Here is a 72,089-nt window from a genome sequence, read left to right on the forward strand (position 1 = left end):
AGTTCAGTAATAGACTCACATCAATCCAAGAATAACAATGATCAGCAACAGTCAATAGGGAAATGCAGGAACCAAAAACAGCGAACATCAGAACATTGACCAACTAGCAACTAGCAACACTCTCTGGGAAACCAGGTTTCTGGCTCCATCTTATGGCCATTTGAGGAACCACACCCAATTAAAAATTTTTAGCATTCCCTTAAAGAGACGGTATTAAAATGTCTATCCTGGTTTATATATTTCCAACCCAACTGTTAGGTGACTTACATTCCTAACATTCTCCCCTTTGGGTAGGACAATATATACAACCTTACATTCTAAGTCCATAATCCTCACAGCAAGCCTTATGCTTTACAGAGCCTTGGGCTTTTGTAAAATGATCTGCGATGTTATTTTCTGACATGCACATACTCCAGTGTAATCATTTTACTTTGCACATATTGTCTTACATTTAAATATCTTAAATCTGTGTGTTTTGTTCTGGTCTTTACAGCAAGATTTGAAGCCATCTGTATTGCTGATTGGTTGTCTTCATAAACGACAATAGAATCTGTTAAATCAATTGTCATATCAATCAATAGTTGCTTATAACATACTAAATCTGTACATAATAAAGACAAACATGAGAATTCAGCGTCCATTGTTGTAAACTTAAATGTTTCTGTCATGTGGCTTAACATTATTATAAACTTAGTTAGCCATCTTCAACTGGTTATCATGTATCGCGTATAAATTATTCTCTAATGTAGCAGGAACACTTTTACCCTCTTTCTCTATTATACAGTTACCTCCCCTAAAGGTTACTACATAACCAAGATTAACTAAAGCCTTTACTGATAATAAATTAAATTTCATTTTAGGTACATATAGTTAAATGTTTGTATATACAAGAGTATGCAGTACGTTCACCTGATGCTTTCATCTTCCATCCATTTGCCAATGATACATGTTGTTTACTTGTGGACATCTTTACAAATGTTTTTCTATATTTAGTAATGCATTGCGATGCTCCACTATCAACAACCCACAAATCATGGTTTACAGTTGAATTGTTAGACATAGCTAAACTAACATTCTTCTTAGCCTTCTGGTGATTACTAGTATTCTGTTGTTTTCCTTTCTTACAGAATCTAGCTACATGTCGCCTAGCCCCACAAGAAAAACATTTTCTAACAGTATAGGCAGTTGAAGACAAATCCTCTTCTTGTGGTTGTTTCTTCCTCAGTTGGTCCCTATCCAGCCGTCTTCTTGCTTCTTCTAACAATCTTCCGGTTATGTCAGTCAATGTCAGTTCATCTTTGGTCAGGACTTCCAGTGAAGATACATAATCATCATAACTTTCAGCCAATGAGGAAAGAATGATGTAAACTTGATGCAGCTCTGAAAATATCAGTTCCTTTTCATGTAGCTCTTGAAAAGTTCTTTTCATGAAGTTTAAATGAGCTAACATATCTCCACCTTTCAGAAGATGTGCTCTAAACAGTTTATGTGTAAGATGTATGTGTGCACCTACACTGTCACAAACATAAATCCTCTTCAAATTCTCCCAACACCTAGCAGCAGACTCTTCTCCACGAATATGAATTAGCTGCTGGTCCCTCAGTGTTAGTCCAATTATACAAAGAGCTTGTTCGTTGTTCAGTTTAAAGTCAGCAAGCTTCTTGGCATCATCCTCATTATCTGGATTCCAAGCATTTACATCCGGTGGATTTTGAACTACATTCCATAACCCTTCTCTACGCAGAAGTAGACTGCACTTCATAGATCAGGAAATATAGTTTGTTCCATCCAACCGGGTTATCAGTGATAAACTTGTTGAAGTGTCTTGTGCCATCTTTACCAGGATAGTAACCACTATTAAACAGTAAACAGCTGTCTGTATACAGTACTGTGTACTCTCAATTATCTGAGCCTGGTATGTCCTGGGCCCATACCAGTGTTGAGGTAATTCCCCGTTAGGAGAATGAGCGCATACAGGGAGACGTAGTGAGAGAAGTGAAGAATAACACACACACAGCACAAAGATACACTGTACAGTAAATGTAGGTTTTTACTTCCAGAAAGTTTTAAGCAAAGTTCAAGATAGGCAGTCCAAAGTCATTCACAGGTAAAATCAGTCAGTTTTCAGTCCAGGGATAATCCAATAACGAAGTCCAGTATCATAAACAGTTCAGTATCAGACTTACATCAAATCCAAGAATAACAGTCAATACAGGAACGGCAAAACTCTCCAACAAAAGGAAACAGAGAGACTCACTGAGACACACTCTCTTCTGAGACTAAAACTAAACAACCCAGGTTTCTGGCTCCATCTTATGGCCGTTTGAGAAACCACAGCCAATTACACTTTTAGATTTTCTTAAAGAGACAGTATTAAAATGTCTATCCTGGTTTATATATTGTCAACCCAAATAGCTGTTAGGTGACCTACATTCCTAACACTGTGCCTCCGCCAGGCCCCCCTCCCCTCCCCCTTCACATAGAGAGGGAGCTGGGGAGCATGGGACCCCGGGAAGATTCCCCCCACTCACCCAGGGCATGTCTGGATGTCCCCCCGCCAGACTCTCCCGCAGCCTCTCCAATTCCTGCGGCGTCCCAGAGGCGAGTTTGGCATCCTAGAAAGGCAAGGCTCAGTAATGTCACTCCCTTCGCCGCCTCCTCTGGGAAGGCAGCCGTGATGTTTGCCCTCCAGTGGCCCAATGGGGAAGCGCCTGGAGTTCCCTTCCCTTGGCGGAGGGCGCCCCCTGGTGGATTTGGGGCAAAGGACCAGGATGGTAGAAAGGGCAAGAAAAAGGAGCGCATGGGAGGGGGAAAGGAGAGGGTGGGGATGATGGGCTTGGGAGTCGGGGGAAAGGCCCCTCTCCATGGCTCCCTGTCAGACAAAGGCTTCTTTCCCCCCTTTTATATGAACCCAAATGCCTTGAATGAGGTTTTCTTTTTTCTTCTGTGGCGTTTCTAGAGTGGTTTGGTTATTTCTTATCTATAAAATACAACTCCACCCCCACCTCTTTCATTAGATCCACTTCTATATTTATTTAGAGGAGAGGAGAGAGAAATCTTCTTTGTGGAAATCCCTGAGATATTGGAAGATGCCACCATGTCTCCCCTCGTCCTTCTTTTCCTCAGACCAGACACACCCAGTTCCAGCAACCGTTTTTTCAAATATATTTCAGCCTCCATCTTTGTTGTTCTTCTCTGCCCTCTTTCTAGAGTCTCGAGATGTTATTATACAAAACACAAAGAAAAATAGAAATAGGAAATTAAGGGAAGGAGAGAGGGGAAAAGAAAGTTTGAGGTACAAGAGAAAAAAGGAAAACAAAGATGTTGACTTTCTTTTTAGCCTAGTGCAAGATTTAAAAAAAAACCATTCCAGCCTGACAATTCAATGTAATGGACAAAAGCAAAGTCATTTTGGGTCTTTTTCTTTTGAACACTTTAAATGTGAAAATATCCCATTTAATGACTGGAGAAGAAAAGCGCACAAAGGCCTCAATCACCCCCTTGTGGCTGAGTGAGGGTGGGCTCCCTCCTGAGGGGATCTGCGCTCTGATTGGTTGCTGCGGGTGGAAAGGGGGCGTTTCCCTTGTTTCCCCACCTTTTTCTTCTCTGGGCTGTTTGAGATTTACCTCAGGATGTTCCTGACTTGTCTTCTCTGCTGCGAGTGTTAAATACATTTATATTGATATAAAACTACAAGTTAGTGTTGGTGTCTCCCGCTTCCTTTGGGCAGCAGCTGCGCGATTCCCCCACATTCAATCTCTTCGATTGCACCTGCCAGTTGTGGGTTCCTATTTTACCCCATGAAAGGGAAGGGAAATCAGATCCAGGTCCAAGAAGGGAAGAAAATGGAGGCTGCTTAAGAAAGGCGGTTGATTGACGGGCAGAACCGAGAACAGCCTGCAGTTAGAATGGAACAGAGCTGGAGGGGACCTGGGAGGTCTTCTAGTCCAGCCCCCTGCTCGGGCAGGAAAACCTCCAGCATTCCGGACAAGGGGCTGCCCGGTCTCTCCCTCAGGGCCTCCAGTGACGGAGCGCCCACAACTTCTGGTGGCAAGGAGTCCCACGGGCTGATTGTCTTCCCTGTCAGGCAGTTTCTCTCCAGTTCTTCAACGCTTCTTCTCTCCCCGAAGAGTCTCCACCCTTTGCTTCCGGGGCTTCGGAGGAAAGCTTGGCCCCTTCTCTCTCCTCTGGGGCAGCCCGCCAAATACTCTCCTGGGGCAGCCGGGAAAGGAGCCGGGCGAGCCAAGGATTTTCCTGCCGTTTTCGCCGCGTCTGGTGATCCCAGGTCGCCGCCTCTAGCAACCGCCACGGCCATTCGGGCTTCCGAGGCGAGAGCCAAAATTTCTCTTGCCTTCCAAGCCCAGCCAGGCGCCGCTTCGCTCCAGATATGCCCCTTTATACGGGTGAAATTTCTTCCAACATTTTACTTTATATATGTGTGTGTGTTCCGAGCTAGAGAGATGCGTGTTGCAAGGGAGGAAACGGCGTTTTTATCTCCTGAAGCGAAGCGGCACCTCTCCCTAACCCTTCGGGTTTTTTTGGGGGGGGGGGTTGTCTGTGGGTGACCCCCAACTTCTCGCTGGCTGTGGGGCTGCCCTCTCCCATCATCCAGTGCGGTAGCTCTTCCTACGGCAGATGAGAGAGAGAGAGAGCGGGAGGGAGGGAGAGAGGGAAGGAAACAGAGAGAGAGAGGAGTGTGTATGTGTCCCGGCCAGATGTTTCCAGCCGCAGAGGAGCAATCGGGGACGGGGGCGGGGTGGTCTGAACTGCAGGTGGGGAAAACGTTTTCTCGGACTTTTGAGCTGGGGGGGAAACGAGCTGAAGCACCAATTGGGATTCTCCCTGTTGCAGCGTCATCGGTCTCCAGGCAGAGTCCTTTGTGACGTCACCTTGAGAGCGTTCGGGGCAGAGAACGGAGCTGAAAGTGGGAGGCGGGATCCCTTCAGTATTGGAGGAGGCTGCAGCTCAATGGGGGGGGGGGTGTTCAGGGCAGGCCCTACGGGGACCCTCAGCTTTCTTTGCTCTCTTCACGATTCTCAGCTAGACTTTCCTCTGTGAGCATGGAGGGGTGGACTAGATGTCCCTTTGGGCTCCCAAAACTGCCTCCGGGGGCCTCCCTCCAGCCCTACCCTGGCAGCCAAAAAAGTGGGGGCGCGGAGGCCGCCCGCATCCTGCAGCGCCCCGAATGAGACCCTGTCCTGCGGGGGCCGACGCTGCTTGAACGGAGACGAAGAGGACGACGAGAAGAACGTGCGGCTGGCTGGTTGGGAGGGGCATCCCGGTGGCTCCTGCCCCTCCCGCCGCTGCCAGCAGCTTGACTGCCTCGGCTGAAGCACAAATCTCTCTCTCTCTCTCTCTGCAAGGCGGGTGCAGAGCTGCCCCACCCACCCCATACTGGCTTATCCGAGGGCCCTTCAGCCAGGCCACCCATGCCAAACCCTCACCCCACTCCTCACCCCCTACCCAAGGCAGCCACATCCTTTCACTAACCTGCTTTCCAGCTCCGTTCTCCATCGCAGCATGCAGGGCAACCAAAGTCATCGGGATGGCGTGGGCCAAATTGAAGTGAGGTGGGCCAGACCCTTACAGTTCCCTGGATGGCCATGCAGGCCTTGAGTTTGACACCCCTGTTCTAGTTCCTTTCTCTGCTTTTGGGGAGACACAGTTTGTCTACTACCTCATCACAGGCCAAATCCTGCCCGCGGGCCTTGAGTTTGACACCCTTGGACTAGTTGACCTTCAAGGTCCCTTCCAACTTCTTTCATATTCTATGAAGTATCTACCAACAGCTCTCCTCCAGAGGAACTCTGCCTGCAGCTGGTTGGTCTCCTTCCAGCTGAAGAACCAGGCCCGTTCTGGGGAAGGAGGTAGAGAGGTGTCCCACTCCCAGAGGGCAGCTTGCTCAGGATGGGGTGACAGGGAGGGTGGAAGGGATCTTGGGGACAGGGAAGGTGGTGGCAGATGGAGACTGAGGAGATCAGGCAGATCCCAGGATCACCGCAGAGGTCTTGGGCGGGATCCCTCTTGATCTCCTTCACCAAATGCTCCAACTGGCACAATTCTTAGATGTAGGGAAATAATTCTATAATAGAATATGTTATAGTATTAATTAGAAAACCTGTTATTCTGTAGACATGTTGTTCTCTTGTAAAACATAGGCCTCTGTAAAAACATATGCCTGCAACCAATTGCATCCTTCCTGTGTTAAGACATATGATTCTGCCATCAAAATCCTTTGCAAATCCTTGTTTCTTTCATAAATGTCACCCCTGCTTCCTCCAGAGACTGATAGGCACCTCCAACTATCAAGAGCAATCTACACACCTTGGATCTTTGCTGATTAACAGGGGACCAAGTGGTCAATTAGGAAGACAAAGGAAGGAAAAGAACACAAAGAAATGCCAGAAAGAAATCAGTCTGTTCTAGGAAGATGTAAAACTAAGTTTGGAGACAAGTAATTTATAGGACTAGAGAGTTTTACAAAGTAATTTACAAAGTAAAACTTTGTCCCGAAGTAGGATTGAGTGGGGGGAAGGGAGCAGGGGGAAGGCTGGAAGGAAGGAGAAGCCCAGCTGGCTTTTCTTTGGCCTGGGGTGGGAAGTGGGGAGACCCAATACCCCCTCCATGGCCTGCCCGCTGCTCTCGCAGCGCCTTGCTCTCTCTTCTCTTTCTTGCTGTCCCTTGCTCTCTCCCTCTCTTGCGTTGTGTTGTAATGGGCTCCAGGAGGAGCAGGAGGAGGGGATCCAGTCCCCAATTTGACACATGCTTCACAATGGGGGAGACTGGATACCCCCTCCTCCTTCTGGAGCCCATTACAACACTGCTCCACTCGCCCCGGCATCTCTCTCTCCCTCCCTCCCACCCTTGGCAGAGAGCAGGTCGTGTGTCCAGCACCAACAAAGCTGCCGTTTCCCGCCAGTCAGGCAGCCAAAGAGAGAGAGAGAGAGAGAGAGGGAGGGAGACCAATTCAGCTCTGTCTGCTCTCCTCTCTCTGCCTTGCCCAGTTTTGCAAGGATTCAGCAGATGCTGCCTTGGTGATGGAGAGGTGGGAGTTTTGTCCCATACTTTGCCTTCCAAGCAGGGGTGGGATTCTACCAGTTCGGACCAGTTCTATAGAACCAGTTGTTACGATTCTGTGCAGTTTGAAGAACCATCAAATCACGCCACTGACTGGCCCCTCCCCGCCTCCTGTCGAATTTCTGCTTTCTAGCTAATCTCAATCACTGTTGTACTGCTTTGCCTTTGCCCAGGAGGCTTCCCTGAGGTCCAGTCAGGGGTGGTATTTAGGGGATTGGGGATGGGGGAGAAGTGGCCTGAGAGCAGAGCCAAACCTTCCTTAGGACTGAAGCTTCTATTTTTCAGTGCAGACTCAGGCAGCAGATTGCAGAAAGGTAGATCTGTGAGTGAATCTATGATTCTGCAAGCAACTCAATCTGCTTTGCCTTATTTTGGGTAAAAGCTGCTCATATATATATACATATAATACAATATTTACATAAATATTTACAATATTTATGTATAAGCCACACCCACCCAGTCACATGTCCACCAAGCCACACCCACAAATTAGGCCATGCCCACAGAACCGGTTGTTAAGAAATTTGAATCCCAACCCTGCTTATACCTGTTATCTAATACTTACTTGACAAATAACTAACTAACTAACTAAATAAATAAATGGAAGGAAAAGAGAAAGCGGGAAACTGAGGCATTTTCAGCCCTGAAGCCACAGAAGGAAAAAAAGGCATTGGAGCCAAAGTAATTTTGCTTCTTCAGAAACTTCCGTTTTTCTTCCGAATCTCAGAATGGAGGCTTTGGAGGTCAGGCAAGAGGGGAGCTTTGGTCCCTTCTGGGGGAGGTTCTGAATTTTGGGAGGAGACTAAGAACCCCCCACCCCCCATTGCTCTATCGGGACCTGGAGGGGGAGGGGGAAAACTTGGAGAGGGACCCAAGGAAAAGATAGAGAAAGAAGCCTGAGGGAAAAGGAGTGGGGTGTTAGGAATGTAAGTCACCTAACAGTTGGGTTGGAAATATATAAACCAGGATAGACATTTTAATACTGTCTCTTTAAGGGAATGCTAAAAATTGTAATTGGGTGTGGTTCCTCAAACGGCCATAAGATGGATCCAGAAACCTGGTTTCCCAGAGAGTGTTGCTAGTTGCTAGTTGGTTGATGTTCTGATGTTCGCTGTTTTTGGTTCCTGCATTTCCCTATTGACTGTTGCTGATCATCGTTATTCTTGGATTGTTGTGAGTCTATTACTGAACTGTTTTTGATACTGGACTTTGATATTTGGATTATCCCTGGACTGAAAAAAGACTGTTATAACCGTGTATAACTTGGACTGCTTGTTGGACTTTGCTTAACCGTTTACTGGAAGTAAAAACCTACATTTTACTATTCAGTGTAACTGTGCGCTGGTCGTGTGTTATTCAACATCACTCTCACTACATCTCCCTGTGTGCACTCATTCTCCTAACGGGGAATTACCTCAACACTGGTTATGGGCCCAGGCCATACCAGGCTCAGATAACTGAGAGTTGGTGTGAATACACAGTACCGTATACAGACAGCTGTTTACTGTTTAATTGTGGGTTACTGTCCTGGTAAAGATGGCACAAAACACTTCAACAAGTCTATCACTGATAACCTGGCTGGATGGAAGAAACTATATTTCCTGATCTATGAAGTGCAGTCTACTTCTGCATAGAGAAGGGTTATGGGCTGCAGTTCAAGATCCACCAGATGTAAATGCATGGGATCCAGAAAATGAGGATGATGCCAAGAAACTTGCTGACTTTAAACTGAACAACAAACAAGCTCTTTGTATAATTGGACTCACACTGAGTGACCAGCAGCTAGTTCATATTTGTGGAGAAGAGTCTGCTGCTAGGTGTTGGGAGAATTTGAAGAGGATTTATGTTTGTGACAGTGTAGGTGCACACATACATCTTACACATAAACTGTTTAGAGCACATCTTCTGAAAGGTGGAGATATGTTAGCTAATTTGAACTTCATGAAAAGAACTTTTCAAGAGCTACATAAAAAGGAACTGATTTTTTCAGAGCTGCATCAGGTTTGCATCATTCTTTCCTCATTGGATGAAAGTTATGATGATTATGTATCTTCACTGGAAGTCCTGACCAAAGATGAACTGACATTGACTGACATAACCGGAAGATTGTTAGAAGAAGCAAGAAGATGACTGGATAGGGACCAACCGCAAGAAGAGGATTTGTCTTCAACTGCCTACACTGTTAGGAAATGTTTTTCTTGTGGGGCTAAGGGTCATATAGCTAGATTCTGTAAGAAGAGAAAACAACAGAATACTGGTAATCACCAGAAAGCTAAGAAGCATGTTAGTTTAGCTATGTCTAACAATTCAACTGTAAACCATGATTTGTGGGTAGTTGATAGTGGAGCATCGCAGTGCATTACTAAAGATAGAGAGAGGTTTGTAACGATGTCTACGAGTAAGCAACATGTATCATTGGCAAATGGATGGAAGATGAAAGCATCTGGTGAAGGTACTGCATATTGTTCATGTGTAAATGAGCATTTAACTATGTTATATGTACCTAAACTGAAATTTAATTTGTTATCAGTAAGGGCTTTAGTTAATCTTGGTTATGTAGTAACCTTTAGGGGAGATAACTTTATAATAGAGAAAGAGGGTAAAAGTGTTCCTGCTACTTTAGAGAATGATTTGTATGTGATACATGATGACCAGTTGAAGATGGCTAACTCAGTTTATAACAATGTTAAGCCACATGACGAATGTATACATTTAATGCATAGAGGTCTAGGGCACATTAATTTCAAAATGTTGAAACAAACTGTTGAATTGTCAGAGGGAGTAAAATTAAAACCCTGTAGCAAGTATTTAAACTGTAATGCCTGTAGTCAGGAGAAAAGCAAGGTTACTCCAGCAAACAGACTGAATGGTTTTAAGACCAAAGAACCTTTAGAGGTTGTGTTTGCTGACATAATTGGTCCTAAGAAACCCAGTTTGGGAGGTGCCTGCTATGTTTTGAGTATAATGGACCATTACTCACAGTACGGTTTCTGCTATCTCATGAAAAACAAAAGAAACATTCCAACATTTCTTTAATTGGCTAAGGTTTACAGAGAGAAAAATGAAAAGTAAAGTAATTACTTTAGTTACTGATAATGGGACTGAGTTTGTTAACAAAAGATTCCAAACTATGTTGAAATTGGCTGGTGTTGAGCATAAACATTCTGCACCTTATAGGCCACAACATAACTCGTTTGTAGAACGAAGAGGGCAAACATTACAAGCCATGGCTTGCACTATGTTATCCGATTCAGGTTTGCCTGAAACATTGTGGGGTGAGGCCATAATGTGTAGTAACCATGTGTTAAACAATGTAGTAAATACAACAACTGGAGAATTGCCATTCACTCGTTGGCATGGCAGAAAGCCAAATTTAAGATATTTACACACATTTGGAGCTCCAGCATGGGTGCATATTCCCTCACAAGTAAGACTGAAAGGGCAACATAGAGCTAGGAAATTATTTTTCGTAGGTTACAAGGCCAACCATACATCGTTTAGATTCTGGGATCCAGGCACAGCTAATGTTTACTGTAGCGCTAGTGCAAAATTTCTTGAGCACATTGGGTGGAATAAACTGGAACAGGAATCCAGCAATTATGTTATTATTGACACCAAAGTAGTCCCTAATGATGAAATAGTTAAACCATCAATAGCCATTAAAGAGGAAGAACAGGCACAGGAGGAGGAAGAACAGGCACAGGAGGAGGTAGAAGAACAGGAGCAGGTGGAACAGGAGAGTCCACCAGTAAGCCCTGTATTACCAAGACATTCAACCCGAGTAACACGACCACCTGATAGATATCAGGCTAGTGTTGTATGCCAAGTGAATACAGTTCCTGGTAACTATAATGAACTAAAACTGTATCCTGCTAAGGATCAGGCTGCTTGGCACAATGCAATGGATAAGGAACCTTACAAAGGTTGGAGGTATACGAAAATGTTAAGTTACCATCTGGTAAACATGCCATAGGGTGTAAATGGATTTATAAGACTAGTGTGGATGGGACTGTTACCCATAAAGCCAGGTTAGTAGCACAAGGGTTCGATCAGACAACAAATGACTATGATGAGGTGGTTGCACCTAGTCTGAAGGCTACTACATTACGAGCAGCCTTAGTGTGGGCAGCTTAGGAGAAATACATTATAAATCATTTAGATGTAGAGATGGCATATCTGCATGCACCGTTGCAACACACTATTTATCTAAAGAAACCTTTAGTTATCAAAAATGATAATACAACTGATTGCTGGAGATTGAAAAAGAGTCTTTATGGCTTGAAGCAATCAGGATATGAGTGGAACCAGTGTATAGTTAAGGAATTAAATAAGATAGGCTTTGTAGCTGACATGGCTAATCCATGTTTATTTAAAAAGGAAAGTGATGGTGTAGTTTCATTGTTGCTATTGTTTACTGATGACATAGCATTAATCACCAAAACTGAACAAGAAGCTACTAAAATAATCTCACTGTTAGAAATTTAAGATAAAACAGTTAGGAGAAATCAAACAATATCTTGGTTTAAAGATAGATAGAACTAGGGGAGGATACAAGATCTCACAGGCAGATAAAATTAACCAATTACTAAAAAGTTTTAAAATGGAACTTTGTAAGCCGGCTAAAACACCAATGAGCCAGGAATTTAGCCATAGTGATGTTCAAAGTCCTATTTTTGATAAGAACATTTATCAGTCCTTGATTGGTAGTTTATCTTATCTCAGTAATTGGTCAAGGCCAGAGATAGCATACTGTGTTAACCAATTAGCAAGATTTAACTCTGAGCCGACTGAAAGGCACTGGCAAGCTGCTAAATGTGTGTTAAGATATCTGAAACAAACAATGCATTATGCATTGTATTTGGAGCCTAAAGATGAACTGAGTTTAACTGCATATGCGGATGCACGTTTTGCTAGAGACATAAATACACGAAAATCTACATCAGGTACTGTAGTATTATTGGGAAAGGTGTTGATTGGATGAAGGTCTATTTGACAGAAACATCTAAGTTTGTCAACAATGAAGGCTGAATTCTCATGCTTGTCTTTACTATGTACAGATTTAGTTTTGTATAAGCAACTACCAATTGACATGGGAATTGATGTAACAGATTCTATTGTTTATGAAGATAATCAGCAATACAAATGGAGTCAAATATTGCTGTTAAGACAAGTACGAAACAGACAGATTTAAGATAGTTAAATGTGAGACAATGTGTGCAAAGTAAATTGATTAAGCTAGAATACTGTATGTCAGAAAACAATATAGCAGATAATTTTACAAAGGCCCAATACTCTATAAAGCATAAGGCTAGCTGTGAGGATTATGGACTTAGAATGTAAGGTTGTATATATTGTCTTACCCAAAAGGGGAGAATGTTAGGAATGTAAGTCACCTAACAGCTATTTGGGTTGGAAATATATAAACCAGGATAGACATTTTAATATTGTCTCTTTAAGAAAATCTAAAAGTGTAATTGGCTGTGGTTTCTCAAACGGCCATAAGATGGAGCCAGAAACCTGGGTTGTTTAGTCTTAGTCTCAGAAGAGAGTGTGTCTCAGTGAGTCTCTCTGTTTCCTTCTGTTGGGAGAGTTTTGCCGTTCCTGTATTGACTGTTATTCTTGGATTTGATGTAAGTCTGATACTGAACTGTTTATGATACTGGACTTTGTTATTGGATTATCCCTGGACTGAAAACTGACTGATTTTACCTGTGAATGACTTTGGATTACCTATCTTGAACTTTGCTTAGAACTTTCTGGAAGTAAAAACCGACATTTACTGTACAGTGTATCTGTGTGCTGTGTGTGTATTATTCAAACACTTCTCTCAAATACGTCTCCCTGTATGCGCTCATTCTCCTAACAGGGAATTACCTCAACACCCAGCATGAGAGGAGAGAAGCCAGGCGAGGAGGAGGAGGAGGAGGAGGAGGAGGAGGAGGAGGCAGGATTCGCACCGGGCTCCCCGAGGGCCCAATCCTGTCCCCATCGGGGGGAGAAGCAGGGGGGCAGCCTCTCCAGCTGCCTCTTTCCCTGTCCTACTCGGGGGGCCCTGGGCCCTGCTCTGTGAGGAGCTGCTTGGGGTTGCGGGCAGGTTGGGGGAAAGGGGGTCCAGGGGCTGAATCCCCCTTTCTGATCCTGGGCATCAGTTTTTCTCTTGATCCCAGATCCGGAACCTTGCAGCCCTCGGTAGCCTTTGCAAGCCAGGTTTTTCTCTGCAGGGGAAGGAAGGAAGGAAGGAAGGAAGGAAGGAAGGGAGGGAGGGAGGGAGGGAGGGATCTGTCCTGCGGCCTCAGAAATGGTCCCGAAGGTAGAGGCCCCTGGAGACTCCCCAGATTCCCTGGAGCCCTTTGGAGTTGCTCTGCTGGAGAGAGGAAGGATGGAGACACCCTCTTTGGCCAAGGAGGGGAGCAGAAAAGGCCATGCAGCTCTTCAGCCTGGGAGCTGTGGGGAGAACTGGACCAGAACTGGGCTGAAGGTCCTGAAGGAGGGAACCATCCTCCCTTCAGAAGTTCCGCCCTGGGACTTCCAGTGTGAGGTGGGTTCGAAGCAGCACAGGGTGACAGCACTCTGCCCCTTGTTGCTGAAATTCAGTGCCCCGGTGACTGTCTGAAGTGAAAATTGGTCCTGGGGGGATCGGTGAGGAAGAGGCGAACCTTCAGAGCTACAGTGGGAAGGTGCGATCCTCAGTGATGCGAACGGAGGAGCCCTCAAAGCCGGAGCTGAAGTGTCGGCTTTCAATGGCCAACCTGGAGACCCGACATCTCACAAGATAGAAAAGGGAAGCGAAGAGAGAGAACGGTGTGTTAAAAGTGGTGAGAGTGGAGGAGTTTGATTTGGTGGAAAGTGCTGAAGAAAGAGTGAGCCCAGAGAGAGACAGTGAAGGAGAAAGCTCTAAGCAGCACACAGACAGAGTTAATGGTGAGGTGAGCGGAAAAGGGAGAGGGCGAATAGTGTTGCCAGCAGCAGAGAAGAAAAGAACAAAGAAGAAGGGAAAGTAATAGACTGACTGTGATTTGACTGTGATTTGAAAGAGAAGGTGAAAGTGAACTGATTGAAGCAGCAAAGTGGATTTTCCTCGAGTTTCCTTGAACATTGTAACAACAAAAGATACAAAGAAGCCGATATAAAGGCTAAAGAAGGAGATTGACTGTGACAGTGCAGAATTTGAAGAGTTGGACATTTTGAAGGTGGAAAGTAAAAATTAACCCTTTAAGTCTACAGCCACCAATATTACAGTAAGACTTAAGCAATCTGATTGGAACTTTTAAATCTAAAATTAATTGTTATCTGTGATTATAATATTTATATTTATACATGTAAGAACATTGTAGTTGATCTTTTCTTTTCTTTCTTCTTCTTTTTCTTACTTTAATAACGCTTGTTATTTAGTGGCATTTTGTGATAAAAACCCTTAAATACTTAGGTTTATATAATTATATATTGATTAGACTCTAAATATATTGTTTATTTGCACTTCTTTGTAAAGTATAATTGTTACTAAAAATGTATTGAAACATAGAACTACTAATTTATAGAGTTATATTAATTGTTGGAGATAGGTAACTGATGGTATATGTGAAACTATCAATTAACTAACGGTTTAAACGTTTAATATCTAGAAGTAATAGAACAGTGAACTGTTAATATTAGTGTTGTCTAGGTCAGTGGGATAGACCAGTAAAATTGTATAATCTAATAACTTTTGGAGTTTAGTGGAATAAGTGGGAACTAATACAAGATATAGAGTTGTAGGGCAGAATAAAAAGAGAGACAGAAATTAGGAGAATATTGAATGCTCTTGTGGGAGAGGATAGAAAGAATATTAGGACAGCAACCTAGAATATTGCAAGAAATGACAAGTATTATGACAACTGCTGTGAATACTGGGAAGAAACCCACTACAATAACAGCCACAGCGACATCATCCCCATCTATGCAAAGATCTATCAAAGGAATGCTTACAACAGACAAAACAGCCTCCGCGATGAACACACAGACCATGCAGGCCACCTTATTGTCAATACAAGAAACAATGATAAAGCTACAGGAAAGCATGACCAGAAACCATGGAGAAATGAAGATAGAAATGGAGGAAGTGAAAAGAGAAGTGAGAAATGACATCCAGAAGTTAGATGAGAAAGTGGGATTGATCCAAGAGGTCTTACAAAAAAATGACCAAAGACTACAAATGATTGAACAAAGAACAGAAAAAAACAGAACAGAAATTAGAATCTGTAGACCAGAAAATGAAGGAACAGAATAGGGAAGTGGAAAACTCACTGATCCAGCTGGAAATGGAGAGAGCCTCGTTTTATCTGCGCTTTCAGAATGTGGAGGAGAGTAAAGAGGAAGACCTAACAGCTACAATGACTGACATAATTGCAGAGGTGCTCCAAAGAGACAAAAGTGAGATACTCAATGAGTTGGATGAAGTCTACTGAGTTTATATCAACTACATCAGATGATTTAGACTGCCTAAAGAAGTGCACATCCATTTCACATGAAGAAAAGTAAGGGATATAATCTGTAAAATTACTAGAGATGAGCCAATATTCTACAAAGGAAAAGAAATCATTATATTAAAGCAAATCCCAAAAAGACTGTGCGAGCAACGGAGAGCATATCGTTTCCTTTCTGCCGGACTTAACAAAAATAATATACTGTTCAGATGGGTAACACCAGAGGGAATGTTGGTGTCGTGGCAAGGGAAGTAGATTAAGATAGATACTTTGGAGAAAGCACAACACTTCCACACTCGGTAGTAGCAGAGAAACTCGGTAGTAGCAGAGAAAAACTGGAATCGGCCAGCCAAGATGATCAACAATTGGAAAAGAATGGAAAAGAGCAAGAAGAAGAGGAAAAGAAAGAAGAAGAAAGACCACAAGAAGAGAACAGAGTAAGAATAAGGGCACAAACAGAGGCAAGGAACAACAGGAAACAGTTAATAGCAGCAAAGAAAGAAAATGGAAAATGATTTGAAAATACTGTCACTAAATATAAAAGGAGTTAATTCTCCATCAAAACAGAACCAAACTTTTAAGAAATTGGCAAAACAAAAAATGCATAATAGTGTGCCTCTGGGAGGTACACATTAGAACTCAGGATAAAAAATATTTACAATATAATAAATTAGGAAAACTTTATACAGCACTATCACAAGAAAAAAAAAGAGGGGTAGCAATTTATGTCAGAGAAGGTATAGAGGCAGAAGTACTATATGCAGATTCAGTGGGGAGAACATTAATGTTAGAAGTGGTATGGGAACAGAGGAAATTCTTACTTGTTGCAATTTATGTCCCCAATAAACAACAAGATACTTACTACAAAAAAATACATGAAATTTTTTTAGAATTAGGCAAAGAAGATATTTGTATGATAGGAGATTTTAACGCAGTTGCGGACCATAAAAAAAGATTATCAAAGTACTAGTAAAAAAAAGAAAAAAAGAACACCCTTCCAAAAACATTCTTTAATATGGTAGAAGAACAAAACTTAATAGATATATGGAGAATATATAACTCAAAAGAAAAACAGTTCACCTTTTACTCTATTCCCCACAAATCATGGTCCAGAATTGATATGGCGTGGATAAGTAAAACTCTAATGAAAGACATAGTCCAAATAGAAATAGCACCAAATATATGGGCAGATCATAACCCCCCTAATAGTAACATGGAAAGGACAATCAAAACAAAGAGGGAGATGGACGTTGAACCCACAAATTCTGAAAGATAAAGAATATTTAGCAAAAGTTAAGAAAGAATTAGAAATGTTTTTTGAAGTAAATACAAAAGAACATACCTCTTTACAGAATTTGTGGGACACAATGAAAGCCCATTTAAGTAGAGTAACAATTGCATACAATGCCAGAAAGAAAAAAGAAAAAGGAAGTAATGAGTTACAGAATGATATTAGAAAATTGGAAATACAAGTGCAATTAACACCAGAGATCGAGCAAATCATAAGTAAATATAGTTTAGCTAAACGTAAACTGAACATATTAGAAGAGGAAAAAAACTTAAGAGCATTGAAATTAGTAAAGCAAAACTACTTTGAAAATGCCAATAAGCCAGGAAGGTGGCTGGCATATAAGTTAAGGATGGAAAAAGAAAAGAGATGGATTCAACAATAACAAGATAAGGAGGGAAAGATACAAAATAATATGGAAAAGAAAAAAGAAATAGTACTGGAATATTTTAGTAAACTCTATAAACAAGAAGATATGAGTAAAGAGAAAATCAAACAAGTATACAGAAGAAAATATTCCAATACTAACAGAAGAAGAAAGGGAAAGATTAAATGAAGAGATCACTAAGGAGGAACTAAAAGAGGCAATTAGTAAACAAAATAACAACAAAAACCCCGGAACAGATGGATTACCCACAGAATTATATAAAAATTTAGGTGAAATGCTAGATCCAATCCTTTTAGAAATTTATAATGAAGTACTTACAGAGGCAAAGCTACCAATGTCGTGAAGAGAAGCATATATTACATTAATACCGAAGGAGAGTGCAGATACCACCCACATAAAAAATTACAGACCATTTTTCCCAAGCTGTACTATGTCTTGAGTCTTCCTTATCCCTAAGTTTTTGTGTAAGTAGGTCCACTGCGCTGAAATGGACCTACTTACAGAAAAACTTAGGGATAAGGTAGACTCAAAATATAGTACAGCTTGGGAAAAATGGTATAACTGGATTAAAGATAAGGGAATTAAAAGATAAGAATTTGAAAAATGAAGAGGTTAGATTAAGAACGTTTATCCAAAACAGGAACTGAATATCAGTAAAATTGTTTTCAATAAAAGATCACACCATCTTAGTTGATTAGAAATGTATACATTTTATTTTTATGTTTATTTGTTATATAATTGTATATTGATTTCATTTGTAATGAAAGGTTGTATTCTATGTATTGTACATATTTTTCTTTTTAATCTTAATAAAGTTTATTTTTAATTAAAAAATAATAATTACAACCCAATTTCTTCATTGAACACCGATTACAAAATATTTATGAATATAATGGCTGAGAGATTGAAAAAAATATTAAGTAAATATATACACACAAATCAAAATGGTTTTCTTCCAACAAGACAACTAAAAAAACAACACAAGGACAGTACTAGATATCCTGGAGTATTATGAGGCACATCCAGAAAAACAGGTTGCACTAGTTTTTCTGGATGTTTCAAAAAGCCTTCAATAAAGTAAATTGGCAATTTATGAGACAACAAGTAAAGGAGATGAAATTTGGGAATAAGTTGGAAAAAATGTTAGAGTCAATATATTCAAGACAAAAAGCATGGGTAATAATTAATGTAGAAATGACAAATTCATTTGAAATAGGAAAAGGAGTCAGGCAGGGATGTCCACTTTCACCTCTGCTCTTTATCATGACACTAAAAATGTTGAGGAGAGTTTGACAGAATTCGGAAACAAAAGGACTAAGAATTAAACAAGAAAAATACAAGGCCCAAGCATTTGCAGACAACCTTGTATTCTTCATAGAAGAACCAATTAAATCAGGACCAAATTTAATTAAAGAGATAGATGCGGAGAAGTGGCAGGTTTAATAATCAGTAAGGACAAAACCAAAATGATAACAAAAAATCTAACAGAGAAACAAAAATAGAAATTAGCAGAACAATGAGTATACAAATTGTTAAAAAAAATAAATAGGAATTTGGCTCACGGCAAGATGTTCAACAATAAAAGAAGATAATTATGTGAATCTGGTATTAGAAATAAAAAAGGATTTAATAAAATGGGGGAGATTACAATTATGAACGTTAGGGAGAATTGCCACTATCAAAATGAACATCTTGCCAAGAATACTATTTCTCTTTCAAACCATTCCAATTAAATTAGATAAAAAAATTCTTTAATGAATTAAATAAAATTACCATGAAATTCATTTGGTCAGGAAAAAAGCGAGAATAAAATTAAGTTCACTACAAGATAATTGGATTTGGACTCCCCACCTGGGAAATATACTGTAGGAAGTTAGCACCCACCCCCTCCTAGAAAATTGAAATATCCTAGGAAATATTAAAAAGGCAGAATATTTCCTCTAAAAAGAGTAGAAACTCAGAAGCAAAAACTCACCTCAGAAGCAGACGCTCACCCCCACTTTTGTTAATGGGTGGACGATTAAGGCCTGGGCCAGAATACTTTACATAACAAAGATCTCCAGGTAAAACTATAGCAATTGCTCAAAAGTCCTTTCAGTGCATCATCATCCAGCAAGGCTCAACCAAGCCTGGAACTCAGGACAGCATTCAGAGTTGCCCCTGCGTGGCCTCATGGGAGTCTGACAACCAATTAGAAACAAGCTTCAATTCAAATCCCAACAAAGGTCATAAAACCCAGGCACTCCCAGCATATCAGCCCTTTCTTGATCTCTTCCTTCACCTTGACGCATGTGATCATCCATCCTTTTCACTCTGGAGCTCCAGGCCATGTGGTCCTGTCCACCATTAAACCTTCCAAACAGCCTCCATGTTTCCAGTGTCTTTTTCCCCACTTGGAACTGAACCCAGAAGGATTTTTCTTCCGACAATACTATAAAGCAGTAGTCTTAACATGGATTAAAGAATGGGCCAATCTGAGAAATAAAAGAATCTTAACCCTAGAAGGGCATGATCTAGAGGCGGGGTGGCATGCCTTCATGTGAAACCCTGGAAATAAGACATACACACACTTTAATAGACATGTAATTCGAAGCTCATTATTAAAAGTGTGGAAAGAGATTAAACATAAACATTATATGAAGATTCCAGAGTGGGTTTCCATCATGGAGGCATTGATCCACCCCAATGCCTTAGAAACTGGAAGAAAGATTAGGTATTATGATGTCCTAAATTCCCAAGGAGAATTAAAGTTGAAACAAGAACTCAGAGAACAAGGGATGAGAATAGACTGGTGGCCATATTTACAACTCAAGACGAGATATAAAGAAGATATAGAAGAATTTGGAATTGAGGTAAAACCAAACCAATTAGATAAAATATTAGAGGGGACAGATGAAAAATTAATTTCTAAAATGTACAATTATCTATTAGAATTTGAAATGGTGGAAGAAATAGTTAAAGGCCCAATGATTGCATGGGCAAGGAATGTAGGGCACATTAATCTGGAAGATTGGAAAAAGTCTGGAAACAAAATTATAAAAAAACAAAATTGGTTGTTTATAAAGAAAACCAATACAAAATGTGTTACCGGTGGTATCTGGCACTTGGAAAAAAATTAGAATTTGGATAAAAGAAATTACAAATATACAATTAGAATTTAAGGCCGAAATACTTCTGTTGGGAATGTTAAAAGGGGACTATGCAAAAGAAACGAAATATTTAATTCTCCATATTATCACGGCAGCAAGAATTGCATTGGCACAATGCTGGAAGGGTGACCAAATGCCAACAAATAATTTGATAATTCAGAAAGTACTTGACTGCACTGAAATGGACCTACTTACACAAAAACTTAGGGATAAGGCAGACTCAAAATATAGTACAGCTTGGGAAAAATAGTATAATTGGATTTAGGAGAAAAACCAGGAAATTAAAAGATAAGGATTTGAAAAATGAAGTGGTTAGATTAAGAGCATATACCAAAAATAGAAAATGAATATTAGTAAAATTGTGTTCAATAAATGATCACACCGTCTTAGCTGATTAGAAATATATATGTTTTATGTTTATATTTGTATATTGGTTTCCTTTGCAAAGAAACATTGTATCTTATACATTGCTTATATTTTTCTTTTTAATCTTTAATAAAGTTTATTTTAAATTTAAAAAAAGAAAGAAAAAAGGACTGGGAGAAAAAAAGAGTTTTATCCCATTGAAGGTCTGAAGCCCCAGACGGCATACAGAGCACGGGTGTTGGCTGCAGAGGTAGGATTCTACCAGTTCGCATCTTGTGACTATTTTACATTGGCTCTGTCCTGTATTTTTCCACAAAAAGAAATCTTGCTAAAAAGCACGTATTCAGTTCAGAACATTATAGAAGGAAAGCACTGACAGGAAGGGAGTTAATAAAAGATTAACCGCAGACAAAGAATGTGTATTCAAAGAAGATATGCCTGTCTATAGCAGTTACAAAATAGCAGCTACAGAGTACGTGGCTCATGTCACGTAGACTGGTCTAAAAGATTAACATTGTATCTCTTTACCTTCCTGTAAAATTCCTCTCTCACCTCCTCCCTTGAATTAGCACAATAAAAGGGGACAGCAAAAAGCCTGGGGGAGGAAGGAGCAGAAGAAGCAGAAGCCCGGACATTTCCATCTGTTCCAGGGCAGCCGGGGAATCCCATCTCCCCCAGGCTCAAAGTGCTGCCTCATTTTGAAGATCATTTGTGTTTTGTGTGTTTTATTTCTTGAGCTTGCTTGGCAGTCACTCTTGGAGAGTCTTGCTCTAGCCTTGCCCTTTGCGAGGGCTATTTTCTCACCCTTGCGAGGGTTACTTTAAACTTCGTCCTTGCGAGGACTAATTCACCCTTGCGAGGGTTATTCTCTGAGAGGAATTCAGCAATCAACCAGAAAGCCAAAACAACAGACCAGTCACTCAACGCGACAGCTGGGGGCTCGTCCGGGATCTCTAATCGTCTGGGATCCCTTCGCCTTTCTGGTTCCAAGGTGTGACTTTTGTCTAGAAGTGCATCTTCTTCACCTCATTCTTCTTCGCCTGGTATAGGCTACGTCGACAAAAAAGTAAGTATGGGCACCTCAATTTCTCAAGTTTCGTCAGGGCATAGGGACGAACTTTATAATCTAGTGAAGAAAGCTAATTCCTTTCAAAAAACCAATGGTACCACTGTGTACCCTATTTCTAAAAAATCTTTAAATAAATTTATAATTTATATTGAGGCACACTGTCCAGCCTATCCATCTGCTGGAACTCTTAGCCATTCTCACTGGGAAAAATTAGGAAAATATTTACATAAAGTTCCCAGGGCTCCCATGGATATTCTTATTTCTTGGAGAGCAATAATGGCTGCTATAACAATTATTTATCCTCCTTCTAGTCTTCCTGAAAATTCCTTTTCTCCTGTTTCTTCTGACTCCCACTCTTCTAATTCAAAAACTTCTAAGCCTCTTGCAGCTCATTTGGAATCAAATTCTTCCCTACCACCTCCTTATTCAGATATTTCTTCCCCTCCTCCTCCTGCTCTTTCTTCTCTTTCTGATTCTCCTATTATGAATCCTATGGGAGGAATCATAACTAATCTTTTGTCATCACCTCTATCTTTAGAAACAGAAGAACCTTCTGCTTATCCTATGACTATCATCCCTGGGGGAGGAGGAAATGTTCATAGTAACATTGAGTTTAAAGTTTTGAAAAATATAAAAGATGCAGCTACAACTTATGGATTGCATTCTCCTTTTACTAGGGGAATACTTGATTCTTTGGTTACAGCTAATACAGTTATGTTATTGCATGATTGGAAAATGCTTTTTCTATGCTTACTGCAATCACAGCTTCATTACCAAATCCTAATTCTGCTACCACTTCTCCTCCTGATGCTTTTGCTTTAACACGCAATGGCAATTGTTTTAACTGTGGCAAGCCAGGACATTTTAAAAATCAATGTCGTAAGCCAGGGGAGGAGCTGCTTTGTGGCCAAACCAGAGGTCCACCCTCTTCATCTAAGCCAAAACTATCTGTCCTCGCTGCAGGAAAGGCTATCATTGGGCTTCAAATTGTTATTCTAATCCTTCTCCTTCACAGCCTTCGGGAAACTAATTGAGGGGTCTTCAGCTAGCCCCGCCACAAAGGCTGAACTAACTGCCACAACGTTTCCTGTGGTATTGTTAGAGGATCTTGTGTATGATGATCCTGGTGCTGTTTTTACTCTTCCTTTAACTACAACGCTTTTCAAACCTCTTCCTCCTTCCACACCTGTCTTGCTTATTCCCAATTCTTCTCTTACAATAGAGGGTGTGGTTGCAGCTCCTTACTTATATGATTCTTCTGCTCTTAATAATCTTGCATTGGCTGCAATAGGAGATCGTTGCTTTTCTTTAAAAAAGGGGACAGTAGTTGCTACACTTATAATTTTGCCTCTTTTTGAACCTCTTTCTTTGTTTGCATTGCAGGAACCTGTTCAAGCTTCAAAACCAACTCTTTCTGTTACACTCAATGGTCTGCCTAATCCTAATTTGATCCCAGCTGGATTTGATCTCATAATAATAGATTTAAAGGACTGTTTCTTTTCTATACCTCTGGCACAAAAGGATAGAATCATCTTTGCATTTACAGTGCCAGAACTCAATAACTCTAAACCCACATCTAGGTATCAATGGAAAGTTCTTCCACAAGGTATGCTTAATTCACCAACCATGTGTCAATATTTTGTCAATGAGGCTCTGCATCCTTATAGATCTCAATTTCCTAATTTTCTTGTATATCATTACATGGATGATATCTTAATTGCAGCTGATGGGCCAAAGGGGACGGTACAAAAAACTTTTCCGATCCTCTTGACCACATTAGTAAAAGCAGGGTTACATATAGCACCTGAAAAATCCAGTCTCACTACCCAATGCAATATTTAGGTCACAAGGTTTTAGCTTCCTCAGCATCTCCACATATTCCTTCACTCACACTTCCACAGCTAACCACATTGGTTCAATTACAGCAGTACTTGGGAGTTATTAACTGGGCTAGACCATATCTTGCTCTAACCACACAGATGCTATCACCGCTTTTTCAAGCACTAGTAGGATTAAAAATCCTGCAGATAAGGTCTATCTTTCAGCTCAGCATCTAGAAGCTTTAAAGCAAGTAAACACAGCCCTAGCAACTCAATGGGTAAACCGTGCACTTGCAGACACACCACCTTCTCTTGCTATTATTTCCACTCATCAATTACTGACTGCAATAATTGTTCAAGTATCTAATGCAAAAATCTTCATTTCTTGGAATGGTTACACCTACCACATACTCCAAAAACCTCTATTTTTACTAAAGCAGCACAAATGGCTTTTCTTATACAAAAAGGGCGCAAGAGAACCAAAGCCCTGATGGGAATGGATATTTTTACATTGTATATTCCTTTTAAGATTAGTCAATGGGAACCTCTTTTCAGACTTCCACAACACTGCAGGATGCATTGGAAGATTGGTGTGGCTATGTCATGCCACCTTCCATCTGATTCACGACTGCAGGTGTTGAAGACAGTTCCTTTTGTTTTACAATCACCTTTTGTCCAACAGCCATTGAAGGAAGGCTTAACTGTCTTTACTGATGGTTCAAAAAATATTGGAGCATGTGCATGGTGTGAAAATGCTCAATGGAACAAACGTTTAACTGTCCCACAGAACTCAGCACAACAAGCTGAGTTAGCTGCTTTTTCTTTGGCCTTGTCTCTTTTTCCACAGGAATCTTTAAATGTAATATCTGATAGCATGTATGTTACTCAGATGGTTGCTCATATTTTCGATGCATATATTTCTCCTGTTACCCTCCTTCTCTCATGACACTTTTTTACAGCTTCAGACACTGCTGAAAAAGCGAGGGAAACCTTTATTTGTAGCTCATATCAGAAGTCATCAGCAATTGCCTGGATTCCTGGCAGAAGGCAATCATATGGCAGATGAGGCTTGTAAAATTATGGCCTCCTCTCCTCTTCCACAACAGCTTTCAGCTGGGGAGAGTCATGACTATTTCCATCAAAATAAGAAGGCCTTGGTACAGCAATTTGGGATTACGTATCAAGAAGCCATAGCAATAATTCAACAATGTCCAACATGTAGCTTGCAGGCCAAAGGTATCCCTGAAGGTGTTAATCCTAGGGGTACTCAAGCCTGTGATACATGGCAAATGGATGTAACTCATTATCCTCCCTTTGCTCCCTGAAATACATTCATGTATCAGTTGATACATATTCAGGGTTTATTATGGCAACATTACAAAGAGGAGAGGCTATTAAAAATGTTATTAATCACTGTATCCGGTCATTCGTAACGTTGGGATGTCCAAAATTCTCAAAACAGATAATGGTCCTGCTTATGTCAGTTCTCCTTTGCTGAGTTTTGCCATAAGTGGGCAATCACACATAAATTTGGCATACCTTTCAATAGCCAAGGTCAGGCTATTGTGGAAAGGGCAAACCAAACTCTGAAAAATGCCCTTGATCGGCAAACAGGGAAAAAGGCTTAGGCCCCCGAACCTCCCGGCGTTACAAAACATCTTGAACATTACTCTCTATTCTCTTAACTTTCTTAATCTTACTGGCTCTCCTTCTTCCACAGCGGCTTCTCGCCACTTCACCAAGCCAGTAGTTCCCTCTTCCCGTCCCTCTTGTTTATTTCAGACAGCTTCCAGATCCTGCGTGGAAAGGTCCTGCACAGCTCATCACCTGGGAAAAGGTTACGCTGCTGTCCAACTTCCTGATCGAGTGCTTTGGGTTCCTGCTCGCTGTGTCAGACCTTACCATGGCAAACCTAACTCTAACTCTAATTTTTCTTCTGATATCAATATTTCCTGTCTTTTCTCAATTCAGGGCATCTCCTGATGCTATTTTTACTTTTCTTGCTGACACTGTTACCTTTATTTTTAAAGATAATCTCCTTTCTGCATGTAATTATGTTTTCCAACACAATGGTAGCTTTCTTTCTCCTACTTCTGACATTACTGTTCACTATTACTATTCTCCTTGTTTAATATTTTTAACTATACATGTTACTCTATCTACTATAGGATCTTATTCTTGCTTAGGATTTTTCACAATCACACATACTTTAATCACACTGTTCTATTACTTTCCACTCCTTCAGTGGCATCTCCTCCACTATCCTCTGCTTTTCCTACATTGCCATCTCAAGCTAATTCTGAGACAACTTTTCCTGGAGACAAACTGCAATGGCATCTTCGTTGCTGCTTTCCACCCTGTGATGTCACCAAATGCATATTGCATCATTCATCTTCCTGGGTTCCTGTTCACTACAAAGCACCTGTCGTGCGAAGACGCCACCTCATCCCTGATGACACTCATCGTAAGACTACAGCTCCCATTCGAGCTCGCCATCTTGGGTATCCTGTCTTCATCGCTGACAACTCCATCTCTAAGCGGTCTGCATCTCGTGCTGTTCCAAGATTTGGCTATCATCGCCTTCCTCGAAACATACAACCTTCTACAAATGAACATCAACCTCAAGATTATACCTGGACTATCCTTGATTTTCAAGGAAATATTTTAAACACCACCACTAATTATACTAGATGGCCATGGTTTCCTCAGCTTTTCATGGATTTTGCTGAAATGGGGACAGGAGTAGAAAAATTTGCAGATAAAGAACTACAAGCTGATATATGGGACAAGCAAGGCTCCTGTTCTCCAGCACCTATTCACAACTTTAGACTATATTTTTGTCCTGCTCACAGTACTGGTGCTTCTCGTGCTGCCTCAGTGGGGTAGTTGACAGATATTGTAAAAATGGAGTTGTGTATCCACAGGTCATATCTGGTGGGAAGCGCCTACCAAAAATGACTATATTCATATTACCCGTGCTCAAGAACATCTTCCCTGCTCTTCAAGGCCTTGTTGTGGACAGAGACTAAATCCACTCAGAATCACATTTACTGCAAAAGGAAAGACACTTACAAAAAAACAATGGATGGTTGGGTTTACTTGGGGAGGACGTCAGTGGGATGGTCTAGGAGATGAAGGGAATATTTTTACAATTCGTCTTTCTATATCTATGTCTAATTATGATATTGGTCCCAATCACAATTTGAAATCAAACTTTCTACAAAAACCCAATATTCAGGTGAATCCATTAGTACAATTGGTTAATTCTTCTTACAAATTGTTAGCAACTACACTTAATGATTCATCCAAAACTGATCAATGTTGGCTTTGCTTATCTGAATTGCCACCATTCTATGAAGCAGTGGCTTCCAATGAACCTATTAGTAACTCCACCAGTGACACACAATGCAGATGGAATACTTCCTCCATCACTATCACTGACATAGTAGGTAAGGGATGTTGCCTAGGAAACATACCTGCCAGTCACTCTCAATATTGTCAGAAGGTTTCATCTGGATATCACTGTGATGTATATTTACCAAAAGAAAGATTAAACCTTAACATTGGAGGCTATGCTCCTCTATACACCACCTCCAATGGCAATATCACAGCTCGCCTCAAAGGACAATTCTTTATCCCAGGTAATAATTTATATGGGCATGCTCCACAGGAGCAACTGCTTGGGTTCATGGTGATGTTCTTATTGCTCAGAAATCCTTTTGCATTCAGGTAACACTGATTCCAAAGATCACAATTTATCCAGGGTCAGAACTTATTAATAAACTTGAACCTCCACAATTTCCCCTTCATCAAAAAGAGAAGTAATAACAGCTGTAACACTATCTGTATTGTTAGGCCTTGGGGCAGCAGGTGCAGTCACAGGTGCAGCAGCTTTAGCTGTTGGTCATCAACAATTAGCTACTCTTAGTTTACAAATAGATGAAGATCTCAAACGAATAGAGACTTCAATTACTGCTCTTCAAAATTCTCTCTCATCTCTGGCTGAAGTGACTCTTCAGAACAGAAGAGGTCTGGATTTATTATTTTTAAACAAAGGGGGATTATGTGTAGCATTAAAAGAAGAGTGTTGTTTTTATGCTGATCATTCAGGAATTGTTAAAGATTCCATGGCTGAATTACGTAAACGGTTGAAGGATAGAGAGAATGAAAGACAACAAGGACAGTCATGGTATCAAAGAATGTTTAATTTTTCTCCCTGGTTAACAACACTCTTATCAGCCTTAATAGGTCCTCTAGTGTTATTGCTTCTTGCATGTACTATTGGTCCATGTGTAATAGGACATTTACTAAAATTATTGAGGGATCGTTTGAAAACACTTGACAATGAAATTAACAATACTCAAAAAACAGTTAGCTTTCTTACATCCAGCATTGAATCAAAAGATCTGGTCAAAAAACCGCTGTTGGAATGGTACTCTGACCAAGAGTCAGAGGAGAAAATAGACATTAATAACTTCTTTTCTCCCAAAGAAAATTTCTTAACTCGGTCCAGCCACGACTCGGGGGATGAGGACTTCTCCTCGTATGAGCTGGTTCAGCAAGGCATCAACAAACCGAAGGGCTTGTTGCCACCTTGTGAGACTACTCTGGAAGAGAAAGAACTCTACCTAGAGTCATGAGCACAAAAAATAAAGAAAAGGAGGAATTGTGACTATTTTACATTGGCTCTGTCCTGTATTTTTCCACAAAAAGAAATCTTGCTAAAAAGCACGTATTCAGTTCAGAACATTATAGAAGGAAAGCACTGACAGGAAGGGAGTTAATAAAAGATTAACCGCAGACAAAGAATGTGTATTCAAAGAAGATATGCCTGTCTATAGCAGTTACAAAATAGCAGCTACAGAGTACGTGGCTCATGTCACGTAGACTGGTCTAAAAGATTAACATTGTATCTCTTTACCTTCCTGTAAAATTCCTCTCTCACCTCCTCCCTTGAATTAGCACAATAAAAGGGGACAGCAAAAAGCCTGGGGGAGGAAGGAGCAGAAGAAGCAGAAGCCCGGACATTTCCATCTGTTCCAGGGCAGCCGGGGAATCCCATCTCCCCCAGGCTCAAAGTGCTGCCTCATTTTAAAGATCATTTGTGTTTTGTGTGTTTTATTTCTTGAGCTTGCTTGGCAGTCACTCTTGCGAGAGTCTTGCCTAGCCTCGCCCTTGCGAGGGCTATTTTCTCACCCTTGCGAGGGTTACTTTAAACTTCGTCCTTGCGAGGACTAATTCACCCTTGCGAGGGTTATTCTCTGAGAGGAATTCAGCAATCAACCAGAAAGCCGAAACAACAGACCGGTCGCTCAACGCGACAGCATCTATTCACTAGAACCGGTTGTTAACATTCTAGGCAGTTCAGAGAACCGGTTGTTAAAAGAAATTACTGGCCTAATCCTGTAAGGAAGGCAGGAAGGAAACATTCTGGTGTTGCTTACAGAAACTGCCTCTCTGTTAACCCTTATTACATTCTTGGCAGGACTAGACTTCCTGTCTCAGGAACTTCTCTGGAGTTTTTTTCCCCTCCTTTGCTGGTACTTTGCTTGTGTGGAGTGACCATTCAAAGTTACAATGGCACTGAAAAAAGTGACTTATGACCATTTTTCACACTTACGACTGTTGCAGCATCCCCACAGTCATGAGAGGCCAGGCGAGGAGATGCGTGCCTCAATGTGAGTGATATTGAGTTGGCCACCAACAAGCCATGACCACCAAGCCATGTCCACCCAGTCATATGACCATCAAGCCATGCCCACCACCTCAGCCACGCCCACAGAACCGGTTGTTAAAAATTTGAATCCCACCCCTGGTTGGCTGTGTATGATAATGGAGCTCTGGGTGTCTCCAGCGAGGAGCTGGAGTTCTCCACTTCACTGGAGGAAGAAGATGGAGGAAACGTAGCTCACCAGTTCCTTCAGAAAAGCTCCCTGGTGGAGGACAGACAGCCATTAGTGTTCACCCTTCCTCTGGAGAAAGTTCCCTCTGATGCCTCCACCTCCTGTCTGATGTACCAGCTTGGAAAGGAGAACTCAGAAATGCCAAATAAAGTGATCCTGGTGATGGGAGCAACAGGATGTGGGAAAACCACTCTGATCAATGGGATTATCAATTACATTCTGGGTGTCCAGTGGGAAGATAATTTCAGATTCAAACTCATTCATGAAACCACCCAGAGAAGCGAAGCTGGAAGCAGGACGTCTGAAGTCACAGCCTACTTGCTGCACCATCAGAAGGGTTTCGGAATTCCCTATTCTCTCACAACCATTGACACTCCAGCTTTTAGAGGCACAAGAGACGCTGAGCAAGACAAACTGGAGATGCTCTTGGAGTTTTTCTCCACCCCAGGGGGCATTGACCACGTGGATGCCATCTGCTTGGTGGCCTAGGCCTTCCTCGCCCATTCAACTCATGTCCAGAAACACATCTTTGATTCCATGCTCTCCATGTTGGGAAAAGGACCTGAAGGATAACATCCAACTCCTGATCACCTTTGTGGATGGGGGGACTCCACCTGTCCTGGAGGCCCTCAAGGAGGCTGACCTGCCATGTGCTCAGGATGAGTCAGGAACCCCTCTGCACTTCAGGTTCAACCATTCAGCCCTCTTTGCTCCCCGAGAAAACAGAGGAAGACACAATGCTGCTTCTGAATGTTCTGCAAAATGAGCACTGAGAGCATGAAGGATTCTTTGACTCGTTAAAGATGCTGGAAACCAAAAGTTTCCAAAACCAAAAGTCTTGGTCCCTGGGGTTGGGTGGGTGGGTGAAGGGGGTGAAGGTTACTGTCCTGGGTGGAGGGACAGGCTACAATGGCCATATGCTGCTCACCAGTCCCCTTCTTCTCTCCTCTCCCCTTTGGGTTGCAGGGCCTGAACGGAGGATCATCCTGGTGGGCAGAACTGGAACTGGGAAAAGTGCGACGGGAAACACAATCCTGGGAAGCGAAGTCTTCAGTGGAAAGTTTGAATGGGTATATTGGTCAGTAACAAAAGCATACCAAAACGAGGAGGTGCAGCTGAAGGGCAGGAAGCTTGTGGTTGTTGATACGCCTGGCTTTTCCCTTACCAGTCCTCCAGACAAGGATATTGCTGCAGAAGAGAGAAGGTGCATCAAGTTTTGTTCCCCAGGTCCCCACGTCATTCTGCAAGTGATGGATTCTTCTTCTTTCTTCCAGGAGATGGACGTGGTTCAGCAGATCAAAGAGATTTTTGGCCTTAAAGCCAAGGATTACACGATCATCTTGTTCAAGATTTCCTGAAAGGTGAATCTCTAGAAAATTTAATGCGGGAACTGGTACCTGGCTTTCAACAACGAGGCCAAAGGAGCGGAAAGAGAGGCTCAGGTGGCCAAACTGATGACCATGATTGATGATCTGTTGGAAATGAATAGATGTGCTCCTTGTTACAGAGCAGATATGATGAACATCAACAAAAGATACAACCTCTGATCGTTTCCCTTTCCATCAGAGACCAGAAAGTCTCTAATTCAGCCACTTCTGCCAAGGTGGCAACTCTGCCAAGGCCACTCTCAAGCTTCCAAAGGCGTTTTTGCTGTTGAAACTATTGTCACTTCTCTGCTTCAAATGAATTATAAGGGGGAGATAGAACTTGGGTTTCAGACATGAAGATGCCAGTCGTGAGTATCTATAGATACTTTCAAAGATGTTATGTAAGGAACGCTCTACTCCTAGTATGAGAAAAGATTTGTTTTATCAATGGTTAGATAATAAAGGTAGAAATTAGAATTTGGAAGAATACTATTATATAGAAGCAAACAATATTGTTATTACTATTATTATTTATATGTAAGATGGCCCAGACAATACACTGTTTAATAAATACCTACCCTATGTTAAAGAAAAATGTATAAATAAATTTAAAAAAAGATGCCAGCTGTGAGAACCAAGAACACTTCAGCAGGTGTTTCCCAGACTGTCTCACAACAATACCAAGAGATTCCATTGGACAACAGGATCCTGGTCCAATAGGGGGAGGCAGAACCTGAACTTCAACTATGTGGCTCTGGGTGGGAATTAGCTAGATCTGGTTTTGCCCTCATCTTTGTCAAAATGATGTACTCAATAAAGTTTTGTGTTAAGAGATTGGATCGTCTCGACCATGTTTGCTTTGCTTGGTCAGTCAGAATGTCGAGCCCTCTTTTCTGTGTTTTAATCCAGCCCTCGCCAAGTGACCTCTGCAGAACCCGAGTCAGAGATCCATGACCAAGTCTCCCTGAGCCAACTCCTTCTCTTAGAGAACCTGGTTTCTCCCCTCAGATGACGAGACTTCAAGCGAATGTGAAAATCCAGACCTTCCCCAGTATCAACTGGCCCCATAGGCTAATTCTCTCCGATCCTGGACCCATGTCCCTTCGGAAGCACCGACTCTTTGGAGCTTTCCCATCTGTCAATCCTTTGAGGTACATCAGGCTGGGAATCCAGCAACACAAGAAATATTAGAAGTTGAGTTTCCTGATACGGATTATAGTAGCAGAATCTTGAAAGCGTCTTCCTTTCGCTCCCTCTGACACCAAAGAGCATCAAGGCAGGACAAGCCTGAGGTTCTTTCTCACCCCTTCCCATTTTCCTGGGGTGAATTTGTGTTTTCTTAACAGCTGCCATGTATTTTCTGCAAGGCTGTTTCTCTACTGCTCTACACCACCTTCCATTCGCCAATGTCGACTCACTGGAGAGAGCACTTCTCTTTCAACCAAAGAACCTCTTGTTAAATCTCCTCCTTTCTTACAAAAGAGGCTGTCTTTTTTGAGGGACAGTTGGGGGAAACTGGGGAGTTTGGTCTACTCGGCCGAATTGATTCCAGACAATGATGCAGTCACAAGGCAGAAGAGAAGGGGGACATTGCCCTGACTTCCTGGAGGAGAGGGACAGGGAAGGAGTAGAATATACTCGAGGGGCGAGTCAGAGTGCAGGTTCTCGCCAAAACCTTTCCACGCTGGGTCCTTCTTGGTGGAAATCAGGCTCCTGCTGGCTCCTTCCCATCTCCTTAGTGTCCCTCAGCTCCATACCACATGCTTCTTCTCCAGCTTCCCCTTTGGGGTCAACTTTGTCCCACAGGCACTCCTGAAAATCAGTGCTACTTTTTTTGAACATTTTTAAAAATTTTAAACAACAAACATAAACAAATACTAAACATACAATATTGAATAAAATAAAATCTTCTCTTTTTAAAAATTTTTCTTTATTAAACAAATAAACAAACACAAAGACACACAATTCTTACAATAAAAAACGTTGAATGTGGTACAGTTTCCCTAACATCAATTATTGTCATTACATCGCTAAATCCAATAGTAATATTACATAATTTTCATCTATACACTTTAAATACACATATAATCATTCCTTATTCTCCTTGATCTTCCTCATCTCTAGCCAACCATAAAATTTCTCCCATGTTTTATAATAATCTGAATCTTCCTTATTTTTTAGTACTTTTGTTAATTTATTCATTTCTGCACACATTGTGATTTTCTTCAGTATTTCCAATTCATTTGGCATGTCTTTATTTTTCCAATTCTGTGCATATGCCAACCTTGCTGCAGTAATTACATGAATCATTAAATACAAGCTTTCTTTATCGTGTTTCCCAGTATTAATTCCCAACAAAAGAACTCAGGCCTGTATTGTTCCACACATTTCTTCTATCCACCTGTGTAAATTTTGCCAATATTTTTGGGCCTCCTTGCAACTCCACCATAAGTGATAATAAGTTCCTATTTCTTTATTACATTTCCAACACATAGGGGAAAATTTAGTGTTCATTTTTGCCAATCTTGATGGTGGTATATGCCATCTATAAAATAATTTATACAGATTTTCTTTGAAAGCTATCTCTAGTGTCATTTTTTTATTTCTATTCCATAGTTTCTGCCAATCATCTAATTTAATGCTTTACCAAAATTTTTCATCCATACCACCATCGTTTCTTTCACTTTTTCTTCTTCTAATTTAAATTCCAATAAAACTTGATATATTTTTTTAATCATCTTCTGCTCAGGTCCTAATAAAATTTCATCTAATTTTGTCCTAGTTCTACTAATTCCCCATTCTCTCTTATCTTTTAAGTATTTTGATTGGAGTTGCAAATAGGCCCACCATTCCACCTCGATTCCCTGGTTCTTCAATTCTAGTTTGTAGTTCTCCCTTTTCATTTAGTATCTCTTCATAGGTGATGATTTTCCCTTGGCGCAAAAGGTGTGGGTGCATCAATGCTTCCAAGGTTGATAACCAAATAGGAGTTTCTATATACATTTGTCTTTTTATCTTATTCCAGATGTTTAAAAGAGTCTGTCTCACTTTATGCCTATGCACATAACTATAACCTTTTGATTTCTCCAGCCAGAGAAAGGCATGCCAACCTGACTATAAGTTGTAACCTTCTAGTATCAAAGTTCTTTTATTTCTATGGTTAATCCAATCTTTCACCCAAGTTAATATTGCGGCTCTGTAATACAACTCCCAGTCGGGTAGGCCAAATCCTCCTCTTTCAGCAGCATCCTGCATCAACTTTAGCTGAATTCTTGGTTTCTTCTTCTGCCAAACAAAATTTGTTGTTATTCTATTCAAATGATCAGAAAACTTTTTTTTCTAGTTTTATAGGGGCATTTTGAAAAAAAATTTGTAATTTGGGCAGCACATTCATCTTTATTACTGGTATCCTTCCCATGAAGGATAGCCCTAATTTGTCCCATTTTTCCAAATCTATGGTTATTCATTTTATTAATGGGTCATAATTGTCTCTTTTGAGTGTTGTATATCTTGCCAAAATAGTAATTCCCAAATATTTGACCTTTTCTACAATTTGGATGCCCATTCTTGTTACTAATAATTTTCTGTTTATTTGTCATATTTTTAGAAATAATTTTTGTTTTATCCTTGTTGATCTTTAGCCCCACAACTTCTCCAAATTTTTCTAAATTGTTTAATAATTTTGGTCCCAAATTTTGTGGCTCCTCTAATATAAAAAGTAAGTCATCCACAAAGGCTTGTAATTTAAATTCTTTTTTTATTTTTAAACCTTTAATTTCTGTTTCATTTCTAATTATTCTTGCTAAAACCTCCAATGACATAATAAAGAGACGTGGCGATAATAGGCATCCCTAGCTGGTTCCTTTTTGAATTTGAAATTTGTCTGTTATCTCCCCATTCACCAAAATTCTGGCTTCTTGTTTTTCATATATTGCCGAAATTACATTTAAGAATTTTTGTCCCAGATCCATATCTCTAATTTGCTGCAAGATGAACTTCCATTTAACATTATCAAAAGCCTTTTTGGCATCTAGAAACATTAATGCAACTTGATCACCACTATGGTCCTCATAATATTCTATAGTATCCAGAGTTGTCCTAATATTATTTTTGAGTTGCCTATAGGGAAGAAATCCATTTTGGTCTGAAGAGATAAATTAATTTAAATTTTTTTTGAGTCTTTCTGCAATAATTGAAACAAAAATTTTATAATCAACATTAAGTAGAGATATCAGTCTATAGTTTCCAGGGTCCATAATATCACATCCATGTTAGGTATAATTGTTATCCTCACTTCCTTCCAAGATTTAGGGATTTTACCTTCTTCTAACACTTCTAGGCAATTTACTATTTAGTGTATCCTGTTGTGAGTTATAAATTTCCACTGGGAGACCATCTGGGCCCGGGGCTTTGTCATTTTTCTGCTTATTTATTGCCCAGTGGATTTCTTCTATTGTTATTTCTCGATTCAGGATATTTTTATCTTCTTCTGAGATTCTTGTCAGTCCTGCTTTCTTTAGATGTTCTTTTATTTTAGCATCTGCTGGGTATTCCTCCTCTCTATATAGTCTCTCATAGTATTTTTGGATTATCACTCTTTTTTCTTCCTCTTGATAACAGATCTCTCCTTGGTCATTTCTTAATTTAGTAATCCACCTCTTTTCTTTTTGTTTTTTCAGTTTATACGCTAGCCAGCGCCCTGGTTTATTAGCATTTTCAAATTGACATTGTTTAGTCATTTTTAATTGGTGGGCAAACTATTCTTTCTCTATTAAGTTTATTTTATGTTTTAATAGTTCCATTTGTAACTTGAATTGCTTTTCCTGTGGTGTCTCTTGTAATTTCTTCTCCAAGTCTTTATATTCCTGTTCAAATATTTTCCTTTGTTGTTTTTTCTCTCTTTTTTTTTTTTTGGCCATATATTTTATTGCTACTCCTCTTATCATTGCTTTGACCGTATCCCAATTATTTTGTGGGAGGTGTCTTCCTCTTTATGTTCATCAAAGAAAAATTCTAATTCTTTTTTTAGTGTCATATTAAATATTTCCTCTCTTAAGATCGATCTTTGGAGTGTCCATCCTATACTTTGCTTTTGGCCTTTCCAGCTAAAACTAATCATACTAAGATCTGCCAGAAAATTTGGTTCAATACTTATTTCAATTAATTCTGAATTTAATTTATTGGTCATCCGTGTCATATCGAGTCTCGACCATGATTTATGCCAATTAGAATAATATGTATATTGTTTTTTCTCCAAATTTCTTTCTCTCCATGGGTCACAAATATTAAAATCCTTCCTCAAATCAAAAAAACTTTTTGGTAATTTCTTTTTTTTTCCTAATTTTGTATTGTTCCCCTTATAGTCTAATAATTTGTCAACAACTGCATTGAAGTCCCCCATAATACAGATTTCTTCATATTGCAACTCTTTGAGTCTATAATACAATTTTTGGAAAAAAGATTCTTGTGGGCCGTTCGGTGCATATATTACTACCAATAAGATCTTTCTATTTCCTAATTCAATTTTGATCATCAGAATCCTACCCTCGTTATCTTTATAAATTTCTTTAGCAGGGATCCATTCCTTTATATAAAATGCTACCCCTCTTTTCTTTTGTACATCAAGAGCAGAAAAAAAATTTCCCTAATTTTTTATTTTTTAATAAATATTTTTGTTTTTCTAAGATATGTAGTTCCTGAAGTGCTATTATGTCAACCTTTAATGCCTGTAAATTTTTAAACAATTTTTTCCTTTTTACTGGGGAGTTTATGCCATTAATATTCAATGATATCAGTTCACACCTATCCCAATTTTTATTGATTCCTTTGTCTAGTGCCCCTTGTAATTCTAATCTCCTTAGGTTCTTTATATTCCTCTGTGGATTCACTTCTTCCATTCCTTTTCTCTTTATTAGTTACTAAATCTCCTTCTGTATTTACTACTTCCCTTTTCTTTCCTTCTCGTCCACCTCTCTCCTGTGTTGCTTCTTCTGTTTCGTCTTCCCTAGTAAATTGTTGATCAAAGAAGTCTTCCGCTTTTTCAAGGGTATCCAGCCTAAATCTCTTTTCCTGCCATGTTACCATGATACCCTCCGGCACCAACAATCTAAAATTTACATTATTTTTTTATCAATTTTGATGTTAAAAACTGGCATGGCCTCCTTAAATCTCTTACCCTCTTTGGAATTTGCTTTAAGACAGTTAGTTGTTGACTTCTGGTTTGGGTCTCTTCAGCGACAGACTGAAATCTGTGATCATGCGCGGTTTCAATCTGTGCTCACCGCTGGAATGCCCCGATCCTTTGGATTCGGGGCTGAAGCCACCCTGTAGAAGTGAAGAGTGGGGAGATTGCTAGCCAAGTGGAGGGGAGCCGCATCTCTCCTCCTTGGCTGGTCTAAACTCCCTTCCCCAAAGGCAGTTGCAGCGGTGGTCAGAAATGGCCACCTCAAAGAAGAACCTGACTGGATAAGATTGTGCAGGAGGAAGACAAAGAGGAAAGCAGGACAGACCGGGCTAAACAACAGAGAACATCTAAGCAAGGTACCCTGAATCTAAAAGTACCTAGAGGGATACTTCTGAAAGAAGATCTTTAAGCGGCAAAGGAGAGAGAAAAGGAGGTTAAAAACCCTTTTTTAACCTTTATATTGACAATTACAAATGGTATGGAAAGAAATTTATATTAATCTATTTTGACACTAATAGGCAACCTTAAGCTGAATTCTAAGTGTCAAAAGGAGAATAAAGATTTTTTTCTTGGTCATTTTAAAGCCCTAAAAAGGAGAAGAGTGGAGGCAAAAGGGTGGGACTTGGAATAATGGAAAAATTGAGTGCCACCTGGAAAAATAAAGAGGATTAACAGTGCAACTTTGAAAAGACTCCCGAGGATACATTGTAACTGAAATCTTATTAAAAGATACAGTAACCTACAGAAAGGAAAAGTAAAGGAAAGAAACAAGAAGCAACAGTCTGGGATCATTTGGTGATTTTTTAAAAAAGTTTTGGGCATTGGTTTTTCTTTCTTTTTCTGTTTTCACTTAAAGTCAATCGGGTGGTTGTTCAAAAGTGTTTAAAATGCCATCACTCCTGGAGGAATTGAAGATGAGTCTTTTTTTTTTTTTGAAAACAATTTTATTGGTTTTTTTAAAAACAAACAAAACAAACAAAACATAAAAACATCAGCTCTCTTCCGTACATATATACAAACAGTGTGTCGGTTGGTTCATCAATTTTGTGCATTCATTTCATAGTCCCAATTACGGTTATGTTACATAATAACTCTTATTATCAATCCAAACTTATATGTCCTCATATCATTATTAAAAAATCATTTGACTATAATTTTATTCATTCATACTTTATGAGATAACTATAATTTAGGTAATTTATTCTATAACAAATCATATAATCATACCAAATCTATCCTAAAAAACACTTTGTAGATATGATGTCAAATAAGAAAAGAAAAAGAAAAAACAAAGATATTCCTTATTATCTAGCATTCTAAATATTCTATTATTGTATTATATCATCCAACCATTGATAAAAAAGGTCCCAAATTTTATAAAATCGTTTATCTTCTTGCTCTCTAATTTCAAATGTCAATCTACTCATCTCAGCACATTCCAATATTTTCTTAATAATTTCTTACTGCAATGGAATTTTCTCATTTTTCCAATTTTTAGCAAATACAATCCTAGCCGCAGTTAATACATTTACAATCAGATATTTCAAGTCTTTACTATATGCATCTGGTAAGATTCCCAATAAAAAGAACTCCGGTTTCAAATCTATGTGTTTCTTTGTCATTTTTTCCAACCACATGTGGATTTTAGTCCAGTATTTTCTAGCATCTTCACAAGTCCACCACATATGGTAGTATGAGCCAGGTATCTGATGACATTTCCAGCATTTTTCAGATTTATTCTTGAGCATTCTTGCTATCCTTGTTGGGGGAAAATGCCACCTGTAAAACATCTTATACAGATTTTCTTTATAAGCTGTTGACATTGTCATTTTATAATTTTGCGACCATAATTTTTGCCATTTCTCTAAATCGATCCCATATCCAAAATTCCTCCCCCAAGCAATCATAGTTTCTTTAACTTGTTCTTCCTCTAGCTTAATTCCCAGTAAATAACCATATAGTTTTTTAATCACCTTTTCATCAGTACCTGTCAAAATCTTATCTAAATCAGTCTGTTTATCATAAAATCCCTCTGTTTTAGAATCTTCATCATACCTTGAGTGTATTTGCAGATATGAAAACCAGTTCATCTTTATACCTTGTTCCTCTAGATCTTGTATCGATTTAAGTTCACCCTTTTCATCTAGTAATTCCCCATATCTAACTGTTTGTTCCTTCTTATAGATTATAGGGTAGGAAAATGCTTCTATAGTCGATAACCAAACTGGAATTTTCAGATAACATTGTTTTTTTATCTTCTCCCAGTTTAACCACAAAGAGTCCCATATATAATGTCTTCTAAAGTAACCTTGTGTTTTAGTTCCCTTATACCATAAAAAAGCATGCCAACCCAACAACAAATCATGACCTTCTAGTGTCAACAATCTAGTCTTTCTTAGTGTTATCCATTCCTTAACCCACATCAAATTTGCAGCTTGGTAGTACAACTCCCAATTAGGCAGGCCAAAACCTCCTCTAATTCTAGCATCTTGCAAGAGCTTTAGCTTTATCCTCGCTTTCTTACCTTGCCATATATACTTCAACACAATTTTATTTAAGTCCTCAAAATAGTCTTTTCCGACCCTAATTAGTATTGTTTGAAACAAAAATAAGATTCTGGGTAGAATATTCATCTTGATTGTTGAAATTCTCCCTATTAATGACAGTTGTAAGTTTTCCCATTTCTTCAAATCTAAGGCTATCTGTTGTTTAAGTTTAATATAATTATTCTCTTTTAATGTACTACATCTTGATGTCAAGTATATCCCCAAATACTTAACCTTGTTCGTAACTTGGATTTTCAACAGGTCTGCCAGTTCTTCTCTTTGTCTTAGTAACATGTTCTTTGACAAGATCTTTGTTTTAAGATGAGTCTTAAAAAACAGAAAGAAGATGCAGAAAGGGGAGGAAGATCCTTTGGCTTCATATTTGAATCTTTTGAAATGGAGATCCTGAACTATGAAAAGCAAAAGGAAAAGCTTCAAGAGCAAGAAGAAGGGTGGGACAAAGAAGAAGCCATTTTCAATGATCAAATAATGCAAAGTGTGTTAATAAGGGGAAAAGGGGGGAAAGAAGTTAAAAGTTTGAGATCAAAAGGAACAGCCAAAAAGAAAAATAGTCTGAAAAGGAAGTATAACAGCAAGGAGAAGCAGAAAAGAAAACCACAGAAGGGAAAATGAGAGAGAGAAGGGTATAAAAAAGGGGATGAGAACAAGGGGGGAAAGATAGAAAGGGAAAGAACTTATGAGGGACAAAAACAGGAAATAAAGAAAAAGGGGAAATGTACTAGGATTAAAGGTATTTGCTCAGCTAGAAAACACAGAGACAATGGTTAAATTAAGTTAAAAGTGAGGATTCTGCAAAGGTACAAAAGATAGTGTTGTGACAGTAGAATACTGTAATGAATCAGAAATGAAATAAGTAAATAATCTATGAGATAAAACTGTATAGTTATGTAATGGTATGTTTATTTATAATTAATGCAATAATAAAGAAGAGAGGGAAACATTGCAATTGTTTCTAAAGATTGATAAACTATTGAAAAGAAATGTGAAAGATTTATAAGGAAATTTATACCAGTTATTAGAATGAATTTGAATAATTATTTTGCTTATTAATAGTAAATAATTTATAAAAGTGTAAGACTATCCAATGGTATGCTTATTAACAGTTAAGTAATAATGAAGAAGGGAGGGAAACATTTCAATTGTTCTCAAAGATCAACAGATATTGAAAAGAAACGTGAAAGATTTACAAGGTTCATACCAGTACTAGAATGATTTTGAATAATTATTTTGTTTACTAATGTTTATATATACAGTATGTATTGTTTTTGCAATGTTTTTAGAATTTTTCTTTTTACATTTTCAAGGGGAAGTACCAAGTAGAGTCTGAATGATGAGATCTACATGATATAAAATAGATATTAGAAATTTGAATGTTATAATTTTAGAAAGCACAAATTCAATGTTTAATGAGATTTCATATGATAATAACAATAAGATTTAAAGGTGTTGCACTTCGATTGGCAATTATAGGGGGAATTTTGCTTCTTAAGAATGTTGGAAAAGAACATATGAAATTGTAAACAAGACAGACGAAAGTATAAGTACAATGAATAAAAAGATATAGAAATTTAGGTAAAAGAAATATAATTGAATAAGAAGAAAATGAGATAACCATAAAAGAAAATTAAGCGAAGTAAAGGGAGAAATCATGAAAAGTTGGGAAAAGAGTAATAAGATATGAAGTTAAATACATAAGATGAATATGCATATGAAATTGTGTCTGTATGGAAATGTGATAACCCGGAACCATGCTGTACTCAAATAAGATGTTTTATTTGTTTTGTTAAAACTCAATAAAATTTTATTTTTTAAAAAAAAGACAGTTGTTTACCCGCATACTCAAGTGGCTCATCTCTTGTCTTGTGTAGGATTTCATCTCATATGGATTTTTTGACTAGTCTGATGTGGACTTCTCTTGGGAGATTAAACCTTCTCGCATAGTTTGTTTGAACTCTATAGACTTTGTCTATTTCTGTAAATATCTCTTCCTTATCTATCTCTAATATCTTTGCCGGTATATCAGCCATCACATCCAATACATTTTCTTGTTTCTCTTCCTTCACATTTTGAAATCTTAGGTAATGGGCTGCCTTTTCTACTTCCCAAAAAATTACTGTTGTCTCTAGTTCTTTATTAGCTTTTTCTAGTTTATCCGTTAAGTCATCTACCCCTTTTTTTTCTTTAAGCACCTTTGTCTCAATTTCTACAATTTTTTTTTATTTTCCCTAACCTCTTGTTGAAAAGCTTCAAATTTTTTGTCTATCTTTTGTATCTTTTATTTTAATTCTGATCTCACCGCCCCCATCTCATTCTTCATATCCTCATGGTTTTTAAGCATCATCTCTTGTATATTCATCATCAAGCTTTGTAAGTCTTTTATAGAGTTTGATCTTTCTTTTGGAAGCATTTCATCAATAGCCCTCTGTGTGGAAGGACTTGCTGTGGCTGTTGTAGTCATCATTTGTGTGGGTATTTTCCTAACTGTACCAATCCTAGATATGTTTGAGGTGCTTGTCATATTAAACAGTCTTATCACTATATTATTTTTAATCCACCTCTCCCACCTTCTCTCCCTCCTCCCCAATCCCTCCACCTCCCCCGCACTTCACCCCCCTCCCTCCCCCTCCTGTCCTCCTTCCCTTTAGTAACACAGTATCACTCTAATTCTCCTACTATCCTCCTCCAATAATCAATTTCTATAGTAATCTATAACAGCCTTAAATTATCAGATTTCTCTCTTCAATTTCTTTTAAATCTATAATACGTTAATATTAACAATAGTGCTATATCTTATTTAACCAAATTTATAAATCTATTAAGTAACTACTTTTAATGATTCTACAAAATATATACTTTATTATAATAATGCTTTTTAGTAATGTTAAATCCTTGATGCAACGTCTATTAGCAAATATTTAAATATATCAATTTTTCAAATCTCTTAAACCTCTTAGCAATTTTAAATAATGTCAAAAAAAGAAAAGGAAAGAAAAGGAGAAAAAGGAAAAGGAAGGAAAAACAAAAGGAAAAGGAAGGAAAAGAAGACAAGGGAAAGGGGAGAGAGAGAGGGCAGAGAAAGAGAAGGAGGGTAACTAATAAATTCACTTTCAATTAGATAGTTATTAAAGAAGGCACCAATAAGATTTGTTCAGTTCTTTCCTGAAATGTCTTCACCCTGCGACAAAGAGGAAGAAAATAATCCAAAAGAGAAAGGTCCAGTCCTCTAGCAGTCACCGTTCTCTCCTTTTTAACTTTGTTGCAAAATGTTGCTTTTTCCCATCTCTGCTTCCAGTAGATGTCTCCTCAATACAATGTCTTTCTGTCTTCTTTAGATTCGCTGTGTCATTCTCCAGCCAGCGTCCATTTCCTTAGGAAAACCTTTTTTTTGTCCTTTTTTCTTTCTTTTTTTAAAAAAAACAAATTTTATTAACTTTACAAAACAATACACAAACAATCAAGGCATAATAACATAAAAAATCTTTTCTAAAAAAACCAATAAAACATACAAAATATTTCCAAATTGTAATATGTATATTTACATTATCTGCTCAACTTCATATCTTATCCCAATTTCTCCTTTTCATTCTATTATCCAAATTATATTTCTTACTAATTAAAATTTTTTGCCTTTCAAGAACAATACACAAACATACAAGACATAAAACATAAAAAACATAAAACATCTTTTCTGAAAGCTGCTTGATCCCGAGTTAAAACTCTTCGCACAGACACAAATTCAAAAATCATATTTAGTTTATATATCATTCCATATCTTATTACCATTTTCAATTTTTTATATAGCTTCTTCCCTCTTTTATCTTTCTTAGTTTTATTTTATTTATCTTATCTCAATACAATTCATAATACTTATCATTCTTTGTCTGTTCTTTTCCAGTTATCCATTCATCTTTTCTCTTTAAATATACTTCTCCTGTACACTGATTGAAGTGACGCCTTTGACTCTTTCCCCTAACTTAATAATACTTAATATAACACTTACATTATATTGGGATTCTGATTAGTACATTCTAAAATTACACAATAAATTTTATAAGAAAAGAAACAACACTACAATTACAAAATAAAAGCATATAAACCACCATCGATACCATTAAAAAGCTAATCATATATATTGATACTCATTTATATCTTAAACATTTTACTCTAAATACACATATAAAAACACAATCTTATGTACCTTCCAAAATCCCTTTTTCAATTAGATTTACCCATTGTCTCTAAATAGGTTTTGTTTCTTTAAATCTTGCTTCCCACCATTAAGGCTTCTCATCCCCTCCTTTCTCTCTTGTTTATTTTTCTCCTTGCCCTTTTTACCCCATTGTCTCTCTTCCTCCCTTTTCTTCTTCTGCTTACCCCCTTTTTGTTGTTTTCTAACCTTGTATCCACCTTTCATCTCATTTTTCTCTTTTTAGATTGTTTTTTCAAACCTTAAAATCCCCTTTTTCTTTTCCTCTTCCTCCTCCTCCCCAAAGAAAACCCATTGTTCATCCAAGATGGCCTCTTCTTCTTTATTCCAGTCATCCTGCTGCACAGTCATTTTTTCATAAGTGCATACCGCCATTTCTAGAAATTGAAAAAGAGTGCCCAAAGTGTCTTTTCCATCTTGCTCTTCTTTTTTATATTTTTGATATTGAATTTTTAGTTCATCCAGAAGCAATGCCATCATGAAGAGAAAAACTTTTTCAAAAACAACCACCCAAGTATTTTTAATCAAGAATAATTCCAAAAAGTTCCAAAGTCACTAAGAGATCCAAATAAACTATTTCTTTTAATACTTTTTTTTCTTTCTTCTATTTCTCTTTCTGGGGTTACTGATTGATCAAAGAGTTCCCATTAAAATATATCTTTCTTTAAAGTTCTAGGCAGTCTCCTCCTTTTTCAAGTTCTGCTCCAAGAATTTTTTTTTCCTCTCCCCCCACTTACAACAGCAATTTCCCTTTAAACGCTCAGAAATCCATACCTCAAATATGGGTTTTCCAATTTCTGAAGTTGTTAAATCCAGTGTTCAGAGATCCTTTATCCCATGTCTTTAACTTTCAAATTGAGTTACCTTCGGTGCCCAGATATATTTTCCAAATCTCCATCTGCTATTTCTATGGGGTGGGAGAGTGAAGAAAAAACAAGTTTTCCCTTGACAGCTTTCTCCGCTGCTTTTCTCTTCTTAGGGATACAATGTATCTTTCAGGCAATTCAAGCAATTCTATTTCCAGGGTTTTAAAGGTTGTTATTTTCCTGGCTCAGCCAGCACTTTCACTTCTGATTCTTCTTTCTCCTTCTTCCTCCAGCACAATCTTTTCCAGCTGCCGGCTTCTTTGTGGCGGCCATTACTGACCGCCGCTCCACCGCCTTGAGAAAAGGAGGTTATGCTGGGTGAGGAGGGGGTCTGCGACACCCCCTAACCCCTTCCCAGATCCTCCCTATCTTCGGCTGCCTCTACAGGGCAGCCTTATCCTCCAGACCCATCAGGATCGGAGGCACCAAGATGGCTAGCGCAACAGGGATCGCGCACAGTCGCGAATCCCCGCCGCTGCCGAAGCCTGGCAAACTGGAAGGCCCTTTTTTTCTTTCTAAGTCACTCCAAAATCAGTCTAAATTCCAAAAAGAAAAAGTAAACAAGGATAATCCTCCAGTCCAGCGTTAACAATCAGCACTTCCACTGATCAGCCTTCTAATTCTCCTGTCCAAATCACTCTTACTTTCACAGCGTCCCTCTAACAGAGACTCCGCTGTCTCCCAATCCTCTCCTGATCGTATATTTCAATCTCAAAGCAAAACTTAACAGTTAAGCAGCTGATTATTTCTTCACCCCATCTCTTGTTTGGCTTTCAGTAATCTTCCACTCGTTCCGCTCGTCATGTATCTCGCCGCTCTGTCATCTCCTTAACACGAGCTGACTCCGATTGCTCAGCTATTTTTCAATGCAATTGTTTTGCGCCTCCTCTTCGATTAATTTCTAATTCACTTTCAGGTTGTTACTTTTGTTGTTTAGCTGTACCTTCATTCCGCTAGTTCACTGCTTGTATGACCAGCTGTCAGTGCTCATGGCCGGCCATTAATGGTCGTCCGCTCCACTGTCCGCTTGTCCCTGGTTTACCCCGATTTCCAACACGGACCGCCGTCCGTAGCTTATCTTCAGAGACGCCTCTCCTTTGGAAGCCCTCCGAGCTTCCTGTAAACTCCGTAGAGTTCCGCAGAACGGGGATAGGGTCCACATTTCGCAAAGCTACCTGCTCGCATGTCCCTTCTCCCTGACAGCTGGCTCCGCCTCCTTGAAATAAAATCTTCTTTCCATTATACAGTGTGTTGGTTGGTACAAATCTCTTGTGCACAATATCAACAGTCATTCCATCCTATTTTTAAGTTACAATTCATATCATATATAACTACAATCCATTTAATGTAGTATTATTATAAAATCATTATCAGACTGTTATTACCAATTTATCCCAATTTTTTCGAGCAGAATTCAACTATTATAAAACCTAATTTATAATATCATTCATTTCCATTTAATCAAGCATAAGATATAATATTATAATAATTGCTTACAACATATCTTTCTATTATTTTACCATAACTGTTATATTATATTTCTATTATATTATACTGTATTTCCCTATTTTCTTATCTAACCATGAATAAAATAGATCCCATATTTTATAATATTCTTTTTCTTCTTGCTCTCTAATGGCAAATGTCAATCTACTTATTTCTGCACATTCCATTATTTTCTTTATCACTTCCTCCTCTATTGGAGCTTTTTCATTTTTCCAGTTTTGCGCAAATACTATTCTAGCTGCTGTCCTAATATTAACAATCAAATATGTCCATTCTTTACTGTAGCCTTCAGGCAAGATACCCAATAAAAATATCTCTGGTTTCAAGTCTACATGCTGTTTTGTCATTTTTTCCCCAACCATTTTAAAATCAGGGCTATTTTTGACAGCATTATCTGAACCTGTAAATCTCAGTTGTCTCGGAGTGACCCTCGAAGTCCGGTGGTCCACCTCTGGACCCCTCCCCTCAGACCAAGCCCAGAGGTACAACCATGGGGTGGAGAGTGGGGAGGGTGTCTGACCTGAAGAAGAGAAGATAGTGGGGACAGTGGTGGGAGTAAGAGCTGCCTCCTTCCAGAAGACCCCAATTCTTCTCCCTCTTGGAAAAGGGGTGCAAATTTCAGGAAGGCAGATTCTGGGGGAACAGACTCCCAAGGAGTAGAAGCAGCTCTACAGAGCAAGGGGGTCTCCAAACTTGGCAACTTTAAGACTTGTGGACTTCAACTCCCAGAATTCCTCAGGTAGCATGGTTGCCTGGGGAATTCTGGGAGGTTTTTTCTTTTTCAATATTTTTTTTATTTTCATTTTACAACAAAATTATCCTTGTGTGAACAGTGCGATCCCATTGTTGCAGCAATCTCGTTTTCAACACAGAACAAGAGACCACGAGAGGTGGAAGAATTCAGGTTTATTTGCGCAAAGCGTTCAGAGCATTAACATGACAAATTCTGAACCCCCATTACATGCTGGGGTTAGTTCTTTTATACCTTATGATGATTTCAGCCCAAGCCTGGGCGTTCATCTATGACCTATTTACCAAATATGGATTTTATGCTTACAAAATACATAAAAACATATTTTTCCTGGGAACAGAACATAATAAAGAGGATGTGGTAGAGAAGACAGGATGTTTGTAAGTATATGTTATCTTTTACCGTTATCTTACACCTACAGAAATGCTTCCATGACCTTTCCTTGGTTGCAGCTTCCTTGTTCTCAACTTTAGGTACATTGTTAACTTCCTCTAAATAGATTTCCTAATTATTCAGCGTAATACAGACAGAGTTGCTTTCTGTCCTTATGACTTATATATCAGAGAGTTATAATATGCTCAGGAGCTAGCTAACTTATATAAAATGTATCCCTTTTCTGGTCCTTCTTCACCATAGAGTCTTACATTTTGTTACAAATATGACAATGTTCCTCTTCTTTAATATACTTTAGTTGATGATCTTTGAACATTTGATATGAATACTTATCATTTGGTAATTTATCTATCTTAATCATTCAATATTACAATATATTATTTTTGTGTCAATCTCTATATTCTTAACCTCAGTCCTTTTATGACCGGCTATATATTAATAATCCTATTTGCACTATTTACCAAATTTATAGTTATAATCTCAATTCACAAATATATATGAAATTATAATTTTCCATTATTTATCCCCTTTTTCATTTCTAAATATGCCACTATTATTTAAAAAAAACACCCTTTCTGACCACATTTGATACCAGTATACTAGTATTCCTCATATTTACATTAGTAAATCATGCAGTTCTAATAATAGTTATTTTTATTAAATTATAGCCTTTCATTACCTATGTTATGTTTCACAATATTAGTTTTGTGTCAGTCGAATTCCATGTGTCATTCCTTTACCTACAATAACATGTTAACTTTCTTATTTATTACATTTATCAGTTATATAGCTTAAGTAGTAGTACACATTTCTGTCAGATCATGCTCTCATTTTCTTTTCTTTTCTTTTCTCTTTTTTACCCATCATTCCTCAGGTAGCATGCTTGGCTGGGGAATTCTGGGAGTTGAAGTCCACAAGCCTTAAAGTTTGGGAGTTTGGGAAATCCTGCGATAGAAGAATGAAGGAGCAAGAGAGGTCCTTTTCTTTTTTTAATAAGTTTTTTATTTATTTATTTAACTTGAACATATCACCTTGTCTGGGTACAAACGTCTCTGTACTATTTCAACTACAAACTTTACAATATTCATTAAGTCAATAATCATGCTCAAATCTTACAATAGTCTTTGCTGCCCTCTGCTGGGCGGTTGTGGAACTCATTTCTCCAACACATTTCCTATTTCTCTTCTTGCAAAGTAAAGAGACTTCAGTGTGACTCATTCAAGAAGAATCTGCTTCAAACGAGGAACTGAACAATTTTGTTTATTTTTCCCATTGGTCTTTTCTGAACGCCCTGAAGAGAAAGCAGGAGGCGGGGCTTTCCTTACAATTCCCAGGCTGAGCCTTGAACCTGGGACTGCAGAAAGGTGGTCCAGCCTTTGAAGGAAGTGGGCTGTAGCTGCTCCCTCTTACCAGGCTCAGAGGGTAGGGCAGGTAAGAAGCTTCCCAGAGTCACCTGCAGGGGTGGAATTCAAATTTTTCTACTACTGGTTCTGTGGGTGTAGCTTTGTAGGCATGGCTTGGTGGGTGTGGCAGGAGGAGGATACTGCAAAACCCCCATTCCTTCCCACCCCACTAAGCTGCTTTCCAGCTCTGTTCTCCTGTGCAGGGCAACCAAAGGAGACCCAGCCGATCAGCTGGGACTCAATGGGAGGCAGAGAAGAGATGGGGTTGGTGGGACCAGTCAGAGGTGGGATTGGCCGGTTCTCCGAACTACTCAAAATTTCCACTACTGGTTCTCCAGAACTGGTCCGAACCAGCTGAATTGCCACCTCTGGTCTCATGCTTTGAGGAGGACCCTCCGCTTCCTTCATCCTTTCCCCCAGCCTCACAGGCTGGAGCAGAACACTGAAGAAGACCTCAAAGGATGGAGAGGAAAAGTTGTCCCCATTTCAGGGAGCCTTTTTTAGGATCTTTAACCCAGAAGAGCTGATGAGATGCCATCTTGTGGCTGGAAGGGTGGACTGCCTCAATGGGTTTTCTGAGGACTTTGTTCCCAAGACCACCTGACCTCCAAGGTCCCCTCCTACTCTGTCCTTCTATGATTCTGTAAGGGTCTCTTCCTTGGGCTGAGGATTGGACTAGATGACCAATCCAACTCTCTCCTTCTATGATTCTGAAAGGTTCTCTTCCTTGAAAAGCAGGTGAGACTAGAAGACCACCAAGGTCCCTTCCAACTCTGTGATTCTATGATTCTGTAAGGGTCTCCTGCTTGAGCATGGGGTTGGATTAGATGACCCACGAGGTCTCTTCCGGCTCTGTTACTCTGAATTGGAATGGGAGGGGTTCCTGCCTGGTGATTCCAAAGATGAACCCCTCTTCCTTTTGGGGGGAAGTTCTGGAGAGGGGGTTGTGTGGCAGCTCCAGAGGTTTCTGCATGAAATGGATTATCTAGACCTTTTAGCAGTCATCATAATTCATACTTGGATATGGCACAGAAATGGCACTGGTTGCACTTTTTGATGATCTCTGTACAGGATAGAAAGTCAGCATCAGTACATAAATGGCAACAGGCAAGAGAGTAAAAAAAAATACACAGAGGCAAGCACATTGACCTAAAATATTTATTATGGCAAGAGAAGTGATGAAAGAAAATTCAATGGACCCAGAAGTGGGCTGAAGCTGGTTCACACCAGTTCTTGTGAACCGGTTGTAAAGATTACTTACAGTTCGGCAAGCCAGCAAATCACACCAATGGCTGGCCCTGCCCCCACCCGTTTTACAGCCTGTTTTGGGGGGCATTTTCAGGTAGTTTTTTGAGTTGCTTTCAGGCTGTTTTCTGGGCCAGAAAATGACCTGAAAAACAGATTCAAAATCCCCAAAATTGAAAACAGCCCCAAAAACGGCCAAAAACCAGGCCCCAAAATGGGTGGGGGCGGGGCCAGCTAGTGGTGGGATTAGCCCCAATCAGCTGAATCCTACCTCTGCCTTTGATGCGAGTGGCCAGGAGTCGGGGTTGGGTGTGACAAGTGACGTCACTCGTTCCGTCACTTGACCAACCAGTCATGCCTACCCAGCCCGAGAACCGGTTGTTAAAAAATTTGCAGCCCACCACTCAGTAGACCTAATTTGTTCTCTCATCAGAAAACAATTTGGCTGATGTCATCACAAGGCCATGGAAGATAGAAAGACACAAAGATCTTGTGGAACAACTCGGTTTAAATGCTGTCCAGCTATCAAATTGGAGTGGTTCTAAGATATGGGTGTCAAACTCACGGCCCATGGCCACCCGTACCCCCGGGTTTAACGAAGAGGGAAAAAGTCCTGATACGTCACGTGACAACGATGTGACGACATGAGTTTGACACCCCTGTTCTAACAGATATTTAATTTATTAACTCGAACAGTAAAGTGTACACTGGGCCAGAGCACACAATTGTTGCTGATTGGATGGAAGGCGCGATGGGCCCCTGCCTGAGGCAATCTACATTGTGAATGGTTGCTGGGGGAGAAGGGGGAATTTCTCTTTTTCCTGCCTTTTTTCTTCTGTGTCTGCTGTTCTGGGGTTTACCTGATGATTTACCTCATGGTGCTCCTGCTTCCGTGGCCATGTTGTTTGCCGTATGTTGTAAATATACTGTATATTCATTTATAGAAAATGTCAAGTTCGCATCAGAGTTTTCTGACTCCGCTTAGACACAGGCTGCAAAATTCCCTGACAAACCGAACCAACATCAATGGGTGGAGTGCGGCTTGTGCCCACATCCTGCATCCCCTTGGAGAGTCATCGCATCGGTCAGTCCTGGCATCCTCCAGAAGTTTCTTCTCTCTTACAGGGAACCAGAAGTGTCAGCGACACGCACGAGCCAAGCATGGCCCAGGCCAAGGAGACAATTAAGACCCCATCCCTGGGCCGCCCCTTCCAGCTGGGCATGCTGTATGACTGCCGCAAGGATACCCTCATCCCGGGTAGGAGCTGGAAGAGAAGGAGGCAGATGGGCATCTCCTGTGGGAAACTCTGGAGGGAAGAAGACTGAGGCTGCCATCAAAGCACAGGGTCAGCCCAGGGAGGCTTCAGAGTGGGACTCTTGGGCCCATGGTCTGCTAATACCGAGTTTCCCTAAAAGTAAGACCCAGTCTTATTTTCTTCTGGGTCCTGAAATAAGCACTAGGCCTTATTTTTGCGGGGTGTCTTAATTTTTTTGAGTGCCCCTGCGACGAGGCAGAGGTGGAAGTGCCCAACATGCACACCAGCTCACCTTAGGGGCCCCGTGGCTCCATGCCCCGACAACTACCTTGCTGCAGCAGCACTGGCAGCCATGTGCAGCAGGAGCCCATGTGACCACTGGCTCACTTCTTTCGGCACCACCACAGCACCGGAGCAGGAGGCCAAGCGATGCAGTCAGGCAAAAACAGAATAATAAAAACAAGGGCAAATAGGCTGGAAAAACAGCTTCTATCCCAGGGCAGTAGCTCTTTTGAATTCTACAGTATAGTGCAGTGTTGGTGCGGTGTCGGGGGTTTTCGGTTTAATGTGTGGAGTGTGAAGAATGTGTGTTTATGGTTATTTTCATGGTCATGATGTGCACTGAAGATGGTGTTTGATTCCATCGTACAAGGTGCAATGACAATAAACTAAACTAAACTAAACTAAACTAAATTAAAACGCTCCATCCCAAGTGCTCCATAGAAGAGAAGAGAAGAGAAGAGAAGAGAAGAGAAGAGAAGAGAAGAGAAGAGAAGAGAAGAGAAGAGAAGAGAAGAGAAGAGAAGAATAGAATAGAATAGAATAGAATAGAATAGAATAGAATAGAATAGAATAGAATTCTTGATTGGCCAAGTGTGATTGGACACACAAGGAATTTGTGTTGGTGCAAATGCTCTCGGTGTACATAAAAGAGAAGATACATTTGTGTTGTGACTCCGGAGTTGGAATCTGTTCCGTTGGCAGATGTGAGCTCAAGCGAAGAGGAAATGGCAGTAAATTATGAGCCGGCTCTGTTGAGCGATTTGGATTGCAGTCAGGATGAGGAAATGGATTTAACTAGGAGAGGAACCTGATTTAATAGAGCTGTCAGGACCTTCGACCTCCTCTGATTCTTCTCCTCTGGCTAAGCAACAGCTGGGAATAGCTAACCAGGAACACTTGCGAGAGTTTTCTAGTGGGGAGGAGTCTTTGGAAAGAACCTGGCTAGATGTGAGAAACAGACGTAAGATGAGGCGTCAATCTCAATTAGGAAGGAGGCGTCGAGCCAGTGACTAATTAAGGAGATTAACACGCCCTCATAGAGGATAAAAGGAAACGGCTTGGCTGGCGAGCTTTGCCAGAAGCAAAGTGATTTATGGGAGTGAACACACGGAGAGAACTCTTGAGGCTCTGGGATTTATAGCCACGTCAGGTTTGCCAGACAGAGTTTGGATTTATTGCTGAGGACAGAAATCACTTCCACAGTCCTCTTGGGAGAGCTTGCTTTTTTGGTTCGTGATATTTTGGAACTGCTTGTTTCGTTTTGCCCTCCTGCATTTAAAGGGGAGACATAACACATTTGTCAAGAGTCAAGAATCATTTGGTACAACACTTAATAATAGTCATAGGTACAACACTTAATAATAGTCAATAAGCAATCAAATCATACTAGGTAACAGTCAATATAAATCATAAGGATGCAAGTGACAAAGTTACAGTCATACAGTCACAAGTGGGAGGGGATGGGTGATAAGGAGTGATGGGAAGATTAATAGTAATAGTAGTGCAGGCTTTGTAAATAGTTCTACAGTGTGGAGGGAATTATTTGTTTAGCAGAGTGATGGCATGGGGGGGAAACTGTCCTTGTGTCTAGTTGTTCCGGTGTGCAGTGCTCTATAGCCTCATTTTGAGGGCGGGAGTTGAAACAGTTTATGTCCGGGATGTGAGGGGTCTGTAGACATTTTCACAGCCCTCTTTTTGACTCCTGCAGTATACAGGTCCTCCATGGAAGGCAGGTTGGTAGCCATTGTTTTTTCTGCAGTCGTAATTACTCTCTAAAGTCTGTGTCTGTCTTGTTGGGTTGCAGAGCCAAACCAGTTATAGAGGTGCAGATGATAGACTCAATAATTCCTCTGTAGAACTGGATCTCAGCAGCTCCTTGGGCAGTTTGAGATTTTAGGTCATGTGATATAGTAGAACCTAGAAATTTGAAGGTCTCTACTGTTGATACTGTGTTGTCTAGCATCGTAAGAGGTGGTAGTATGGGAGGGTTTCTTCTAAAATCTACCACCATTTCTACGGTTTTGAGTGTGTTCAGTTCCAGATTGTTCCAGTTACACCACGAGGCAAAGTCACTGAAATGGTTTGGAAAATGGTTTAAAAAAGGAGTTCAGATCTCACAGAGGGTGGCGAAGTGAGGGATGTGCAGGTGTGTCTCAACAGAGAAGATGCATTAGAACATGTGATGAAAAACATGGCTTCCCCACAGAGTGGGAAATCTCCCTTGAGATCCAGAGGTGCCTAGCAATTCCCATTCCTCTCTACTCAGTCAAAATTCTTGCCAGAATCAGCAAAGTCAACAAGGTCCCCTCCTGAGGTCAAGAAAGGCTTGGCTTGGTTTGAGGACAAGGAGAGGACCATCAAGGCTCGCCAAGCTGCCAAGTCCATAAAAGACTTTTTTAGCGTCAATCAATCCAATAAGAATGTCCGCTTTGTCGTGGCCTCAGTCCCAGATGTGGTCACCCCAGGAGCCTCAATGTGCCTTTATGAAGATGGAGATCTGATCAACAAAAACTTTGAGTTGCCCTCAAAACCTCTCCATTTCCTCATAACTGAACTGAGACACGACAGCATTCAGCTGAAGTTTCAGCCAGCTGAACATGGAAAGGCTGCCATCTCCAGCTATCTGGTAGAGTACAAGGTTGCAGGGGAGAAAAATGGAAGACCGTGAGGACAGAGGACACCAGGGAGATGTTCCTGCTGAAGGATCTTCTCCCAAACACAGAGTACCAGTTCCAGTATTCTGCTTATTGCAAGCCGGGCCGTAGTAACACCAGTGACCTAAGCCCATCCATAAAGACCCTTCCCACCAGCCCTCCAGAGAAATTAAGAATGGTCACTGCAGCATCTTCTGTCATCTCTGTGGCCTGGATGAGTCCCAGCATCATTGCCTCCGGAGTTGTGGTCAAGGAGTACAAGGTGGGGTACAGAACGGTGGAGGCTGGAGCTGGGAAGGACCAGTGGACTGAAAAAAGGACTGGGAGTAAAACAGAGTTTTATCCCATTGAAGGTCTGAAGCCCCAGACGGCATACAGAATATGGGTGTTGGCCATGTGTGATAATGGAGCTCTGGGTGTCCCCAGTGAGGAGCTGGAGGTCTCCACATCACTGGAAGAAGATGCAGATAATGTACCCCGACAGTTCCTTCAGAAAAGCTCCCTGGTGGAGGACAGACAACTATTAGTGTTCGCCCTTCATCTGGAGAAAGTCCCCTCAGATGCCTCCACCTCCTGTCTTATGTACCAGCTTGGAAAGGAGAATCCGGAAGTGCCCAACAAAGTGATCCTGGTGATGGGAGCAACAGGATGTGGGAAAACCACTCTGATCAATGGGATGATCAATTATATCCTTGGGTGTCCAGTGGGAAGATAATTTCAGATTCAAACTCATTCATGAAACCACCCAGAGAAGCAAAGCTGAAAGTAGGACATCGGAAGTCACAGCCTACATGAGAATATGGAGGAAGCCACAATACTTGTGCTGAAATGTTCTGGAAAACAAGCACTGAGAGCATGAAGGATTTCTTTGATTCATTAAAGATGCTGGAAACCAAAAGTTTAACCTTGACCATGGAGGTTGTTCCGGACTAGCAGGCTCGAAGCCTGCAAACCTGATTGGCCCGCTGATAGCCGATCGTGATTGGTCGCCATAGACTGATGCAATTGGCCAGTAAACGGGCTGCCGCAATTGGCCCTGCCAAGAGCGGCAAACTCAAATCGCCTTCATTGGCTGCCTAGCCGCAGCCAGCCCTATATAAGGGGCTGCTGCAGCTGGGATTAGTTGCTCAGATCTGAAGTCACTAATAAAGAGCTGTTGTTGCTATCTGAGTCTTGCCTCCGTTCTTGAACCATCCTCCCAGATCTAACAGAGGTCTTCAAGGAACATCAGGAGCTGGAAGCTGCTCTTAGAAGACCTCCCCCTCCTAAAGTTGAGCAAGTATACCCAAATAGTTTCCAGATCAGTATTGATCCAGTGGCCATCGGGAAACCTTCCATCTCCAGGTACCAGGTAGAATATCGGATTGCCTGAGAGAATTGGAAAAGTCTCAGTGCAAAAGATCCTAAGGATCAATTCACCCTGGAAGATGTCCACCTAAATCTTCAGTACCAATTCCGATGTGCAGCTGTGACTCCAGGAGGGCTCGGTCAATGGAATGAGGTGATCACTTGCATCTGTCCTATGGGGAGGCCTGCTGAGGTACCCTGACACCTTCTTTGGAAGAGGGAGGAGGAGGAGGAAGAGGGAGGAGGAGGAGGAGGAAGAGGAGGGGGAGGAGGAGGAGAACAGCCTGATACCAGTTGTGGTTGCTCTATCTCTGGCAATTTTAAAGAAAAGACTGGGCAGCCACTTGTCTGAAATGATATAGGGTCTCCACCTTGAGCAGGGGGTTGGATGAGAAGATCCCCCAAAGTCACCCATTCCCCACTCCATGGGGCAGGGGAGGTTCCTGAGTGGTTGGCCGGGAGGAGGGGGGAACCTGGAGGAAGACAATCTGGGGCGACCCTTGGAGACAATCTGGAGCTGCAGTAGGAGCAGCTAAAGCCCCAGAGAACAGGGTCTCTTAGAGCATGGAGCTGGCTGTGGGGAGCTGCCAGGCACTTCCAACATCAACCCCATCATTCCTGAAACCCCAAAGTTCAGACTCCCAAGAATTGATAGTCTGCAAAGAAAGGGGGTGGCGTGGGGGGAAGGATCAGGAGGGTCAGCCTCAAGGGCAGTGAGGGGGGATGGCCCTTCTTTACACCCCCTCCAATTCCTCCCTGTGTCTTCTGAGGGAACGGAGTTCCTTGCAACTTCCCTGCAAGGCAGCCTCTCCTTTGGCTGACTCTGTTTTGCTTTTCATGCAGAAATCCCAGGTTTTGTGCAGTGCGACTGGTCTGGAAATGGCTGGAAGCATCCGAGGTAAAGTCTTGGTCCCTGGGGGGGGGGGGTGGAGGGGGTGGAAGTTACTGTCCTGGGTGGCAGGACAGGCTACGATGGCCATATGCTGTTGACCACTCCCCTTTTTCCCTTTGGGTTGCAGGGCCTGAATGGAGGATCGTCCTGGTGGGTGAAACCGGAACAGGGAAAAGTGCGACAGGAAACACAATCCTGGGAAGGGAAGTCTTTGAGTTTGAGGGATTATTGCAGCCAGTAACAAAAGCATACCAAAAGGGGAAGGTGCAGCTGAAGGGCAGGAAGGTTGTGGTTGTTGATATGGCTGGCTTTTTCCCTACGCATCTTTCACAGCAGGGTATTGCTGCAGAAGTGAGCAAGCGCGTGAAGTTTTGCTCCCTGGGTCCCCAAGTCATTCTGCATGAGGTGGATCCTTTTGGTTTGTTTCTGGAGATGGACATGGCTCAGCATATCAAAGAGATTTTTGGCCTTAAAGTCAAGGATTACATGATCCTCTTGCTCACGTGATTAATTGAAAGATTAATTGAAAGGTGAATCTCTTGACAATTTCATATCTCGCAAATATAAAAAAAATAGAGAAATATATTGCTGAATGCGGAAACCGGTGTCTGGCTTTCAACAAGGTGAAAGGGGCACAACGAGAGGCTCAGGTGGCCGAACAGATGACCATGATTGATGATCTGGTGGAAATGAACAGAAATGCTCCTTGTTACACAGAAGACATGATGAATGTCAACAAAAGACACAACTTCTGATTGTTTCCCTTTCCATCAGAGACCAGAAAGTCTCTCTAATTCAGCCTCTTCTGCTCCCAAGGTGGCAACTCTGCCAAACTCAAGCTTCCAAAGGCATTTTTGCTGTCGCAACTGTTATCGCTTCTCCACTTCCAATATATTATGGGGGGATTGAAGGGGGACATAGAACTTGGGTTTCAGACATCAAGATGCCAGTCGTGAGTGTCTAGATACTTTCAAAGACATTATGTAAGGAATGCTCTACTCCTAGTTTGGGAAAAGGTTAAAGCCAAAAATTATATGAAAATACCAGTCTGGCTTTCAACAATGGAAGCACAGATACATCCAAATGTGATAAACCTGGGAAAGATTGTAACGTATATATTTTAAATGAGAAAGGGAAACTTAAAACTAAACAGGAATTGCCAAATCAAGGGGTGAATGTCGCATGGTGGCCACACTTGCAAATACAATCAGAAGGCGAAAAAGATGTAAAGAGATATGGTTTCTATAAAGAGCCAACAATACTTGATCAGATGTGAGTGGGCGGAGCTGGTGTCACGACGGTACGGTTTGCAATTGAGCTCCAAGATTGCAGCCGATATCTCAGCCCCTGGTCGGTCCAAACGGACCTAAACCATCCCGTAGAGATGGTGATAGTGAAGGGCACATCCTATGGATCCCAGGGACATTGCAAAGTCCCTGGTTTATCCAGGGGAAGCCCTTTTGCCAGCGGCGGAGAGGCAGCCATTAAGCTGCTGAAGTTGGGACAGCTCCGGAACGGAAGAGACTGAAAGAGAAAGTGTGTCGGTTTGGGTGAGAACTTTTTTTTTTACTATTATTCTGAGACTTAAAGGACACCCTAAGAAAAAGGGAAATCTGTAAAAGTTTTGACAGAACTGAGTAAGCGGCGGTTTTTAAATGGAAACGTCAAAGTGAGGCTTGGCTTTTTACTTTTTCACTTTTTTTTTCTACTGGACTTCTATCGCGATTTAGCTTTGTTAACTGGACTGGTTTTTTTCATATATATATTTATTCTTTCTTCTCTTTTTTGATTTTTTAATTTTTTAGATTAGAGGCTCCCTTTAGTAATCTTTTTATATATAGAACACAGAAAACTCCAAGACCAATAAACACAGACCAAGACTCCCAACCAATCAGGGTGAAGAAAAAACCATTCTGGCACAGCAATAGGCTGCCCCAAATTTAAATCTGAAACCACTGTAAAAGTCTGACTCACAGATGAACACTATACAGAAGCCTGATGATGGCAGATGAGATTCTGCCGAAACGTTGCTACAACTTTAAAAGCACAACTACAATGACGTGGGAAAATACCCGAACAAAGCCGAATACCATACATGTAAGTACCCATGAAAACTTAAGAAAACACACACACACACACACACACACACACACACACACATATATATATGTTATGTCCCACCTTCAAAAATAAACAGATAAGGCTGAAAGCAGCAGTCCTCGCAAATAAAGGCAGCAACCAAAAATAAACAGATAAGGCTGAAAGCAGCAGTCCTCGCAAATAAAAGCAGCAACCAGGAATCTTTACTGATTACAGCTGTGGTTAGCCTTCACAAAATAATCCAAAATAATAGTTCCAATAAATCCAAATCCCAACAAGATATTTCAGATTTAAAACCTCCAAACCAAAGTCTTCAGTTCTCCTTGCAAACAATTTGTTCCCGACAGATTTGCAGAGTCATCCCTCTCCCTTTATAGAGCAGCAGCTAATTAGTCTAATTACTGATCTGCCCTCCTCCTGTGCTCCCGTTGGTTTCTTCTCGTAAGGAGACGCCTGCTTCTGACATCCACCCAGCGATTATCTAAATTATTACTTTCACCTGAAGACTCCATAAGTTCCTCATTATCAGCCGTTCCCGGCTGATAACCTGATTGAGAAGCAGAGGAGGTTGAAGGTTCAGGCCGATCCTGCAAATCAAATGTGTCCTCCCTTGTAACATTCTCATTCAAAACTGCAAGCAAAACTGTTAAGACTCCCTTTTGAAATTCAACAGTCATTTCACAATCAAATCAAACTAAAGGGAGTAACGTTCCCTGGTTTTGACGTCAATCCACGATCTAACAGTCATCAGATTCAAAGTTCCTAACAGGATTGGACCTTCTAATCACAACACTATCCCCCACCTCAGGGCCCGTCCCCCGAGTCTTACGTTCAGGATGTGGTTTTGAAGGGAATTCTGCATGATATCTTCGAACAAGGTCTGGGGCATGTACCTTGGCCACATCCTGCCAATAACGGATCTCCGTTTCATTTTCTACTCTTCCCACAAAGTACTGGAATCGTCCCTTTTTCCATCGTGAATCATAAATTCCAACCACTGTAGTATCTGTAACAGGTTCAGTGCGGGCCTAGATGTGAAACGATCCAGACCTAAGGCCTCCTTAAGGTCAGGTCTACCCTGTTTTCCTGACGAGCCAAGAGTGGTTTCAGGGGTACGGGTCTGCGGTTCCCTCTCCGATTGCAGGAATTAACAAATGTCCCAGACCCCCGCAATAAAGGCACAAGCCTTCCTGGAACCGTCTCGAACGTTCCTGCGCTGTTAAGCGAGGGCGGAGTGCTCCCAACTCCAACGGCTCCTCTGTCATAACTATGGGTTGGAAAACTCTCGGTGGCGTGGGTTGTGCATGAAAAAACGAAGATGGTTCCATACTGAGCCGTTTGCGTCCACGTTGCTGTAAACGAGCTTGAATTCGTAAGCACTGAACTATCAATGCATCCAAAGTTAAAGCCCTCTCTACATGGACCAGCTCATCTTTGATGGCATCAGACAGGCCTTCCTGGAATGCAGCCATATGAGCCGGTTCGTTCCAGTTGGAGTCCAAACACAGCACCCGAAATTCTGCAACGTATTCCTGAAGGGAACGATTCCCCTGAGTAATGTCCCGTAACCGTCTATCCACAGTTTGTATCTTAATTGGGTTCTCAAACATAACCCTTATTTGTTGTAGAAAACCCTGAAAGTTATCCAATAATGGGCTATCTTGAATTAACAAGGGAGTAGCCCATTTGGCAGCCTGCCCAGACAAAAGGCTGAGAATGAATCCCGTCCTGGCCCGATCATTTGGAAAGTCTTCAGGCCTCAAGGACATAAATAATTGACACTGCCCCAGAAATGCCGGAAACATGTCCATTTGCCCAGAAAATTTCTCCGGCATGGATACTGGGCTTTTCCTCACAGGAGGGGCAGGGGGAACAGCAGCAGGGCTTGGTAAGCTGGAAACATAATTCAGCAATTGTGTTACCTGATTCTGAAGCGTCACATTGCTTTGCAGGAGCTGATTTATTTGCTGTTGTTGCTGCTCGATCAAGTTCTGTAGCTTTTTTGTATCCATCTTGGTTTGATGATAGTTTGTTTTTAGGCTTGAAAACAAAAAATGTAATGTCTCTCTTATAAGCTCAGATGAGCAGACGAAGTTTCAAAACGAAAAATATTCAAACGTACACAACACCGAATTCAAAGGAATAAATTAACACAGCTGTCCCGTCTTTTGGCAGACTTCCCGGACTCTTATCAGGCTAAATGGAAATTAATCAATTTTTTGGCAGACTTCCCGGACTCTGTCAGGCAACAATTTTTTTTCTGGTCTCACAAAGACCCTGCAAACATATTCCTCTTCCCCGGTCACACACCAGAGTTGATTTATAAGTCCATCTTACCTGAAAGATGGTTTGTTTTGGGTCGAGAACAAAAATGTTATGTCCCACCTTCAAAAATAAACAGATAAGGCTGAAAGCAGCAGTCCTCGCAAATAAAGGCAGCAACCAAAAATAAACAGATAAGGCTGAAAGCAGCAGTCCTCGCAAATAAAAGCAGCAACCAGGAATCTTTACTGATTACAGCTGTGGTTAGCCTTCACAAAATAATCCAAAATAATAGTTCCAGTAAATCCAAATCCCAACAAGATATTTCAGATTTAAAACCTCCAAACCAAAGTCTTCAGTTCTCCTTGCAAACAATTTGTTCCCGACAGATTTGCAGAGTCATCCCTCTCCCTTTATAGAGCAGCAGCTAATTAGTCTAATTACTGATCTGCCCTCCTCCTGTGCTCCCGTTGGTTTCTTCTCGTAAGGAGACGCCTGCTTCTGACATCCACCCAGCGATTATCTAAATTATTACTTTCACCTGAAGACTCCATAAGTTCCTCATTATCAGCCGTTCCCGGCTGATAACCTGATTGAGAAGCAGAGGAGGTTGAAGGTTCAGGCCGATCCTGCAAATCAAATGTGTCCTCCCTTGTAACATTCTCATTCAAAACTGCAAGCAAAACTGTTAGGACTCCCTTTTGAAATTCAAACAGTCATTTCACGATCAAATCAAACTAAAGGGATTAACGTTCTCATTCAAAACTGCAAGCAAAACTGTTAAGACTCCCTTTTGAAATTCAACAGTCATTTCACAATCAAATCAAACTAAAGGGAGTAACGTTCCCTGGTTCTGACGTCAATCCACGATCTAACAGTCATCAGATTCAAAGTTCCTAACAGGATTGGACCTTCTAATCACAACATATATATATATATATATATATATATATATATATATATATATATATATATATATATATATATATATTCTTTCCTTTTTTAACTTCTATTACGTTCTATCTGGGAAAGTGGGGTGGAGTGAGAACAAAGAAACTTTGTAACACTGCCAACTAGAGGCTTGAAAATATTTTACTTGAAGTTGAGAGAACTGTGAAAGATTCCTCTATCAAGGACATTGCAACTTGATAAGATAGAGGGAAGAACATGAGAGTGTTATTACAGGTGTTCTTCTGGACTTCTATCAACAATTGAAGTTTGGCTTTGAAGCTTGTGGAGAAGAGACTTTTAATAAGAGCCTTGGATAATTAAACAAAGTGCAGTGTGTTCTTTTTTATTTCATTTTTAGCTGTGCCACCCCTCCTTACCAGTTTTACTATACTCCTTTCCTTTTTTTTTCTCCTTAAAAGAAAAAAAAATCTTTATTTTTGTAATATTTTTATTTTTGCCTTCTGTTTTAAAGGGAAAGCCTCAGTATCTCTCCTTTTTCTTTTTCTATTGGGATTTTCTTTTTTGCCATTCATATTTTTGGTTCATCTTTATGGTTTTTCTTTGGTTTTTTATTTTTCACTTTTGAGACCTCTCAATTGGATTAAGGTGTGAAGAACCTGAAGAAATTTTCTCTCTCATTCTTTTTTTTAATTATTATTGGGCTTTATTCTTTTTCTTATTTTCATTTTTTATCTTGGATTACAACTGACCATTTTATAATTGGATTAAGGTCTTGAAGAACCTGAAAAATTTTTCCTTCCTTTTATTGGGCTTTTTATCTCTTACCACCTCTACCCCACATTTTGGATTATAATTGGCTACTTGAATTTGAAGATTTCGACGTTCAAAATGAGTAGAAAACTCATACCTTCTGGCGCCTCAACTTCCACTTCCGCCTCCCCACCATCTGGAGGTCAACGCTTAATTCAGACAATGTTAAAGCAAGATAAAGAACAAGAAAAAGTGACGCTACAGATGATTATGCAAGGAATCCAAGACATTAATTTGTCCATTAAAGACATTAAAACAAAATCAGATACCATTGAAAAGAGAATAGTGAATATTGAACAAAGAACAGAGAATATTGAACAAAGAACAGGCAAGACTGATGAAAAAATTGAAAATATTCAACAAATGATGGTGAAATATGATGAGAGATTCCAAAAAATTGAAGAAGATAAACAAAGAGAGGAGAAGATTGGAAATACTGACAGCAGACTAACAGTGGTTGAACAAGATAAAAGTGGGATGCTGAAGTGGGAGATGGACAGGTCAGAATTCTATCTCAGATTTCAAAATATAGAGGAAGAAAAAGGTCAAAACCTAGCTGCGATAATAATAGAAATTCTGGCTGAAGCCCTGGAAATAACAGAGGAAAAGATGATGGATGGAGTAGATGGGGTATATCGAGTCTTTACAAGATATGCGATGAGAAACAACTTACCAAGAGAAGTTCACATCAGATTTACAAAAAAATCCATTAAAACACAAATATTACAAGTGGCAAGAGAGAAGACGTTGAAATATAAAGGCAAGGAGATTGTGGTTTTAAAACAAATACCTAGAAGAGTGAGAGAGAGGAGAAGAGAATATCGATTCCTGACTAAAATGTTATTGAAAAAGGAGGTGAATTACAGATGGTTGATTCCAGAAGGACTAATGTTTACATGGCAAGAACAGAGACATAGAATTGATTCAATTGAGAACGCAGAACTTTTCTACGCAGAATTTTTTGGAAGGAGAGAGGAAGAGGCAGAGAAAGAGGTCTCATTAATTGAATTCCAAGAGGATCAAATGGGGACTGAAAAAGAGGAAGGCGCAGTAGGTGGACAGGTGGAGATCAAAGAACAACGTGAACCAAGATCTATGAGACCTGCCAAACCTAATTACAAGATATAACCATGGAAGAGAAAAAACTGATTACAATGAATATAAATGGACTTAATTCAGCTGTTAAAAGAAGGAATTTTTTTCACAAATTAGAGAAATTAAAATTTGATATAATTTGCTTACAAGAAGTACATATCAAAAAACAATATGAACAATTGTTGGTACAGCCAAAATTAGGGAAAATATTTACTTCTTTGACTCAATGCAAGAAAAGAGGAGTGGTTTTATACATTAAAGAGGCTATCCCAGCAAAATTGATTTATACTGATGAAGATGGAAGAGTATTAATGGTGGAAATAATGGATAATAATATGAAAACACTCCTGATTGCAATTTATGCTCCGAATGATAAACAAGAAGAATTCTACAAAAAATTACACATGAAAATAATTGGACTGGACTATGTCAATATAGTTATGATGGGAGATTTTAATGGAATTGTGGACAATAAACTGGACTATACAGCAACAATAACAAAGCAAAACAGAAAGACTCTCTCTAAATCCTTTTTTAAAATGACAGATGAATTAAATTTAAGATATATGGAGAGAAAGAAATGCTAAAACCAAGCAATATACTTTTTATTCAAATAGACATTTATCATGGTCCAGATTAGATATGATATGGATCTCAACAGAACTAATATCTAACGTTCAAGAAACAAACATTGAAACAAGTACTTGGGCAGACCATAATCCAATGACAATTAAATGGAAAGGACAAAAAAAAGATTGAGATGGACATTAAATAATACTATTTTAAAGGAAAAAGATTTTACACAATGGATGGAGAAAGAATTGGCCTTTTTCTTTAGAGAAAATAAAAAAGAAGATACTTCAATTCAGAATGTCTGGGACACAATGAAGGCATATGCTAGAGGCTTGATAATAGACTATATAAGAAAAAAGAATATCAGGAAAAGGCAAGCCACTAAAGTTTTAGAAGATGAGCATAAAAGACTTGAAAAAGAACTACAGAAAATGCCACAGAAAAAAGACATTAAAGTAAAATTGGACATAATCAAACATAAAATGGGCCAAATAGAGAAAGAAGAATTGGCACAATTAGAAGTGCTAAACAGAACTATTTTGAAGATGCAAATAAACCAGGTAGATAGTTAGCATACTGTTCTGGACTAGCAGGCTTGAAAGCCTGCAACTCTGATTGGCCCGCGAATAGCAGATTGTGATTGGTCACCACAGACTGATGCGATTGGCTAGTAAACGGGCTGCCGCGATTGGCCCTGCCAAGAGCGGCAAACTCAAATCACTTTCATTGGCTGCCTAGCTGCAGCCAGCCCTATATAAGGGGCTGCTGCGGCTGAGATATTTCGCTCAGATCTGAAGTCACTAATAAGAGCTGTTGTTGTTATCTGAGTCTTACCTCCATTCTTGAACCATCCTCCCAGATCTAACACTGGCAACGAGGATGGGATGCGGAGGCAACGAAGTCTACTAGAACTGAGCTAGCTGAAGGAGCACGTGGCTGACAGAACGCAACGACGGCAACATGGCCAGCAGCACTATACCACCCGCCCCATTCGATCCAGCTAGCGAAGACTGGGACTCATATATGGACAGATTTCAAATGTTCCTAGAGTCCAACAACCTCAAAGATGCCACGCCCAGCAAGAAACGAGCCGTTTTTCTAACCCATTGTGGACCAGCCGTTTTTAAGATGGCTAAAGCCTGAGCGAAACCAGCTGAAGTTAAAACTATGGATTGGGACACCCTTGCTCCCATCCTGCACAACCATTACGCCCCAGCAGTACCAACTCTCATTCGCAGACACGAGTTCTATCAGAGGGACCAGCGTGAAGGTGAGAGCGTTGGGGATTTTGTGGCAGACCTGAGGAACCTGGGCGGTTTGTGTGGCTTCGCCAACCTCGAAGAAGCCATGAGAGATCGCATCGTCCTTGGCCTCAGAGACCCCACCGTCCAGAGCAAGATCATGGCCAAGGGAGACATCTCGCTTGCAGATGCCATAGCAGACGCCACAGCAGCCGAAGCCACTCATAAATCGGCAGCACGAATGCGTCGAACCAGCGGGACCAACCGCCAACCCACCAACAATGCTGGGAAACTTTCAGACAAGTACACATCGACCACCCATCATGAAGATGTCGAGTCATCCTCAGACAGCGAGGATGTCCACGGACTCCGGTCAGAACGTGAGCAACGGAACCAGCGGGGTCGTAAATCCAACTACGAATGCGCCAGATGTGGGGGAAACCATCCTCAATCTGAATGCAGATTCTTAGACGACATGTGTCATTTTTGCAAAAAACGAGGGCATATTGAGAAAGTATGCAGAAACAAAAGAAATTCCAGCCCCAGACGGAGAGGGAGCAGCCCAAAAAGGAATGATGGCAACTCCACCACACAGAGGGACCGCCCTAGCATCCAGTGGAACCAGTACAGCAGACCCCGGAAGTTTAACGGCACACCCAGAAAAAGAAGAGGCTCATCAAACCATCACCATCGGCCACGCTTCATCACTTGACACTAAAAAAACTGTGTAAAGGTCACCATTGAAAATAAACCGTGCATCATGGAAGTCGACTCTGGGTCATCACTATCCATGGTATCCTGGAAAACACTCAAGCAACTGATTCCCAACATCCGACGCCAAGACCTCAGCAGTCGGAGACTCATACTGAAAGATTATCAAGGCAACCGGATTCCAGTCGCAGGTACCCGCCATTTCCAGGTCTCTTTCAAGGGACATAATGCAATTCTACCACTCACCATCGTAGACAGAGACCGGCCAAGTCTATTGGGCCTTCAGTGGTTTGTGCCATTAGGAATCGGAATGGCTGGCATCCATCATACTGAAGATGATGACTGGGAGGCAGCCCTCGTCCACGACTTCCGAGAAGTGTTCAGCGAAAGCTTAGGCAAGTACAAGGGGTCCCCTATTTCGTTTAATCTTTGCCCCGACATTGCGCCCATTCGCCTAAAGCCACGCCGAGTTCCCTTTGCTCTCAAACCCAAAATTGATGAGCAACTGGACAAATTAATTGCACAGGGCATGTTAGAACCCATTGACCACGCCCGATGGGAGACACCAATTGTCACCCCCATAAAGCCTGACGGGTCCTTGAGAATCTGTGGTGACTACAAGGCCACCCTCAATCACGCGTTACAGCAGAGCGCCTATCCAGTACCAGTCATTCAGCATCTCCTGCATTCACTTAGGGGTGGCAGAATATTCGCAAAATTAGATCTGGCCCAAGCGTATCAACAGCTGCCAGTTGATTCCGAGACTGCAGAAGCCCAAACTATAGTCACACATCGTGGTGCATTCAAATGCAACAGGCTCCAGTTTGGAGTAAGCGTAGCCCCAGGCATCTTTCAAAGCCTGATGGAGAGACTACTACAAGGTATAAAAGGGGTCGTGCCCTATTTTGATGACGTATTAATAGCAGCCCCAACAGAAAATCAATTAGAGAAATGCCTCAGAACAGTCCTACAAAAGTTCAAAGATGCTGGCCTCAAGGTTAAGAAGGAAAAGTGCCAGCTATGCACAGAAAGGGTGGAGTTTCTTGGCTACCTTCTTGACAAACAAGGAATCCACCCTACAGAAAAGAAATTGGCAGCTATCAAAAATGCCCCAAGACCTAAAAACAAAACTGACCTCCAAGCCTTCCTGGGACTTATTAACTTTTATAACATTTTCCTACCCCAGAAGGTGACTGTTGCTGAGCCCCTTCATAGACTACTCGATAAAAGGGCCTCCTGGATTTGGGGACGTCGGGAGGAACATGCCTTCCAGCAAGTAAAAGATCTCCTTACCTCTGATGCAGTGCTAATTCAATATAACGAGACACTCCCCTTGACTGTTACTTGTGATGCCTCACCATTTGGGGTGGGGGCCATCCTGAGCCACATCCTACCAAACGGCTCAGAGGCACCTGTTATGACTCCCCTTCAAAATTCAAACGAACAAAACAGAAAGCAGCTGCTTCTGTCCGGCAAACCAGTCCTGGCAATACATCTCAAGTCTCAGAGCTTCTTGCTGTAATGTCCTCACTCAATAAGTCACTTTGTTCCTGGCAAATTCTACCAGCCCAGCTGTGTCCTTTTATACTCATTGAGGCAACATGCTAATTTACTGACTCGCCCTCCTCCTTCATTCCAGCTGAGTTTGCCTTCTCAAACGTCTTCTGTTCCTTACATTTAACCACAAATTTTCCAAGTTCTCATCTCCACTAGAAGACTCTCTCAAAACTTCCCTGTCAGCCATTCCCGGGTGTTGATCAGATAAGGAACCAGAGGAGGTCAAAGGTCCTGACAATTCTAATATATCAGGTCTGTCTTCCTTTGTCACGTCCATCTCTTCATCCTGGTTACTAGTCCAATCACTGAGCCATGCCGGCACATATTTTTCTGCCATGTCCTCCTCTCTTGAACTCATATCAGTCACAGAAGCTGAATCCAAGCCCGGAGCCACAACAGGCACCAATTGCATTTTTTTCAAGAACTCTGTCAAAAACAGAAAGAAACTATAGCCACTTAGATAAGGAAGCCCTTGCTATTGTCTCTGCAATTAAAAGGTTTCATGAATATGTTTATGGGAGACCATTTTCTATTATCACGGATCATAAGCCATTACTTGACATTCTGGTGAGCGACAAACCTACCCCACACATTCTCTCCCCCAGAATGATGCGATGGTCGGAATTTCTAGCTGCCTATGACTATCAATTAAAGTATCGCCTGGGGAAATCCATTCCTCACGCAGATGCCTTGAGCTGCTCGCCACTACCCGAGCCACAGGAAGACCCAGCTCCCACGCTCCCAATACTACAAATCGAGACAATCCCCTCACCTCCACTAACGGCCCAGGACATCGCCTTTGAAACCAAAAGAGACTCTTGCTTGGCACGAGTTCTTGGCTGGGTGGAGAGGGGATGGCCAGAATACGAGCCTAAGGAAACCTTTAAGCCATTCAAAAAGACAGACAGAGCTTTTCTCACAAAGAGGGTGCATTTTATGGGGAGACCAAGTTGTTATACCAACTAAACTACAAAAAAAAAGTCCTGCAAATGCTACACGATGGACACCCGGGCATCATGCGTATGAAAGCGCTGGCAAGAAGTTACGCCTGGTGGCCAGGTATGGACAAACAAATCGAAACCTGGCTCGCCTCTTGTAACAGATGCCAGGAAAACCACTCAGCCCCACCAAAAGCTCCACCAGCAGAATGGGAAACACCCAGGGGTCCCTGGTCTCGCATTCATATTGACTTTGCGGGACCTACTAGAGGCCACACTTTCCTAATAACTGTAGTTGCGTATTCTAACTGGCTTGAGGTCAATAAAATGAAAGCAACCACTACTGAGGCAGTCATCAAGAAATTGAACAGACTCTTTGCCACACACGGCCTACCTGATGTCCTGGTTTCTGACGATGGACCCCAATTTACTGCCTTAGCCTTTGAACAATATCTAGCTGAACGGGGCATCCAACACGCACTCACATCACCGGCCCCATCCAGCGGCGAATGGTAGGGCTGAACGAATGGTTCAGTTCACAAAGAAAACCCTACAGAAAATGGAACAAGGTAATATCCACGATAAAGTCACTAGAATGCTGCTTCTTCAACACATCACACCTAACAGCACGACTAACAAGAGCCCAGCTGAACTCCTGATGGCCAGGAAACTCAGATCGCCTCTAGACCACTTGCACCCTGCCTACACCCCGGAAAAGCCCCTGGGTTCCAGCAGCAAGCACCACGCCTTTAAGGTAGGAGACCTTGTATTTGCAAAAAAATTTTCTGGGGATCCCCTCTGGATTCCTGCTCAAGTAACTCAAGTTACGGGTCCCCGCTCCTACCGTCTACTCACCACTGATGGCAGAGCGTGGAAACGCCATATTGACCAGCTACGCTCCAGACTGACCACAACTTCCATCCCTGATCCCAACCTTGACACTGGGGGGGGAGGGTAAGCCGTGGGCCCGGAAATAGAACCAACACCTGTTTATTCTGAACTAACACCGAGATCACCACCATAGCTTGCAATACTCACCAGCTGTAGTTGAACCTGGGCAGACGAACACTTCACCAAGAAGCAGCAGCCAAGCAGGTTCAGCGAGCCCGGGGAGCCATAACAGTAGCGATGAAGCTAAGGACTCTATCACCCTGGGGGCATCAGAAGAGAGCCCTAACCATGGCACCGGTTCACCGTTCCTGCTAGATCCAGCAAACAGTCCATCTGAACCCGAATTTGAACATGGACAATTGGAATTGCGTAAGTCAGGTAGACAGGTGCGAAGACCTGCCTACCTGCAAGACTATATTACTCCACCCCTTAAGCGGAACCGAGAGGAGAGGGGTGTTCAGGACTAGCAGGCTCGAAAGCCTGCAAATCTGATTGGCCCGCAAATAGCAGATCGTGATTGGTCACCACAGACTGATGCGATTGGCTAGTAAACGGGCTGCCGCGATTGGCCCTGCCAAGAGCGGCAAACTCAAATCGCTTTCATTGGCTGCCTAGCCGCAGCCAGCCCTATATAAGGGGCTGCTGCGGCTGGGATATTTCGCTCAGATCTGAAGTCACTAATAAAGAGCTGTTGTTGTTATCTGAGTCTTGCCTCCGTTCTTGAACCATCCGCCCAGATCTAACACATACAAATTGAGAAAGGAGAAAGAATCAAGGAAAATATCACAGTTAATAGATGATCAAGGCCAGGTCTGCTATGGTAATAAAGAGAAAAAGGAAATTATTCAAGACTTCTATGGGCAACTATATAAGCAAGAGAATATTGATGAGGAAAAAGTCAAACGGTATCTACAGAATGCTAATCTACCCAAGATACCTAAAGAGACTGAAAAAATGTTAGAAAGTAATATAACAATGATGGAATTAACTGAAGCACTTGAGAAGCAAAATAATGGGAAAGCACCAGGTCCAGATGGGCTTCCGGCAGAATTTTATAAAACACTACAAGAATCATTGAGCATTCCACTGCTAGAAGTCATGAATGAAGCTATGTTAAAGAAGATGATACCTAAAACATGGTCAGAAGCTTATATTACACTTATTCCAAAAGAAGAGGCTGATCCATTGCAAATTAAGAATTATAGACCTATTTTTTTACTAAATGCAGACTATAAAATTTTTGCTTCAATTTTGGCAGAAAGACTTAAAAAATACTTAAATAACTTTATTCATCCAGATCAAAATGGATTTCTGCCAAAGAGACAAATCAAAGACAATATGAGAGTAATCCTGGACACTTTGGAATATTATGAGGCACATCCCGAAAAACAAATGGCTTTGATATTCTTAGATGCCCAAAAAGCATTTGATAATGTGAATTGGAGATTTATGTTACTATTATTGGAACAGATGGGTTTTGCCAGAAAATTTATCCAAGCAATAGAAGCCATATACCATAAGCAAATGGCAAAGGTAATGATAGAGGGAGAATTCACAGATTCTATTAATATAAGAAAAGGTACAAGACAAGGATGCCCTCTATCACCTTTGCTATTTGTATTGACTTTGGAAGTGTTGAATAGAAATATTAGAGATAATAAAAGCATAAAAGGAATGAAAATTAAAAAGGAAGAATTTAAATTGCAAGCCTTTGCAGATGATCTGGCCTTTATTTTGGAAGACCCTTTAGAAACAGCTCCAAAATTATTGGAAAAGATAGAGACATATGGTGAGGTGGCTGGTTTGAAAATAAATAAAGATAAAACAAAGATTTTGACAAAGAATATGTTACTAAGACAAAGAGAAGAACTGGCAGACCTATTGAAAATTCAAGTCACCAACAAGGTCAAGTATTTGGGGATATATTTGACACCAAGATGTAGTACACTAAAAGAGAATAATTATATCAAACTTAAGCAGCAGATAGCGCTAGATTTGGCTGGCATGCCTTTCTATGGTATAAGGGAACTAAAACGCAGGGCTATTTTAGAAGACATTATATACGGGAGTCTTTGTGGTTAAATTGGGAGAAGATCAAAAGACAATGTTATTTGAAAATTCCAGTTTGGTTATCGAACATTGAAGCATTTTCCTATCCTATAATTTATAAGAAGAAACAAACAGTTAGATATGGGGAAATGCTGGATGAAAAGGGTGAATTTAAATCGATGCAAAACTTAGAGGAACAAGGTATAAAGATGAATTGGTTTTCATATGCGCAAATACATTCAAGGTATGATGAAGATTTTAAAAGAGAGGGATTTTATGATAAATTGACTGATTTAGATAAGATCTTGACAGGTACTGATGAAAAGGTGATTAAAAAATTGTATGGATATTTATTAGAAATTAAATTAGAAGAAGAACAAGTTAAAGAAACTATGATTGCTTGGGGGAAGAATTTTGGATATGGGATTGATCTAGAGAAATGGCAAAAATTGTGGTTTCAAAATTATAAAATGACAGTGTCAACACAGCATATAAAGAAAATTTGTAT

The 72,089-nt window shown here is 40.7% G+C and overlaps 3 pseudogenes; all 3 read left to right on the plus strand.

The window, feature by feature from the left end:
* The first annotated feature begins 13,375 nt into the window (after positions 1–13,375).
* On the plus strand, positions 13,376–31,069 carry LOC113450908 (GTPase IMAP family member 8-like; annotated as a pseudogene).
* A 22,953-nt stretch (positions 31,070–54,022) lies between these two features.
* LOC148123737 (neural cell adhesion molecule 2-like) lies at positions 54,023–54,997 on the plus strand (annotated as a pseudogene).
* A 1,432-nt stretch (positions 54,998–56,429) lies between these two features.
* On the plus strand, positions 56,430–57,708 carry LOC113450075 (GTPase IMAP family member 7-like; annotated as a pseudogene).
* The last annotated feature ends 14,381 nt before the right edge of the window (positions 57,709–72,089 follow it).

The sequence above is a fragment of the Pseudonaja textilis genome, unplaced genomic scaffold (assembly GCF_049901715.1).
Source record: "Pseudonaja textilis isolate UNSWEBS1 unplaced genomic scaffold, rPseTex1.2 PTEXSCF20, whole genome shotgun sequence".
NCBI lineage: Eukaryota > Metazoa > Chordata > Lepidosauria > Squamata > Elapidae > Pseudonaja > Pseudonaja textilis.